Source organism: Lepisma saccharinum, unplaced genomic scaffold (assembly GCF_977018435.1).
Source record: "Lepisma saccharinum unplaced genomic scaffold, izLepSacc3.1 HAP1_SCAFFOLD_437, whole genome shotgun sequence".
NCBI lineage: Eukaryota > Metazoa > Arthropoda > Insecta > Zygentoma > Lepismatidae > Lepisma > Lepisma saccharinum.
The window spans coordinates 13,733-85,821 of record NW_028143136.1 but is presented as its reverse complement, the minus strand read 5'-3'; the positions used below and the strand labels follow the sequence as shown (position 1 = coordinate 85,821).

Below are 72,089 nucleotides of genomic sequence, written 5' to 3'. Positions count from 1 at the left end.
GCGCAACGCTCTGAGTAAGTTTTTGGAAGAAAAATCCCAAGTGTGCTCGTTCTGATGCTGTCTGAAGCCGTTCTGATGCTGTTCTGCCTACTCATAAATCAACCTATTTGTCCCCTTCAAATGAAAGATATCGCTAAGCGCTTTGAATTGGTGAAAGGGGAAGGTCATTGGAAGATAGCGTGATGGTATGGTAACAAGCAGGTTTAGGGTTCGAGTCACGGGAAATGTTTGATTCTCCATTTGAAATTCAGTGTAAGTGCTCAATTTTAACGTTTTTTTCAAGTTTGAAGAGAAATGTCAGTTTTGGCGGGAATGTTTCAAAATTGGAAGTCATGTAAATAGATAATTGCACGAAGCGAATCTTTTTGTTGTTGTTGTGTAACCTAATATTCTGAAAAAAAAAAGCTTCATTTATGCTTCATTTCCTGCACCGGCCGCTAGATAGTTCTGTCGAAAAATGTGTATAGGAAACATAACTTTTCGTACAACAAATATTGGTACATTTGATTGTAATCATAGTGCAAATTTGTGCTTAACACTCTTCGAAAGATGTTTGAACATTAGAGCATCAAATTAAATAAGAAAATGCACTGCAGTGAATAAAAATGTATCTCCCACGAGCAACCTCTTTTCATTCTGGACTATATAAGTAAAAGCTGAAACTTTTACTTCATGTGACTTTCTTTTCTGAATGCGTATTTTGAGATAAGTTAGTTTCTACAAACTATCCACCCTAGCTATACTTAGCCAGATTATAACATAATAAATTATGAATAAATTATTTGGTTTTCTAAACAAATGTGCTACATTTTGTTAGATTTACCAAAATAATATTTGAATACTCGATTACTTTCCACGTGTGTTAATATACAATATACAAGATTGAATTGAAAAGTCAGTTTTGGCGGGAATGTTTCAAAATTCGATAGGATGAAAGATGCAACATTACACTACAACAATCAAAGCAAGGAAAGCTAAGCGCAACGATTAGAGTCCGTTTTTTTGAAGCAAAAATGGCGAGCATGCCCGTTCCGTTGCTTTTTTGGTGGTTCCGTTGCTTTTTTGTGCACTCATAAATCAACCTTTTTGTCTGCTTCAAATGGAAGTAAGCGCTAACCACTAAGCCACGGTGACAGAGGAAGGTCCCTGGAAGATAACTTAAACGTGACGTAATCGGGAGGTGTAGTGTTCGAGTCACGGAAATATTTTTATTCTCCATTCGAAATTCAGAGTAAATGCTAAATTACAACGGTTTTTCAAGTTTGAATAGAAAATGGATATATCGTAGGATGGAAGCTGCATCACTCCTCTACACGAAAACATGCAGGGCTTGCCTAAAGCAAAGTCGGAAGTGTGCTTCATCAGAGCAAATCCAAGGGGGCTTTCTTGCGGATTCCGAGCCAACTTGGATTTCACCTGATGCGCGCGCATCGCTGGTGATATCTCTCTTCCTCGCGGCGGCAACCATCCAGCAAACGGCAACGCAAAGACAACTCGGGAGGGAAATCCAACGAGGCTTCTTTGCGAATTTCGAACATTTCGAGGCGCCCTGGGCGCCACGTCCTAGCTAGCCCGTCCGAAATGTACAGATTCGATAGAGCAGTGTCTTGTGAATACGCAAGTAAGAGGAAATCTCCAAGGACCACAGGTTCGATTAATGAAACGGCTTCAAAAGTGAGGGTGCAGACGTACCCGTTCGGGCGTGAATAACGACCTCTTTCTTGTCAAAGAAACCTTATTTACGGTTAATCTAGAGAAACAAAAATTTAGATGCTGGCTGGGTAGGGTGTCTCCTTTCAGATAATATAATTTTCGATAGTGAATCCACGAGAAATTGGAAAACGTCGGGGCGCCCTAGGCGCCACGCCCTCGTTAGAAGGTCCGAATCGGTCGCCTTCCAGAGAGCAGAGCCTTGGAAAGACAAACTAACGGTTTCTTGACCAGGATGTCGAGTGTTCGAGTCACGGGAAAAGTTTGATTCTCCATTCGAAATTCAGTGTAAATGCCTTATTGCAACGGTTTTTTAAGTTTGAATTAAAAGTTCTGTTTTGGCGTGAATCTTTCAAAATTCGATAACATGCAAGATGCAACATCACGTTACAATAATTAAATCAAGGAAAGCTAATGGCAACGGTTAGCGTACGTTTTTGGAAGCAAAAATGCCGTGTGTGCTGGTCCTTTTGATGTAGTGCTTTCCACGCATGAAACAGCCACTTGTATCACTTCACTAAGTTGTTCGCTGAAAAACCACCCCTAGGAATTGAGGGTTGGGGGTTGGTTCAAAACACGGGGGAGGAATGGGGGCTACACGATGGTATAGATCCCGTTTCTTATTGGGGCTTAGTTTCTTAGTTTCGGCAAGTTTAAAATAAATTTTCCTATACCTACGGAAAAAGCTCGTTTGTCCATAAGAAAAGCATGGGGCGGATTTTTTCACGAGGGTTTCCAAGAGAGTGGTCGGAGAGGGGTGGGGTAAATTTAGTTGTGTTCCTTGGTCCTTTCTGTATGGGAATAAAGTGTTTCAAGGGATAAGGATTCGTATTTCACTAAGTTATTTACTTGTTTTCTTTTGCTCGCGCACTATGCTGTTTTTTCCATAAGGTTAGCATAGGGGTGGTTTTCCCTTAATATCTCAAAAAGTACTCACCCCCGCGCGTCTGTCAAGATACCTGCACAGTCCTTGGTCTTTGGTCCACAAGATTCACAGGGTGTCCAAGGTATAACGCACCAGGGGGGCTCCAGGGGGGGTAAACTTCCCCGGGACGTGCACTTCTTTTCCAATTATTCTCACACTTCACACGCTTTCAAATTTTCACACTTAATTCCAGCCATGCGATCTATCCAAGTTTTTTTCATTTTTTGAGACGAAGCGAAACGTTCACAAAGCTATACGTAAACAGTGGCGGACCGCACTTGGGGAAAAAAACCGTATTTTGGGGCTCGCGTCCCGGAGTACCGCGACGCGTGATACTGTGTTTACATAGTCAGTTTTGGCGTGAATCTTTCAAAATTCGATAACATGCAACATCACGTTGCAATAATTAAATCAAGGAAAGCTAATCGCAACGTTTAGGGTACGTTTTTGGAAGCAAAAATCCCGTGTGTGCTGCTCCTGTTGTCATTCTGTGCTTTCCACGCATAAAGCGGCCATTTTGTCAGTTGAAGTTGAAAAAGCGCTAACCAATGAGCCACGTCGACAGAGGTTTAGTGTTCGAGTCACTGGAAAAGTTTGATTCTCCCTTCGAAATTCAGTGTAAATGCTTTATTGTAACGGTTTTTCAAGTTTGAAATAAAAAGTTCACTTTTTTGCGTGAATGTTTCAAATTTCGATTCTTTCTCATTCTGTGCCTTGCACGCATAAAACAGCCATTTTGTCAGTTGAAATTGAAAAAAACGCTAACCACTGAACAACGTTGACAGAGGTTTAGTGTTCGAGTCACTGGAAAAGTTTGATTCTCCATTCGAAATTCAGTGTAAATGCTAAATTGTAACGGTTTTTCAAGTTTAAATAGAAAAGTCAGTTTTGGCGGGAATGTTTCAAACTTCGATAGGATGCAAGATGCAACATTACACTACAACAATCAAAGCAAGGAAAGCTAAGCGATGAGTGCGTTTTAGGAAGCAATGATCCCAAGCCTGCAGGATCGTGTGCTGTTTTGACTGAAATATTTTGACCGTTATTTTCCAACTTGGAGCTAGGAAGTTCAAATTTCACACAGATGTAGATCAAGTCAAGGGAACAAAAAAACGTAAATGCCATTTTGAGATATTTCCAAAAACGCGGCCTCCATCTTGGAAAATGTCGGATTTGGTCCCCAGCGACATGCACCTCCGCCCTTGAACACCCTTTTAAACTGGTTCCAGCAGACGTATCGCGCTAACGCCTAACTCAGGGTTGTAGGGGAAGGAGGCTGGAAGACAACGTGACGGTAAAGTAAGCAGTGGGTGTTTGGTTCGAGTCACGGGAAAGGTTTGATTCTCCATCGGAAATGCATGAAAGATGCTAAATTTAACCGTTTTTCAAGTTTGAATCGAAAATTGAGTTTTGGCGCGAAACTGACAATATTTCTTAGGTTGGAAGCTGCATCATTCCCCTACACGAAAACGTCGAAGGAAAGCTGAAAGTGACTTTGAGAGTAAAACTGGGAAGCAAAATTCCCAAGCGTGCAGGATCGTGTTCTGTTTTTTCTGCACAAGGTGGACGTTTTTCAAAATTGTACCGAAAATTCAATTTCCGGGCAAAAGTGACAAAAGTCGGGTGGAGGCAGGCTAGGTCCTTGCCCTAACAGAATCTGCACGAGGGAGGTTGATCGCGAAGGGATGAGATCGTTTCAGGAAGCAATGATCCCAAGCCTGCAGGATCGTATGCTGTTTTGACTTTGAAATATTTTGACCGTTATTTTCCAACTTGGAGCTAGGAAGTTGAAATTTCACACAGAGATAGATCAAGTCAAGAGAACAAAAAAACGTAAATTCGATTTTGAGATTTCTCCAAAAACCGCGGCGTCCATCTTGGAAAATGGCGGATTTGGTCCCCAGCGACATGCACCTCCGCCACTGAACACCCTTTTAAACTGGTTCCAGCAGACGCATCGCGCTAACCCCTAACGCAGGGTGGTAGGTGAAGAGAAGGTGACGGTAAAGTAAGCAGTGGGTGGAGTGTTCGAGTCACGGGAAATGTTTGCAATTAAACCAACTATGTAGCTATCACCCAATATAGGGTTACTTAAACCCATAAATGTAACAAGAGGCCATGGGTTTTGCAGCAGAAAGACCAATTTGTATCAGGGATTAGGTTATCTTCTTCGATCGTGGTAACCGAAATCCAAGCTCCGTATGTAACGAAAGTCCATATTTTCTTTCCGAGACTGTTGCACAAATAAGAGGAACGATATACGAGACCAGCACAAATTAAAAAGCCAATTTGTAAGGTTCAAATGGAAGATAGCGCTAACCACTGAGCTACTGTGACAGAGGAAGGTCCCTGGAAGATAACTTAAACGTGACGTAATCGGGAGGTGTAGTGTTCGAGTCACTTTAATATTTTTATTCTCCATTCGAAATTCAGAGTAAATGCTAAATTATAACGGTTTTTCAAGTTTGAATTGAAAAGTCAGTTTTGGCGGGAATGTTTCAAAATTCGATTAGATGGTAGATGCAACATTACACTACAATAATTAAAGCAAGGAAAGCTAAGCGCAACGGTTAGAGTCCGTTTTTTGGAAGCAAAAATGGCAAGCATGCCCGTTCCGTTGCTATTTCGGTGGTTAGGTTGCTGTTTCGTGCATCCAGAAAAAAGCCTATTTGTAAGGTTCAAATGGAAGATAGCGCTAACCACTGAGCCACTGTGACAGAGGAAGGTCCCTGGAAGATAACTTAAACGTGACGTAATCGGGAGGTGTAGTGTTCGAATAATTTTAATATTTTTATTCTCCATTCGAAATTCAGAGTAAATGCTAAATTATAACGGTTTTTCAAGTTTGAATGGAAAATTGAGTTTTGGCGCGAAACTGACAATATTTCTTAGGATGGAAGCTGCATCATTCCTCTACACGAAAACGTCGAAGGAAAGCTGAAAGTGACTTTTAGAGTAAAACTGGGAAGCAAAATTCCCAAGTGTGCAGGATCGTGTGCTGTTTTGGCTGCATAAGGTGGACCGTTTTCAAAATTGTACCGAAAATTCAATTTCCTGGCAAAAGTGACAAAAGTCGGGTGGAGGTAGGCTAGGTCCTTGCCCTAACAGAATCTGCACGAGGGAGGTTGATCGCGAAGGGATGAGATCGTTTCAGGAAGCAATGATCCCAAGCCTGCAGGATCGTATGATGTTTTGACTTTGAAATATTTTGACCGTTATTTTCCAACTTGGAGCTAGGAAGTTGAAATTTCACACAGAGATAGATCAAGTCAAGAGAACAAAAAAACGTAAATTCGATTTTGAGATTTCTCCAAAAACCGCGGCGTCCATCTTGGAAAATGGCGGATTTGGTCCCCAGCGACATGCACCTCCACCATTGAACACCCTTTTAAAATGGTTCCAGCAGACGCATCGCGCTAACCCCTAACGCAGGGTGGTAGGTGAAGAGAAGGTGACGGTAAAGTAAGCAGTGGGTGGAGTGTTCGAGTCACGGGAAATGTTTGCAATTAAACCAACTATGTAGCTATCACCCAATATAGGGTTACTTAAACCCATAAATGTAACAAGAGGCCATGGGTTTTGCAGCAGAAAGACCAATTTGTATCAGGGATTAGGTTATCTTCTTCGATCGTGGTAACCGAAATCCAAGCTCCGTATGTAACGAAAGTCCATATTTTCTTTCCGAGACTGTTGCACAAATAAGAGGAACGATATACGAGACCAGCACAAATTAAAAAGCCAATTTGTAAGGTTCAAATGGAAGATAGCGCTAACCACTGAGCTACTGTGACAGAGGAAGGTTCCTGGAAGATAACTTAAACGTGACGTAATCGGGAGGTGTAGTGTTCGAGTCACTTTAATATTTTTATTCTCCATTCGAAATTCAGAGTAAATGCTAAATTATAACGGTTTTTCAAGTTTGAATAGGAAAGTCAGTTTTGGCGGGAATGTTTCAAAATTCGATAATATGCAAGATGCAACAATATACTACAGTAATTAAGGCAAGGGAAGCTAATCGCAACGGTTAGAGTAAGTTTTTTAAAGCAAAAATGGCATGCATGCCCGTTCCGTTGCTTTTTTGGTGGTTCCGTTGCTTTTTTGTGCACTCATAAATCAACCTTTTTGTCTGCTTCAAATGGAAGTAAGCGCTAACCACTGAGCCAAGGTGACAGAGGAAGGTCCCTGGAAGATAACTTAAACGTGACGTAATCGGGAGGTGTAGTGTTCGAGTCACGGAAATATTTTTATTCTCCATTCGAAATTCAGAGTAAATGCTAAATTATAACGGTTTTTCAAGTTTGAATAGGAAAGTCAGTTTTGGCGGGAATCTTTCAAAATTCGATAGCATGCAAGATGCAACATTACACTACAACAATCAAAGCAAGGAAAGCAAAGCGCAACGCTCTGAGTAAGTTTTTGGAAGAAAAATCCCAAGTGTGCTCGTTCTGATGCTGTCTGAAGCCGTTCTGATGCTGTTCTGCCTACTCATAAATCAACCTATTTGTCCCCTTCAAATGAAAGATATCGCTAAGCGCTTTGAATTGGTGAAAGGGGAAGGTCATTGGAAGATAGCGTGATGGTATGGTAACAAGCAGGTTTAGGGTTCGAGTCACGGGAAATGTTTGATTCTCCATTTGAAATTCAGTGTAAGTGCTCAATTTTAACGGTTTTTTCAAGTTTGAAGAGAAAAGTCAGTTTTGGCGGGAATGTTTCAAAATTGGAAGTCATGTAAATAGATAATTGCACGAAGCGAATCTTTTTGTTGTTGTTGTGTAACCTAATATTCTGAAAAAAAAAGCTTCATTTATGCTTCATTTCCTGCACCGGCCGCTAGATGGTTCTGTCGAAAAATGTGTATAGGAAACATAACTTTTCGTACAACAAATATTGGTACATTTGATTGTAATCATAGTGCAAATTTGTGCTTAACACTCTTCGAAAGATGTTTGAACATTAGAGCATCAAATTAAATAAGAAAATGCACTGCAGTGAATAAAAATGTATCTCCCACGAGCAACCTCTTTTCATTCTGGACTATATAAGTAAAAGCTGAAACTTTTACTTCATGTGACTTTCTTTTCTGAATGCGTATTTTGAGATAAGTTAGTTTCTACAAACTATCCACCCTAGCTATACTTAGCCAGATTATAACATAATAAATTATGAATAAATTATTTGGTTTTCTAAACAAATGTGCAACATTTAGTTAGATTTACCAAAATAATATTTGAATACTCGATTACTTTCCACGTGTGTTAATATACAATATACAAGATTGAATTGAAAAGTCAGTTTTGGCGGGAATGTTTCAAAATTCGATAGGATGCAAGATGCAACATTACACTACAACAATCAAAGCAAGGAAAGCTAAGCGCAACGATTAGAGTCCGTTTTTTAAAGCAAAAATGGCGAGCATGCCCGTTCCGTTGCTTTTTTGGTGGTTCCGTTGCTTTTTTGTGCACTCATAAATCAACCTTTTTGTCTGCTTCAAATGGAAGTATGCGCTAACCACTAAGCCACGGTGACAGAGGAAGGTCCCTGGAAGATAACTTAAACGTGACGTAATCGGGAGGTGTAGTGTTCGAGTCACGGAAATATTTTTATTCTCCATTCGAAATTCAGAGTAAATGCTAAATTACAACGGTTTTTCAAGTTTGAATAGAAAATGGATATATCGTAGGATGGAAGCTGCATCACTCCTCTACACGAAAACATGCAGGGCTTGCCTAAAGCAAAGTCGGAAGTGTGCTTCATCAGAGCAAATCCAAGGGGGCTTTCTTGCGGATTCCGAGCCAACTTGGATTTCACCTGATGCGCGCGCATCGCTGGTGATATCTCTCTTCCTCGCGGCGGCAACCATACCGCAAACGGCAACGCAAAGACAACTCGGGAGGGAAATCCAACGAGGCTTCTTTGCGTATTTCGAACATTTCGAGGCGCCCTGGGCGCCACGTCCTAGCTAGCCCGTCCGAAATGTACAGATTCGATAGAGCAGTGTCTTGTGAATACGCAAGTAAGAGGAAATCTCCAAGGACCACAGGTTCGATTAATGAAACGGCTTCAAAAGTGAGGGTGCAGACGTACCCGTTCGGGCGTGAATAACGACCTCTTTCTTGTCAAAGAAACCTTATTTACGGTTAATCTAGAGAAACAAAAATTTAGATGCTGGCTGGGTAGGGTGTCTCCTTTCAGATAATATAATTTTCGATAGTGAATCCACGAGAAATTGGAAAACGTCGGGGCGCCCTGGGCGCCACGCCCTCGTTAGAAGGTCCGAATCGGTCGCCTTCCAGAGAGCAGAGCCTTGGAAAGACAAACTGACGGTTTCTTGACCAGGATGTCGAGTGTTCGAGTCACGGGAAAAGTTTGATTCTCCATTCGAAATTCAGTGTAAATGCCTTAATGCAACGGTTTTTTAAGTTTGAATTAAAAGTTCTGTTTTGGCGTGAATCTTTCAAAATTCGATAACATGCAAGATGCAACATCACGTTACAATAATTAAATCAAGGAAAGCTAATGGCAACGGTTAGCGTACGTTTTTGGAAGCAAAAATGCCGTGTGTGCTGGTCCTTTTGATGTAGTGCTTTCCACGCATGAAACAGCCACTTGTATCACTTCACTAAGTTGTTCGCTGAAAAACCACCCCTAGGAATTGAGGGTTGGGGGTTGGTTCAAAACACGGGGGAGGAATGGGGGCTACACGATGGTATAGATCCCGTTTCTTATTGGGGCTTAGTTTCTTAGTTTCGGCAAGTTTAAAATAAATTTTCCTATACCTACGGAAAAAGCTCGTTTGTCCATAAGAAAAGCATGGGGCGGATTTTTTCACGAGGGTTTCCAAGAGAGTGGTCGGAGAGGGGTGGGGTAAATTTAGTTGTGTTCCTTGGTCCTTTCTGTATGGGAATAAAGTGTTTCAAGGGATAAGGATTCGTATTTCACTAAGTTATTTACTTGTTTTCTTTTGCTCGCGCACTATGCTGTTTTTTCCATAAGGTTAGCATAGGGGTGGTTTTCCCTTAATATCTCAAAAAGTACTCACCCCCGCGCGTCTGTCAAGATACCTGCACAGTCCTTGGTCTTTGGTCCACAAGATTCACAGGGTGTCCAAGGTATAACGCACCAGGGGGGCTCCAGGGGGGGTAAACTTCCCCGGGACGTGCACTTCTTTTCCAATTATTCTCACACTTCACACGCTTTCAAATTTTCACACTTAATTCCAGCCATGCGATCTATCCAAGTTTTTTTCATTTTTTGAGACGAAGCGAAACGTTCACAAAGCTATACGTAAACAGTGGCGGACCGCACTTGGGGAAAAAAACCGTATTTTGGGGCTCGCGTCCCGGAGTACCGCGACGCGTGATACTGTGTTTACATAGTCAGTTTTGGCGTGAATCTTTCAAAATTCGATAACATGCAACATCATGTTGCAATAATTAAATCAAGGAAAGCTAATCGCAACGTTTAGGGTACGTTTTTGGAAGCAAAAATCCCGTGTGTGCTGCTCCTGTTGTCATTCTGTGCTTTCCACGCATAAAGCGGCCATTTTGTCAGTTGAAGTTGAAAAAGCGCTAACCAATGAGCCACGTCGACAGAGGTTTAGTGTTCGAGTCACTGGAAAAGTTTGATTCTCCCTTCGAAATTCAGTGTAAATGCTTTATTGTAACGGTTTTTCAAGTTTGAAATAAAAAGTTCACTTTTTTGCGTGAATGTTTCAAATTTCGATTCTTTCTCATTCTGTGCCTTGCACGCATAAAACAGCCATTTTGTCAGTTGAAATTGAAAAAAACGCTAACCACTGAACAACGTTGACAGAGGTTTAGTGTTCGAGTCACTGGAAAAGTTTGATTCTCCATTCGAAATTCAGTGTAAATGCTAAATTGTAACGGTTTTTCAAGTTTAAATAGAAAAGTCAGTTTTGGCGGGAATGTTTCAAACTTCGATAGGATGCAAGATGCAACATTACACTACAACAATCAAAGCAAGGAAAGCTAAGCGATGAGTGCGTTTTAGGAAGCAATGATCCCAAGCCTGCAGGATCGTGTGCTGTTTTGACTGAAATATTTTGACCGTTATTTTCCAACTTGGAGCTAGGAAGTTCAAATTTCACACAGATGTAGATCAAGTCAAGGGAACAAAAAAACGTAAATGCCATTTTGAGATATTTCCAAAAACGCGGCCTCCATCTTGGAAAATGTCGGATTTGGTCCCCAGCGACATGCACCTCCGCCCTTGAACACCCTTTTAAACTGGTTCCAGCAGACGTATCGCGCTAACGCCTAACTCAGGGTTGTAGGGGAAGGAGGCTGGAAGACAACGTGACGGTAAAGTAAGCAGTGGGTGTTTGGTTCGAGTCACGGGAAAGGTTTGATTCTCCATCGGAAATGCATGAAAGATGCTAAATTTAACCGTTTTTCAAGTTTGAATCGAAAATTGAGTTTTGGCGCGAAACTGACAATATTTCTTAGGTTGGAAGCTGCATCATTCCCCTACACGAAAACGTCGAAGGAAAGCTGAAAGTGACTTTGAGAGTAAAACTGGGAAGCAAAATTCCCAAGCGTGCAGGATCGTGTTCTGTTTTTTCTGCACAAGGTGGACGTTTTTCAAAATTGTACCGAAAATTCAATTTCCGGGCAAAAGTGACAAAAGTCGGGTGGAGGCAGGCTAGGTCCTTGCCCTAACAGAATCTGCACGAGGGAGGTTGATCGCGAAGGGATGAGATCGTTTCAGGAAGCAATGATCCCAAGCCTGCAGGATCGTATGCTGTTTTGACTTTGAAATATTTTGACCGTTATTTTCCAACTTGGAGCTAGGAAGTTGAAATTTCACACAGAGATAGATCAAGTCAAGAGAACAAAAAAACGTAAATTCGATTTTGAGATTTCTCCAAAAACCGCGGCGTCCATCTTGGAAAATGGCGGATTTGGTCCCCAGCGACATGCACCTCCGCCACTGAACACCCTTTTAAACTGGTTCCAGCAGACGCATCGCGCTAACCCCTAACGCAGGGTGGTAGGTGAAGAGAAGGTGACGGTAAAGTAAGCAGTGGGTGGAGTGTTCGAGTCACGGGAAATGTTTGCAATTAAACCAACTATGTAGCTATCACCCAATATAGGGTTACTTAAACCCATAAATGTAACAAGAGGCCATGGGTTTTGCAGCAGAAAGACCAATTTGTATCAGGGATTAGGTTATCTTCTTCGATCGTGGTAACCGAAATCCAAGCTCCGTATGTAACGAAAGTCCATATTTTCTTTCCGAGACTGTTGCACAAATAAGAGGAACGATATACGAGACCAGCACAAATTAAAAAGCCAATTTGTAAGGTTCAAATGGAAGATAGCGCTAACCACTGAGCTACTGTGACAGAGGAAGGTCCCTGGAAGATAAGTTAAACGTGACGTAATCGGGAGGTGTAGTGTTCGAGTCACTTTAATATTTTTATTCTCCATTCGAAATTCAGAGTAAATGCTAAATTATAACGGTTTTTCAAGTTTGAATTGAAAAGTCAGTTTTGGCGGGAATGTTTCAAAATTCGATTAGATGGTAGATGCAACATTACACTACAATAATTAAAGCAAGGAAAGCTAAGCGCAACGGTTAGAGTCCGTTTTTTGGAAGCAAAAATGGCAAGCATGCCCGTTCCGTTGCTATTTCGGTGGTTCGGTTGCTGTTTCGTGCATCCAGAAAAAAAGCCTATTTGTAAGGTTCAAATGGAAGATAGCGCTAACCACTGAGCCACTGTGACAGAGGAAGGTCCCTGGAAGATAACTTAAACGTGACGTAATCGGGAGGTGTAGTGTTCGAATAACTTTAATATTTTTATTCTCCATTCGAAATTCAGAGTAAATGCTAAATTATAACGGTTTTTCAAGTTTGAATGGAAAATTGAGTTTTGGCGCGAAACTGACAATATTTCTTAGGATGGAAGCTGCATCATTCCTCTACACGAAAACGTCGAAGGAAAGCTGAAAGTGACTTTTAGAGTAAAACTGGGAAGCAAAATTCCCAAGTGTGCAGGATCGTGTGCTGTTTTGGCTGCATAAGGTGGACCGTTTTCAAAATTGTACCGAAAATTCAATTTCCTGGCAAAAGTGACAAAAGTCGGGTGGAGGTAGGCTAGGTCCTTGCCCTAACAGAATCTGCACGAGGGAGGTTGATCGCGAAGGGATGAGATCGTTTCAGGAAGCAATGATCCCAAGCCTGCAGGATCGTATGATGTTTTGACTTTGAAATATTTTGACCGTTATTTTCCAACTTGGAGCTAGGAAGTTGAAATTTCACACAGAGATAGATCAAGTCAAGAGAACAAAAAAACGTAAATTCGATTTTGAGATTTCTCCAAAAACCGCGGCGTCCATCTTGGAAAATGGCGGATTTGGTCCCCAGCGACATGCACCTCCACCATTGAACACCCTTTTAAACTGGTTCCAGCAGACGCATCGCGCTAACCCCTAACGCAGGGTGGTAGGTGAAGAGAAGGTGACGGTAAAGTAAGCAGTGGGTGGAGTGTTCGAGTCACGGGAAATGTTTGCAATTAAACCAACTATGTAGCTATCACCCAATATAGGGTTACTTAAACCCATAAATGTAACAAGAGGCCATGGGTTTTGCAGCAGAAAGACCAATTTGTATCAGGGATTAGGTTATCTTCTTCGATCGTGGTAACCGAAATCCAAGCTCCGTATGTAACGAAAGTCCATATTTTCTTTCCGAGACTGTTGCACAAATAAGAGGAACGATATACGAGACCAGCACAAATTAAAAAGCCAATTTGTAAGGTTCAAATGGAAGATAGCGCTAACCACTGAGCTACTGTGACAGAGGAAGGTTCCTGGAAGATAACTTAAACGTGACGTAATCGGGAGGTGTAGTGTTCGAGTCACTTTAATATTTTTATTCTCCATTCGAAATTCAGAGTAAATGCTAAATTATAACGGTTTTTCAAGTTTGAATAGGAAAGTCAGTTTTGGCGGGAATGTTTCAAAATTCGATAATATGCAAGATGCAACAATATACTACAGTAATTAAGGCAAGGGAAGCTAATCGCAACGGTTAGAGTAAGTTTTTTAAAGCAAAAATGGCATGCATGCCCGTTCCGTTGCTTTTTTGGTGGTTCCGTTGCTTTTTTGTGCACTCATAAATCAACCTTTTTGTCTGCTTCAAATGGAAGTAAGCGCTAACCACTGAGCCAAGGTGACAGAGGAAGGTCCCTGGAAGATAACTTAAACGTGACGTAATCGGGAGGTGTAGTGTTCGAGTCACGGAAATATTTTTATTCTCCATTCGAAATTCAGAGTAAATGCTAAATTATAACGGTTTTTCAAGTTTGAATAGGAAAGTCAGTTTTGGCGGGAATCTTTCAAAATTCGATAGCATGCAAGATGCAACATTACACTACAACAATCAAAGCAAGGAAAGCAAAGCGCAACGCTCTGAGTAAGTTTTTGGAAGAAAAATCCCAAGTGTGCTCGTTCTGATGCTGTCTGAAGCCGTTCTGATGCTGTTCTGCCTACTCATAAATCAACCTATTTGTCCCCTTCAAATGAAAGATATCGCTAAGCGCTTTGAATTGGTGAAAGGGGAAGGTCATTGGAAGATAGCGTGATGGTATGGTAACAAGCAGGTTTAGGGTTCGAGTCACGGGAAATGTTTGATTCTCCATTTGAAATTCAGTGTAAGTGCTCAATTTTAACGGTTTTTTCAAGTTTGAAGAGAAAAGTCAGTTTTGGCGGGAATGTTTCAAAATTGGAAGTCATGTAAATAGATAATTGCACGAAGCGAATCTTTTTGTTGTTGTTGTGTAACCTAATATTCTGAAAAAAAAAGCTTCATTTATGCTTCATTTCCTGCACCGGCCGCTAGATGGTTCTGTCGAAAAATGTGTATAGGAAACATAACTTTTCGTACAACAAATATTGGTACATTTGATTGTAATCATAGTGCAAATTTGTGCTTAACACTCTTCGAAAGATGTTTGAACATTAGAGCATCAAATTAAATAAGAAAATGCACTGCAGTGAATAAAAATGTATCTCCCACGAGCAACCTCTTTTCATTCTGGACTATATAAGTAAAAGCTGAAACTTTTACTTCATGTGACTTTCTTTTCTGAATGCGTATTTTGAGATAAGTTAGTTTCTACAAACTATCCACCCTAGCTATACTTAGCCAGATTATAACATAATAAATTATGAATAAATTATTTGGTTTTCTAAACAAATGTGCAACATTTAGTTAGATTTACCAAAATAATATTTGAATACTCGATTACTTTCCACGTGTGTTAATATACAATATACAAGATTGAATTGAAAAGTCAGTTTTGGCGGGAATGTTTCAAAATTCGATAGGATGCAAGATGCAACATTACACTACAACAATCAAAGCAAGGAAAGCTAAGCGCAACGATTAGAGTCCGTTTTTTAAAGCAAAAATGGCGAGCATGCCCGTTCCGTTGCTTTTTTGATGGTTCCGTTGCTTTTTTGTGCACTCATAAATCAACCTTTTTGTCTGCTTCAAATGGAAGTATGCGCTAACCACTAAGCCACGGTGACAGAGGAAGGTCCCTGGAAGATAACTTAAACGTGACGTAATCGGGAGGTGTAGTGTTCGAGTCACGGAAATATTTTTATTCTCCATTCGAAATTCAGAGTAAATGCTAAATTACAACGGTTTTTCAAGTTTGAATAGAAAATGGATATATCGTAGGATGGAAGCTGCATCACTCCTCTACACGAAAACATGCAGGGCTTGCCTAAAGCAAAGTCGGAAGTGTGCTTCATCAGAGCAAATCCAAGGGGGCTTTCTTGCGGATTCCGAGCCAACTTGGATTTCACCTGATGCGCGCGCATCGCTGGTGATATCTCTCTTCCTCGCGGCGGCAACCATCCCGCAAACGGCAACGCAAAGACAACTCGGGAGGGAAATCCAACGAGGCTTCTTTGCGTATTTCGAACATTTCGAGGCGCCCTGGGCGCCACGTCCTAGCTAGCCCGTCCGAAATGTACAGATTCGATAGAGCAGTGTCTTGTGAATACGCAAGTAAGAGGAAATCTCCAAGGACCACAGGTTCGATTAATGAAACGGCTTCAAAAGTGAGGGTGCAGACGTACCCGTTCGGGCGTGAATAACGACCTCTTTCTTGTCAAAGAAACCTTATTTACGGTTAATCTAGAGAAACAAAAATTTAGATGCTGGCTGGGTAGGGTGTCTCCTTTCAGATAATATAATTTTCGATAGTGAATCCACGAGAAATTGGAAAACGTCGGGGCGCCCTGGGCGCCACGCCCTCGTTAGAAGGTCCGAATCGGTCGCCTTCCAGAGAGCAGAGCCTTGGAAAGACAAACTGACGGTTTCTTGACCAGGATGTCGAGTGTTCGAGTCACGGGAAAAGTTTGATTCTCCATTCGAAATTCAGTGTAAATGCCTTAATGCAACGGTTTTTTAAGTTTGAATTAAAAGTTCTGTTTTGGCGTGAATCTTTCAAAATTCGATAACATGCAAGATGCAACATCACGTTACAATAATTAAATCAAGGAAAGCTAATGGCAACGGTTAGCGTACGTTTTTGGAAGCAAAAATGCCGTGTGTGCTGGTCCTTTTGATGTAGTGCTTTCCACGCATGAAACAGCCACTTGTATCACTTCACTAAGTTGTTCGCTGAAAAACCACCCCTAGGAATTGAGGGTTGGGGGTTGGTTCAAAACACGGGGGAGGAATGGGGGCTACACGATGGTATAGATCCCGTTTCTTATTGGGGCTTAGTTTCTTAGTTTCGGCAAGTTTAAAATAAATTTTCCTATACCTACGGAAAAAGCTCGTTTGTCCATAAGAAAAGCATGGGTCGGATTTTTTCACGAGGGTTTCCAAGAGAGTGGTCGGAGAGGGGTGGGGTAAATTTAGTTGTGTTCCTTGGTCCTTTCTGTATGGGATTAAAGTGTTTCAAGGGATAAGGATTCGTATTTCACTAAGTTATTTACTTGTTTTCTTTTGCTCGCGCACTATGCTGTTTTTTCCATAAGGTTAGCATAGGGGTGGTTTTCCCTTAATATCTCAAAAAGTACTCACCCCCGCGCGTCTGTCATGATACCTGCACAGTCCTTGGTCTTTGGTCCACAAGATTCACAGGGTGTCCAAGGTATAACGCACCAGGGGGGCTCCTGGGGGGGTAAACTTCCACGGGACGTGCACTTCTTTTCCAATTATTCTCACACTTCACACGCTTTCAAATTTTCACACTTAATTCCAGCCATGCGATCTATCCAAGTTTTTTTCATTTTTTGAGACGAAGCGAAACGTTCACAAAGCTATACGTAAACAGTGGCGGACCGCACTTGGGGAAAAAACCGTATTTTGGGGCTCGCGTCCCGGAGTACCGCGACGCGTGATACTGTGTTTACATAGTCAGTTTTGGCGTGAATCTTTCAAAATTCGATAACATGCAACATCACGTTGCAATAATTAAATCAAGGAAAGCTAATCGCAACGTTTAGGGTACGTTTTTGGAAGCAAAAATCCCGTGTGTGCTGCTCCTGTTGTCATTCTGTGCTTTCCACGCATAAAGCGGCCATTTTGTCAGTTGAAGTTGAAAAAGCGCTAACCACTGAGCCACGTCGACATAGGTTTAGTGTTCGAGTCACTGGAAAAGTTTGATTCTCCCTTCGAAATTCAGTGTAAATGCTTTATTGTAACGGTTTTTCAAGTTTGAAATAAAAAGTTCACTTTTTTGCGTGAATGTTTCAAATTTCGATTCTTTCTCATTCTGTGCCTTGCACGCATAAAACAGCCATTTTGTCAGTTGAAATTGAAAAAACGCTAACCACTGAACAACGTTGACAGAGGTTTAGTGTTCGAGTCACTGGAAAAGTTTGATTCTCCATTCGAAATTCAGTGTAAATGCTAAATTGTAACGGTTTTTCAAGTTTAAATAGAAAAGTCAGTTTTGGCGGGAATGTTTCAAACTTCGATAGGATGCAAGATGCAACATTACACTACAACAATCAAAGCAAGGAAAGCTAAGCTATGAGTGCGTTTTAGGAAGCAATGATCCCAAGCCTGAAGGATCGTGTGCTGTTTTGACTTTGAAATATTTTGACCGTTATTTTCCAACTTGGAACTAGGAAGTTCAAATTTCACACAGATGTAGATCAAGTCAAGGGAACAAAAAAACGTAAAAGTAGTGGTAGTGGGCCGGAGCACCAACAGAAAATGAGGCTCGGTGAGACTCGCCTTAATGGATTTTTCTTGTAAGGCATGAGCCTCATTTTCTCGCAGTGTTGCCAACACCTTACTCGAAAAAATCACCAAGGTTTTTTTTGGGTCTAACGTAACCTAAAGCAAGGAGCTGGCAATCTTGCTTGAGGTTTTTTAATGGTTTGCTCTTGTAAGGCATAAGCCTTATTTTCTCGCAGTGTTGCCAACACCTTACTCGAAAAAAAATCACCAAGGTTTTTTTTTTCGGTCTAACCACCTAAAGCAAGGAGCTGGCAACTTTGCTTGAGGCTTGGTTTACAGTGCATAAAGCAAGGAGCTGGCAACCTGGTGGTTTTGCCATAGCTTTTTACAAAAAAAGAGAGTGGAGAGAAAGAGAGGGAAGAGATAAACAACCGACAGCCTACCTACAACTTTTTTTTGGTCTAACCTAACCTAAAGCAAGGAGCTGGCAACTTTGCTTGAGGCTTGGCTTACAGTACATAAAGCAATTTTTGCCAACCTACATATACTAAACAAGGAGAGTTGGTACTGCCGTAAAAGAGAGAGAGGTGGGTGGATGGCAACACAAGCGCGCGCGTGTGTGTGCGTGTGTGCGTGTGTGTATAATATGTAGCATTATTAACTAGAGTGTGTTGGCAATTTACTTCCAACTAAAAAAAAATAGAGATGCCAACGTTGCTGTAAGATGAAGAGAGAGAGAGAGATTTATGGCTGGCAACAGTAATAAGCGAATGCGCCATATCGTAATTTTCCAACTCCGTATATCGTGATTTTTGTAAACCTCTCTCGGGGAAACGATGTGCCACACACACACACCTACGCGCGCGCGCACACACACACTTATATTATAACACAAACAAACAAACAAAATAATAATAATTGTTGTTTTTTAGGATTCCTGTCCTCCATAACCCCGCCAGGAGTGCGTGGTGCCCAACCAAAAAAAAAGTAAAGGTTTACAAATAGGAATTGGCAACACTGACGAGCATCAAATAATGATTTCGAGCCTCAAATAATAATTCGAGCCTCGTCGGTGTTGCCTACCCACAGGAGGAGGGGAAAGAGGGGGAGAGGAGAAGAGGGGAGAGAGAGAGAGAGGAGGTACTATCAGCGCCATCTATTAGCAAACAATAGAAATAAAAAGTAGGGTCAAACTTTTTCAACACCCAAACATTTTAAACGTCTTCACGTAGTAATACGATAGCTGAAGATGTTTAAAAGAGTACTCTTAGTCGACGAAGCTAATTGCTAGGGCCCTTATATTACTAAAATATTCTTTGATTTGCATATTTCTCATACCGCCATATGTTGTTCTAGTTGACTTCTTCCAAAAAATGCTAATTAGCGAGAGTTAATTAAGCAAGGCAAGTAAAAGAAGCAAAATAGAACATATGTGCCGGCGTGAAAATATGTAAAAATTCGATTCAGAATCGGATCGAATTAAAGTTGGGGGTATTTTGCATTTTTTCCCTATAATGTACAAAACATTTACCGTACATAATCTTTTCTATTTACAACAGTATAAAATAAGAGGAATGTGTGACAATATCCATATTAATTAGGAAAGTATGTTGTATGCTAGGTTAGCTAATTGTGTCTTCTACAGCTTCACTGTATAGAGGGAAGACGGAAAAGAGAGCTCTACGGAAACTGACGCTCTTAACAATATTGTACGCCCCCGTGAAAATTATATATAAATAAGACATAAGCGTATTATCTGCTTTCATGTGAAATTTTGCCAACCTGTGAGCTGTAGTGTTTAGGTGACAAGCGACCTGCTCAAATATGATACTGTTGACAATATTGTATGGCCCTGAAAATTACATATAAATAAGACTTAAGCGTATTATCTGCTTTCATGTGAAATTTTACCAACCTGTGAGCTGTTGTGTTTAGGTGACAAGCGACCTGCTCAAATATAATACTGTTGACAATATTGTACGCCGCCGTGAAAATTATATATAAATAAGACTTAAGCGTATTATCTGCTTTCATGTCAGATTTTACCGACCTGTGAGCTGTAGTGTTTAGGTGACAAGCGACCTGCTCAAATATGATACTGTTGACAATATTGTACGCCCCGTGAAAATTACATATAAATAAGACTTAAGCGTATTATCTGCTTTCATGTCTGATTTTGCCAACCTGTGAGCTGTAGTGTTTAGGTGACAAGCGACCTGCTCAAATATGATACTGTTGACAATATTGTACGCCGCCGTGAAAATTATATATAAATAAGACTTAAGCGTATTATCTGCTTTCATGTCAGATTTTGCCAACCTGTGAGCTGTAGTGTTTAGGTGACAAGCGACCTGCTCAAATATGATACTGTTGACAATATTGTACGCCGCCGTGAAAATTACATATAAATAAGACATAAGCGTATTATCTGCTTTCATGTCAGATTTTGCCAACCTGTGAGCTGTAGTGTTTAGGTGACAAGCGACCTGCTCAAATATGATACTGTTGACAATAATGTACGCCCGTGAAAATTATATATAAATAAGACATAAGCGTATTATCTGCTTTCATGTCAGATTTTACCGACCTGTGAGCTGTAGTGTTTAGGTGACAAGCGACCTGCTCAAATATGATACTGTTGACAATATTGTACGCCCCGTGAAAATTACATATAAATAAGACATAAGCGTATTATCTGCTTTCATGTCAGATTTTGCCAACCTGTGAGCTGTAGTGTTTAGGTGACAAGCGACCTGTTCAAATATGATACTGTTGACAATATTGTACGCCCGTGAAAATTATATATAAATAAGACTTAAGCGTATTATCTGCTTTCATGTCAGATTTTGCCAACCTGTGAGCTGTAGTGTTTAGGTGACAAGCGACCTGCTCAAATATGATACTGTTGACAATATTGTATGCCCCGTGAAAATTACATATAAATAAGACATAAGCGTATTATCTGCTTTCATGTCAGATTTTGCCAACCTGTGTGCTGTAGTGTTTAGGTGACAAGCGACCTGCTCAAATATGATACTGTTGACAATATTGTACGCCGCCGTGAAAATTACATATAAATAAGACTTAAGCGTATTATCTGCTTTCATGTGAAATTTTGCCAACCTGTGAGCTGTAGTGTTTAGGTGACAAGCGACCTGTTCAAATATGATACTGTTGACAATATTGTACGCCCGTGAAAATTAAATATAAATAAGACATAAGCGTATTATCTGCTTTCATGTCAGATTTTACCGACCTGTGAGCTGTAGTGTTTAGGTGACAAGCGACCTGCTCAAATATGATACTGTTGACAATATTGTACGTCCGTGAAAAAAATATATAAATAAGACTTAAGCGTATTATCTGCTTTCATGTCAGATTTTGCCAACCTGTGAGCTGTAGTGTTTAGGTGACAAGCGACCTGCTCAAATATGATACTGTTGACAATATTGTATGCCCCGTGAAAATTACATATAAATAAGACTTAACCGTATTATCTGCTTTCATGTGAAATTTTGCCAACCTGTGAGCTGTAGTGTTTAGGTGACAAGCGACCTGTTCAAATATGATACTGTTGACAATATTGTACGCCCGTGAAAATTATATATAAATAAGACATAAGCGTATTATCTGCTTTCATGTCAGATTTTACCGACCTGTGAGCTGTAGTGTTTAGGTGACAAGCGACCTGCTCAAATATGATACTGTTGACAATATTGTACGAATATTGTATTGTATAGGAGACTAGAAGCATATAATTTGGCGAAAAAAACAAAAAACCCAAGTAAGGTCATAGAGAATAGTTAAAAAAAAAGTGAAGAATTATATTTTGCATTGCACAGCATTGGATATTAAATAACATACCCCCAAAAAATCTCTGCATTATACGTTCTGTAAAAAATTGCCTTACGTACCAAACTGCTGTGTCAAGAAAACATTTTCAAAGGCACTGTCGTACTTGTGTGCCGGGAAAACAAATATGTGCGACCAAACTGTGCTCTAAGTGTGGGAAAAATATTTCTATTGCCAACTTCAAGCGACACCAGCTTACTTGCCACTTACACTTACTTATAACAAAAATAAGCACCACCCATATATAAATAAACCCCCCAAACTAACGCTAATTAGAATTAGCTTACAAAATTTTTCTCATAAGGCATTTTTCGTAAACACTCTACCACCAACAGATCACATATAAATAAACATACCCCCCAAAAAAATGCGCTCCATGAAAAGTTGCCCTGTGTGCAAAACAAGCATATCAAGCAAAAATTTTGCAAGACATTGTCGCACCTGCGTGCCAGGCAAGCATTTGGCTGCCACCGAACTGTGTTCCGGATGCAATATACGCTTCACAATTGCGTATGCCAAGAAGCATAAGCTTACTTGTCTAAGCGAAAGTACATCTGGGGCTCAGCCTTCGACCTCCACCAAGAGGAAGGCAGAAGCAGCCTCCATCAATGCACCACCCACGAAACGCGTCAAGCGTATGACGAAAGCGAACCAATCTGCTTTCGAGCGTTTGTTGGAGGATTTTGTCCTCACTTCGGAGGGCTTATGCGACGTTCGTAGCTTTTTAGAGGAGAAGCGAGCAGAGATAATTTCCATCCTCGGTGATGCGCTTGCAACGCACTCCACCAAATTCTACGCATCGCTACGTTGCCAGTACAAGAAGCCGTCCGATGAAATTTACAGCTTCTGCCACAACACCAAGGCGAAGACGCTGCATCTGGCGGATGTCGACAACCTCGAGGTCATCTACAACCAGTTTGCCGAGGAGCTGGTGGTTAAACAAGAAGAACATGAAGCTGAGGGCTCGGGGGGTTCGCTGTGTGGCGGGCCTCACGAACTGTGCGTCAAACTTTGCAAGTTTACGCCTCTCTCCGCCTCCAGCTACGTCCCCTTACCACCTTTCATCGCGGCAAAGAAGGCCGTCCTGAACATTCAGAACAGTGACGCCAAGTGCTTCGTATGGTGTGTGCTTGCAGCTTTGCACCCTGTCCACTGGAAAAACCAACCACATCGAGTTAACCACTACCTACCCTACGAGTCGGAACTGAAAGATGCTATGGCTGGGATCGACTACCCGGTGGAGGTCCGGGACATTCGCAAGTTCGAGGCCCGTACACACAACCCTCGGTTGGCCATCAACGTTTACGGCCTCACCGACAAAAATGTGATGTACCCTATCCGGGTGAACGATGTAGACGACGATGATGCTCGGGAAATTCACCTTCTGCTCATCAAGGATGAAACCCATCACCACTACACCCTCATTCGCTCCCTCTCTAGACTTGTTTCGAGTCAACGGAGCAAACACGAACACCACATAGAAGTTTGTCGCAGGTGCTTGTCCATATTTGATAATCGAGAACAGCAGGATTACCAGCGCATCAGAGGTCCCAACATCGCTGCAGAGAAGCTCGCTCGCCACAAACTTTATTGCGATGCCAACGAGCCTGGGGTGGCAGTCTTGCCCAAACCTGGCACCGTGGAGCGTTTCCACATGCACGGAGCTATGGTGGAGCACCCCGCTATCATCATCGCGGACTTCGAGGCCTTCCTCAAGCCCCTGTCCACTTGCGATCCCGATCCCGAAGTTTCCTCCACCACCCCTTACCAACTCCACGAGGCATCCAGTTTCGCATACGTTGTGGTGCGACGAGACCAGCACGTCGCCCCCGAGCCCTACTTGTATCGCGGCCCCGACGCCGTTAAACACTTCCTCGACAGGATGGTTGTCGAGGCCATCGAGATAGGGAAGGTACTGTTGGCCCCCAAGCCTATGCTCCCACTGTCCCCCGACGATCAACGTAGACACGACGAGACCATCGCTTGCCCTGTCTGCGTCGAGGAGTACACTGCCAACAACCGTAAAGTCCAACACCACGATCACTTTAACGGTAGGTATGTTGGTCCTTGGTGCAACGGATGCAACCTAATGGCCCGGGACCCGCGCTTCATCCCTGTGTTTTTTCACAATGGCTCGGGATACGACTTCCACCATCTGGTGCATCACTTGGGGTACGACGACATGCGAATCAACGTCCTGGCGCAGAACGAGGAGCGATACATTAGCTTGAGCAAACGAGTGTCGATCCCGGGATCACGCTCTACCGTCGAGCTTCGCTTCCTCGACTCCCTGAGGTTCCTCCCGGCAAGCCTCGATGCTCTCGCGGGGAAACTCAGCGACGAGCAAACACTCATCACCTCTGCGAATTTTCCGAACTTGGACGCCGGTCTCTTCAGGCGTAAGGGGGTCTACCCCTACGAATACGTCACGGACCCTACCAAGTTCGCGGAGACGTCGCTACCTCCTCGAGCAAACTTCTATAGCAAGCTGCGAGGCTCGGACATATCTGAGGATGACTATAACCATGCTCAGTCCATGTGGCGCGAGCTGGATTGCCAAAATCTCGGGGACTACCACGATGCGTACCTCAAACTTGATGTGACGCTCCTCGCCGACGTGTTCCAGGCGTTTCGTGCAACTGCGAAGACCATCTACAAGCTGGACCCTGCATACTTCTACAGTCTTCCCGGACTGGCTTGGTCGACCATGCTTCTTCTTACGAAAATCAGGCTTGAGCTTCTTTCGGACGTGGACATGATGCTGTTCGTGGAACGTGCCGTGCGGGGTGGAATGGTCCAGGTGCCGCTGCGATACGCACGCTCCAACCATCACCACATGGCCACCGGTTACGACCCTTCGCAACCGTCCAGCTACATCATGCACACGGACGTCAACAACCTCTACGGATACTGCATGATGCAGCCACTCCCCTTTGGAGGCTTTGAGTGGGCCGATCCCTCCAACTTCGACGTTGAAGGTTTCGACGATTCGGAACGCGGATTTTTTGCCGAGGTGGACATCGAGTTCTCCGAGAAGGTGCAGGATTTGTTCTGCGATCTTCCGCCAGTCCCGGAATTCAAATGCCCACCCGGCTTGAACCAAGCAAAGCTCATCATGGACTTCGTGCCCAAAGAGCGTTATGTCCTGCACTACCAAAACCTCCGGTGGTAGATGAAGCGAGGGGTTACCGTCCGCACGGTACATCGAGTTTTGATGTTCGAGCATTCTCCATGGATGAGGCCATACATCGAGCTCAACACCGAACATCGTACAGTCGCCACTTCTGATTTCGATCGCGATTTCTTCAAGTTAATGAACAATGCGGTGTTCGGGAAAACTATGGAGAATGTGCGAAATCGTGTGGATGTGAGGTTAATATCAAACAAAGCACAATGTTGCAGGCTCGTAGCAAACCCGTTATTCAAATCAGGGACCATTTACAATGAGCAGCTGGCTCTGATTCACATGAATCGAGGTGAGGTGAGGCTCAACAAACCAATCTACGTTGGAGTCACGGTTCTGGATCTGAGCAAGCTACACATGTTCGCGACGTACTACGACATATTACGTGCACACTACGGCCCCAACATCTCGCTTCTCTACATAGACACGGACAGTTTAATATATCAGGTTCACACAGCCGACGCGTACAAGGACATGGCCACGGTTCCATCTTTGGTTAACCTTTTCGACACCTCAAACTATCCCCAGCCGAACCGATACGGCATCCTGGCAACAAGAAGGTGCCCGGCAAACTCAAAGACGAGAAGAAAGGTGATGTGCCTCTCGAGGATGCCGGTCTTCGCTCCAAAACCTATGCTATTCGGGCAGAAGGATCCATCACGAAAAAGGCTAAGGGTGTGGACAGGCGGGTCGTCCGAGAGTTACTCAAGTTCGCGGATTACGTCAAAGCCCTTATAAATAGGACGTCAATTGCAGGAGTGGAGCAGCGCATCCAGAGCGTCGACCATGTGTTGACAACCAACCAGGTGAGAAAGGTTGCCCTGGACGCACGCGACGACAAGATTTGCGTTCTGAAATGTGGGATTCACACGCTCCCATGGGGCCACTATCATCTAAAAATTAGCTTAGAATGTGGTAAATGGCATGTATGTATGTATGTATAAAAAAAACAATTTATGTAACAGAAGTTCTAATTTAATATAGCCAAAATATTAGAACAATATTTTGTTTATCTTCAAATGCGAAAAAAAAACAGGTGGAGGTTTGGAATTTTTAGCGGGACTAACTCCCTGCCGCGCCCTACGGGGTGAATATGGGGCACACGCAGGGCCAAAGGGGAAGTTCCTTTGTGCGTTCAAGTGTGATTTATTATAAATGCATCAAAATTAATTTGTTTTTTTATTATTTTTTTTTATTCCAGATTATTCTCACAAATGTAAGAAGGTGTTCCTCGCAGTACATCCTAAACATTGCGTTGCAGGTTAATCTAATATTTGAACCTGCGGTCAGTATAATTTTTTGAGAATTATGTGATTTTTTTTTTACTTAAAACTGTTCGGTCACTCTTTCATTTTTGACATCATACACAAAAAACTTCTCTGCAATCAGGATGACGCTGCACAGAGTATCGGCAGGCAGCGCGTCGTGGAACTCGCACACGATCTTGATGTTGGTTCGATCGTTGACCACCACCTGCTTTCTCTTAGATGTGTTGATGACGAACATCGGCCTGCGTGTTTTGAATTCGCTGGGCGCGTAGTACACGTCCACGCTTCCCTCGGTCACGCGTTTGTAAGCCGTGTAAGCTTCGTAAAGTTTGAGGTAATCGTTTTTGGTCATGTCGAGGTTGTAGTTCTCGCGCGGGAACACTTCGTTCCTACCATTCTTCAGATAAACGTTCTTGATCTTGCAGTCGTCGAACTTGCTGGAATCTTTTTCCTGATCGTTATCGCGTCCGGTCTGAAAGAGCACAACGACGAAATCTGGCATGTCGAACTGTATGTTGTTGAACTGCGTCGTCACGTCGAATTCCATGTGACTTCCCGACGCCATCTTCTGCACGCACTGGTAACCGTGAAAGTGAATCGGCACCTGCGGACTTTTCAAGATCTCCGCTTTGTACTTGAGGGCGTAGTTCGTTTCGTATTCCACCACCGGCATTCTCAATTCCATGCTCCGGATGACGCACTTGGCCGCTTCGGGTAAAGTGTTGGGCAGCGGCGTGGTGCCGTCCGGACCCAAAGTAGCGTATCGCATCAGTGCGTCGTTGTCGTTGGCCGCTCTTCGAAACGTGACGCGCAGTCCTCCCTTCCACATGATCTCCTTGTAGTCCGAGAAGAAACCAGGCAGCAGACGCATGGGAAAGAGCACCGTGTGACTTGTCGTCGATATTTTGGTCCCGGCTTCGAATCCCCCGGCCTGATAGTACGTTGCGTCCGTTTTGGATAATTTCAACGTTCCCACTGCCGTCGACGTGATGCCTGGATAATCTATTCTGTCGATGACGGTGTTGTGTTTCCTCACCTCCACCTGCGAGAACAGGTGAGGCACGAAGTTGTCCACGAGTATCAAGTTTGCTGCTGCGGGAAACGCGTCTCCGCTTTCCTTCTTCACCACGTCGAATTGAAGGTAGAGGTCCGCTCTGTGAGGATGAACAAACCCATCCCCTACGTCCACGTCGTATTCGATCTCCCTGTTCGCTTCGTTCAGATTGGCGAACGTGCGACGGTTGGGAGGGAAAGATTGCAATTCGTAACTTTCGATTTGTTCCATTTCACTATGTGTGTTATTTATTATACGTTGATCTCCACGATGGCCGTCGTAGTGGCACCTGCGAAATCCACCACGTCTCCTTTCTCGTTCGTCACCACCAACTCTATGTCGTCTATGCGGTTGCGACATACTGGAAAATAGATCGGCGAAGAGGGCGTGTAGATGATCGGTTCCATGAACTCGGAACTTGGTTTGAAAGTGGCTATGATTCCCGTCTGCTTGTGACTTCCTAATAATCCGTCCGAAGATTTCGTGATCATGCCTTCCGCCACGTTGCAGTGTACGTTCAGAGTCTCTATGGCCAAGAATTTAGGAATGTTGGTTGCTACGTGCTTGATGCCAGCTTCGAGTTTTGGGTGGTTGTTCTCGAAACCTAAAAGTTCTCCCATGGTGCCCAGGTCCACGGTCTCCGTCGCGGATAGGATTTCCACTCTGTGCGTGACCGAATTTTGAGAAAGGTACGTGCCTTTGGGTAATTGAGCTTGCAAAGTGGAAAGACTGTATTGGCCTGGCGTGACGACGATGTGTTCGCTTCCGACGCTAATTTTGTTGTTGTGCTGCGTGACGTTAGGTATGAGGTACATGCTGTAGAATGCACGCAGAGCCACGGATTTAGGATAGACGATGTCGTCGTGCAGCGTGAGTTTCAAGATTGAAGATTCGCTCGTGAGATGGAACACGCCCATCCTAGTGATGCTGTTTGAGGTTCCACAATGCTTTCTGGAAATCCTCGATCGTAGGGTTATTTATTTTAGAGAGAAACGCGAGCACGGAGAGGCAGAGATGACCGCAGTTCACGTCTTCGAAATTTTGAATGCGTTCGTCGTTGTAGTATATAGAGGTTTTGTTCGTCTTCAGATAATAAATTAAATTTGTAGGTGGAACACCTCCGAAAGAATCGAAAACAAATGCTTTATCATTATTTTTGTGGTAACATATCCAATGCGTGCCTGGATTTTCTTGACCGTTCAAGTTGACTACTCCGCATTCTCTTCTTTTAACGCTTGAAGGTAACGAGTCGGACATGAAAACTCCTCTGAAGTGTTTGATTTGTAACGGTTCGATCAGAGATTCAATATCTCGGTTGGTGAGTGCTGTTGTTTCTTTTTTTTAAACTTTTTCATCACGCCCTTTCCCCCTTTTTTCTCCATGGCCAGGTTGTGACGTTTCTGTTCTTCCAATTCCGCCTTGTTCTTCTTCGAGTCGATGACGGTTTTCGCGATGGCGGCGCTACCGCCGGCTAAACTTCCAACGGCTCCCAATGCTGCCAGGATGGCCGGGATGCTGAATATGAAACCTCCGACCTTTTGCTGTTTCCGCGAACGCTGCAAGCGTCTCAATTGAGGTGTGCTGAGAAGTAATTTCATTCCGTGTCCTTTGCTCAAGCAAGAACGTTTCTTCTCGCGTTGTTTCTTGGTGAGTAACCCATCGAGGACACCTAGATTTTTAAGATTGGAGTATGGTATCTGGTACACGACACCCTTGGGCTTCATGTTGATGCTCTATGTGTTATTTTTACGGTATGTTATTTATATATATATTCTGAGATTTTTCTCGTGTAGTTTTTTTTACGGTATGTTATTTATATATAAATGTTCCGAGATTTTTTTTACGGCCTCGCAGTCGTTACACAAATTCTATTACGTGCTTCGTTTTCTTGCCAAGAAGTTCCTTTGTCCTCTTGTACACGATTCGAGTTTTGTTCTCGATTAAAATAGATAGCTTCTCGTCGGATAACATGTTAGCGTATCGATCTGGTAAAAATAGACTGTATTGTGCGTTGAGCAACAGGCGTACCTTGGGACCATACTGGGTAGAAACGATTGAACCGGAAGTTATTGTGTAAGGTTTGTCGACTTCCAATTCCTGAATTTTTACATACTCGACTGACAAATTTAGCATTTGTTTTAATGCTTGGAGATCGCTCATTTTTTCAGTCGTCATATCAAAAAAATTTCAGAGTGTTAGAGAGAAATTTAATTGTTTTTCACTATGTGTGTTATTTATATATACCGAAGAATATTTTTTTATGATGTGTGTTATTTATATATCAAGTTTTTTTTTTACTGGATGTTATTTATATACCCCACCCCAATTTTTGTTTCGTGTTCATGGCGATGGTGGTACCCAGTGCGGCGACCCGTTCACCCAACGATGCGTCTCTGCTCACGTACCTTTCGAAAGCTGCATGCTCCAATTTTCTGTCTGCTTCGTGACGTGCGTCCAGATCCGTCTCCGTGGTGTTGTAGGCGATGTCGTGATCTTTGCATGCGGCGTCCAACGGATTCACACCCTTGTCTCCTCTCTCCAATATTTTCTCGAGTTTGGTACCCGGTCCGCAGTACTGGTAGCCAGGTAGATGCATCTCGAAAGGTAACTTGTTGATGATGTCGTTCACGAGCCCCTTTCCTTCGGCCACGTTCCAAAATTTCGGAGGCAGCGTGTTGATGATTTTGATCAGGTAACCTATGCCCTTGTCGTCGTTCACGATGAAGTTGGAAAGTTTCGTGCTGATCATGTCCACGATGCCAACCTTCTCGTTGTAGAAATTACAGTTGCCTGCATTCTCTTCGCCGGCTATCACCAACAATCGGTCCACGAGTTTCCTAACGTCGTCCACCCAAACGAATTCTTTGGGTAGCGTGTTGTAGCGTTTGACGCCGCTGCCTGTTTTCACCTGGTTCCAAATCGGTTTGATGAGATTCCTGTACTTCTCGCCGCTGCTCGATTTCACCCTATTCTGCGAGGCGTCGTTGTTCTGGTACAAGGCATCCGTCATGATCAGAATTTCCTTGTAACTCTGGTAATCTTCGTCGGTGTAATCTTTCGGCTGCTTTTTGGCAACGAGTTCCCACAGTCCCACCGTACCCGGATACCTGGTCCAACTATCCTTCTCGCCTAAATTGACTTTAATGTCGTTGCCTTCGAAGGTCACCTTCGATTTCCCAATCTTCCACACCACACCACCGCCTTCGTTGGTTTCCATGATGGGATACAATCCGAACACTTCATCCTTGTCGAATTTCCCCGTACTCAGGTAGTCTCGCGCCAAAGGTCCCAACTCGATTTTATCCGAAGACGACGACGTGCTACCTATAGCTCGGCGTCGTGCCGGTGCATCCTTCAGTTCGAACTGTGTCGAAGGAATGCTCGAAATGGGCGTGGGTACGGCGTAACTTTTAGCTGCGAGCGGTACGAGTTCGTTGATCAAATTTTTATTTTGTTCCGTGACACTTTTAATTTCTTTACCTAGACCGCTGATGGCATCGATCACAGGTTGATCCTGACGTTTCATCTCTTCGTAGAATCCGCGATTCTCGGATTTCCAACCTTTGAAGCGTTTCGCGAGGTATTTTCGCAACTTGAGATTTTCGTCCTCGATTTTTCGTTTCGTCATGACGTTATTTATACACGTCGTTTCTCACAACGTTGCAACGTTTAGAAAGTCGTTGATTTTGTTTCTGTATTTTCCGTCGTTGGGTTTCCTCGTCATGTCGATCGTCGCGAATCCGAAATCGTCACCGTTCCAGCAAGTAGAGCAGCAGCGTTCCGAAAATTGATTGTAGTTCATGTCTCCGCCTACGTAGTCATCGTACGCGTGCTTGAGGTTGGTGTGATCTTGACGAAACAAACATATGAAATTAGCGTTGTCGCGTACTAACTGTTTTGGAATTTTGGAAAACGTTTGAGCTAGGTAGAAACAATCCATTCCTTTGTGACGACCTTGCGTGAAAAAGTTGCGAATTCCATTTTGATTTTCCAGGATGGCGTCGTCGAACACAACAACTGAATTTTCACGACAATCGTCGAGTGGTTTTATTTCCGATGCGAACGTTGCAATGTCCAGACCATCGTACAGTTTCATCAGTTGCTGGTATTTGGATTGCTCCAAACTTTTCGAGAACACGTACAGGTGCCTGTTCTTCCAATCTAACCAATTCGGTGCGAGGAGAAAATTGTCCACGAGCAGTGTCGTTTTCCCACACCCCGAAGGACCTACGATCAGACAGCGGATGCTGTCGGGAAGCAACTCGCCGTTCTTTTTCTTCGTTTGACTTTCCGGATCCGGTAGACGCTTCACCACGTTCCACGTACTCACAAGATCACTTCGTTCGCGTCGATCCAACTCTTTTCCGGAAGTCCCAGCCATTTGACAAACAGTTTGTCACCTTTCCTACGCAATACTTTCTCGATGAGGTACGTGTCGGGGTGTTTCGTTTTAGAGAGTTCCTCTTCGTAAAATCTTCCTTTCAAAATCTCGCCGCTACTATCTTTTATTATATACGTGTGTCGGTTTCCGGGTAAAACTCGAACCACCGTAAAGAGTTCCGTGCTCCAATTTTTTGTGAACCCCTTCTCGAAGGTGCGTTTGAATTTGCTGATCCTCACCCGGTCTCCAATTTTGTATTTAGCTTTTTTTGACGTGGGCGTGTACTTTGGACAGTAAACTGTAAAAATTAAACGCTGCTCGTCAGACTTGGTAACGTCAACTGGCTTCATGCCTATCGTTCTGTGTACCGTATCATTATAGGTGTCGACGAGTTCCGGCAGGATGTCGACCCATTTGTAATTTCCCCGAAGCGTGAATCGTTTCCACATGTGTGTTTTCAAGGTTCGATTGAATCTTTCCACGATGCTGGCTTTGATGTGACTGAAGGTCGAATAATGTCGAATGCCATGTTTTTGAATAAACTTTTGGAATACGGCGTTGTAAAATTCTTTACCGTTGTCCGTTTGCAGAAACCGAGGTCGTCTGCCGCTTTCGCGAAAAATTAATTTGAATGCTTCCGCGACGCACGATCCCGTTTTCGCCTTCAAAGGTAGAGCCCATGCGAATTTCGAAAACGTGTCTATGACGGTGAGAAGGTACTTGTTGCCCTTGTTCCATTTATGTACGTTTTTCAAATTGCCGCTGCTCATCTCCACGAGGTCGCTTTGCCAGAGATCGTCGATGCCCTTGGTTACCACAGCCAAACGTTCGTAGTTGCGGCGTGCAGGTTTATGCAATTCTTCGACGATGGCTTGCCTAGACATTTTTTTTTGTTTAGAGATTACGTTTCAAGAGAAGCACCAGCGTGATGGGATTCAAAGAAGGTGGCACCTCGCTCGCGTTTTGAATGATCAGCTTATCGCCGGCACTCACGTCGAAAACAGTGAGATCTTCGTCTTCGTGTATTTCATATATGTTCCAACGTGCCAGAGGAATGTTTCCTGCTTTCTGGACACCACGATTCGATATTAAGGTCATGGTGGGAACGCTAGCTTTTCTGCCGTGAGACCAGTACGAAAATTCGTTTATCTGAATTGTTCCATCGAGGAGAAACTTGTAGTACGGATGATAAAGATGCAACATGTACAGTTTGTTACCTTCGACGAACGTGGAGATTCTCAGTTGATTGGGAACGCTGTTGATTTCGATGGCTTGCAAGGTGAACAATTTGGCGAATTTAGTGTCGAAGGTGACGAGATTACTGTGAACTTGTCCGAGTTTATTTTCGATGGGCAGCAAATGCTCGATTATGGTATCCGTTACGGTAGAAAACGACGGTTTGATTTTCACTTCCACGTTCAACTGCTTGTAGTTTTCGTTGAGTTCTTGCAACTTGGCACCGAAAGAGGCCAGCGTCGATTCCTGCGTGGATTCCAGCACTCCAACTTGATCTCTGACGTTGACGACGATGTTCTGAAGGTTCTCGACTTGATTCAATTTCGAGCTCTTCTCGGTAAGATCGTTCACGATGCTTCGCATCTCTGTAAACTGCGTGTGAAGGTCGGCGACGCTCTGCGAAGTGGGCAGCGTCGTCACCAGCGAACTAATTTCGTCTCGAATCTGTTCCACGTTCGCCGTTTCCGTTTCTAGTCGTTTCAGCATTCGAGATATGTTTCTTTTCAAAGCGTGCAATTCTTTGGAGGTGGGGAGATTGGCCACCCTACTCTCGAGTTCGCTCAACGAACTTTTGATGTCGCTCGAATCGGATAGTGCCGTCACCGCCGTTTTCAATTTTTCCAAATCTTCGCTCGAAGGCACGCTCGTCCGTAACGATTCCAAGTCACCCTGTATGTTGTCGAGTACGTGATGAAAATGAGCGAGATTCGTTTCGACGTTCAAATTTTCTAAATATTCGATCTTCTGCTGAACCGTGCTCAACGTGTCTTGAATGCTCGTCAACGCTCTCGCTTCAGCGTGAATATTTTTAATTTCTTCGTTGATCAATTCCAGAGACGCCTGTAGCGTAGCGATGGTGGTTTGAATGTGTTCGAAATCTCGATACGCCTCCAATTGAATTTTTATGTTCGCGACGCTTTTACCGATGACCTGCAGTTCGTCCGACGATGGTAGGTTCGTCATGGTATCTTCCAAAGTCTGCAACTTGGATTTAATTTCTTCCAACGTGCCGGTGAATTCTTCTTGTAATTTGGAAACGACGACATGCAAGCGTTCTGCGTCTATATCGTTCACGACGGTTTGAAGTTCAGAGAAATTCTTTTCTATTGCGGAAGTACGTTCTTCGATTTCGAGTTTCAATTTTTCCAAATCTTCATTTTTCGATTGAAATTGCTGTAATTTGGCCAAATCATTTTGAAGCGAATCCACGCTCAATTAAATATTTTGAACGCTGTCGTAAGAAGGTACGTCGATATAATTTTTTATCAGCGTCTTCAGTTCGGAATCAATTTTCAGAATGGGGTCGAGACATTGCGTTTGGAGCGTGGCAATTTCCGACTCTAAACTTTTGTTTAAGGTCTCCTGCAAAGCGATCAAATCGGTCCTCAACTTCTTAACTCGAATGTCCAACATGAGAATCTCTTCTGCATGGTCTACACGCTTGGTGTTGCCGAAAATGTCGTTAGGCATTTTTGGTTAACGGTTATTTACAATAGGATAGACGATTCGTAATTCTACGAAGAGAGGAATAAGTTTGTCGTAATCTCCGAGGAGTTCCACGTACAGGTAATCTCCTGCGGAAACATCGTACGTAATGTTAGAAAGCATCTTGTCGTGCTTGATTCGAAAAATATTCTTGCCGGTAGAAATTTTGATTTCGCCTGCGTTCACCGGATTCACGGTGATTTGAAGTTTCCCATCGATCGGAATTTCGTAGAAATGTAAATTGTTATTAAAAACATAAAACATCTTGCCCACATCGTCATTCAGTTTCGTCCAAATGCTGTTGAGGTGAACGATCAGTAAACCATTGAGTTTAGATAACACGGAAGGTAAGAGGTTATTGAAATTTGGCGGTGCAGTCTCCATGTTGATCTGTTTGCGGAAGCCAAAAAGATTCATTGTTCTTGTTAGTTATTTAAGAATACGGCGCGCGCGCGTGTGTGTGTGTGTGGCACATCGTTTCCCCGAGAGAGGTTTACAAAAATCACGATATACGGAGTTGGAAAATTACGATATGGCGCATTCGCTTATTACTGTTGCCAGCCATAAATCTCTCTCTCTCTCTTCATCTTACAGCAACGTTGGCATCTCTATTTTTTTTAGTTGGAAGTAAATTGCCAACACACTCTAGTTAATAATGCTACATATTATACACACACACGCACACACGCACACGCACGCGCGCGCGCGCTTGTGTTCCCATCCACCCACCTCTCTCTCTTTTACGGCAGTACCAACTCTCCTTGTTTAGTATATGTAGGTTGGCAAAAATTGCTTTATGTACTGTAAGCCAAGCCTCAAGCAAAGTTGCCAGCTCCTTGCTTTAGGTTAGGTTAGACCAAAAAAAAGTTGTAGGTAGGCTGTCGGTTGTTTATCTCTTCCCTCTCTTTCTCTCCACTCTCTTTTTTTTGTAAAAAACTATGGCAAAACCACCAGGTTGCCAGCTCCTTGCTTTATGCACTGTAAACCAAGCCTCAAGCAAAGTTGCCAGCTCCTTGCTTTAGGTGGTTAGACCGAAAAAAAAACCTTGGTGATTTTTTTTCGAGTAAGGTGTTGGCAACACTGCGAGAAAATAAGGCTTATGCCTTACAAGAGCAAACCATTAAAAAACCTCAAGCAAGATTGCCAGCTCCTTGCTTTAGGTTACGTTAGACCCAAAAAAAAACTTGGTGATTTTTTCGAGTAAGGTGTTGGCAACACTGCGAGAAAATGAGGCTCATGCCTTACAAGAAAAATCCATTAAGGCGAGCCTCACCGAGCCTCATTTTCTGTTGGTGCTCCGGCCCACTACCACTACTCGTAAATGCCATTTTGAGATATTTCCAAAAACGCGGCCTCCATCTTGGAAAATGTCGGATTTGGTCACCAGCGACATGCACCTCCGCCCTTGAACACCCTTTTAAACTGGTTCCAGCAGACGTATCGCGCTAACGCCTAACTCAGGGTTGTAGGGGAAGGAGGCTGGAAGACAACGTGACGGTAAAGTAAGCAGTGGGTGTTTGGTTCGAGTCACGGGAAAGGTTTGATTCTCCATCGGAAATGCATGAAAGATGCTAAATTTAACCGTTTTTCAAGTTTGAATCGAAAATTGAGTTTTGGCGCGAAACTGACAATATTTCTTAGGTTGGAAGCTACATCATTCCCCTACACGAAAACGTCGAAGGAAAGCTGAAAGTGACTTTGAGAGTAAAACTGGGAAGCAAAATTCCCAAGCGTGCAGGATCGTGTTCTGTTTTTTCTGCACAAGGTGGACCTTTTTCAAAATTGTACCGAAAATTCAATTTCCGGGCAAAAGTGACAAAAGTAGGGTGGAGGCAGGCTAGGTCCTTGTCAGTTTCGCGCCAAAACTCAATTTTCCATTCAAACTTCAAAAACCGTTATAATTTAGCATTTACTCTGAATTTCGAATGGAGAATAAAAATATTAAAGTGATTCGAACACTACACCTCCCGATTACGTCACGTTTAAGTTATCTTCCAGGAACCTTCCTCTGTCACCGTGGCTCAGTGGTTAGCGCTATCTTCCATTTGAACCTTACAAATAGGCTTTTTTCTGGATGCACGAAACAGCAACCGAACCACCGAAATAGCAACGGAACGGGCATGCTTGCCATTTTTGCTTCCAAAAACGGACTCTAACCGTTGCGCTTAGCTTTCCTTGCTTTAATTATTGTAGTGTAATGTTGCATCTACCATCTAATCGAATTTTGAAACATTCCCGCCAAAACTGACTTTTCAATTCAAACTTGAAAAACCGTTATAATTTAGCATTTACTCTGAATTTCGAATGGAGAATAAAAATATTAAAGTGACTCGAACACTACACCTCCCGATTACGTCACGTTTAAGTTATCTTCCAGGGACCTTCCTCTGTCACAGTAGCTCAGTGGTTAGCGCTATCTTCCATTTGAACCTTACAAATTGGCTTTTTAATTTGTGCTGGTCTCGTATATCGTTCCTCTTATTTGTGCAACAGTCTCGGAAAGAAAATATGGACTTTCGTTACATACGGAGCTTGGATTTCGGTTACCACGATCGAAGAAGATAACCTAATCCCTGATACAAATTGGTCTTTCTGCTGCAAAACCCATGGCCTCTTGTTACATTTATGGGTTTAAGTAACCCTATATTGGGTGATAGCTACATAGTTGGTTTAATTGCAAACATTTCCCGTGACTCGAACACTCCACCCACTGCTTACTTTACCGTCACCTTCTCTTCACCTACCACCCTGCGTTAGGGGTTAGCGCGATGCGTCTGCTGGAACCAGTTAAAAAGGTTGTTCAGTGGCGGAGGTGCATGTCGCTGGGGACCAAATCCGCCATTTTCCAAGATGGACGCCGCGGTTTTTGGAGAAATCTCAAAATCGAATTTACGTTTTTTTGTTCTCTTGACTTGATCTATCTCTGTGTGAAATTTCAACTTCCTAGCTCCAAGTTGGAAAATAACGGTCAAAATATTTCAAAGTCAAAACAGCATACGATCCTGCAGGCTTGGGATCATTGCTTCCTGAAACGATCTCATCCCTTCGCGATCAACCTCCCTCGTGCAGATTCTGTTAGGGCAAGGACCTAGCCTGCCTCCACCCGACTTTTGTCACTTTTGCCCGGAAATTGAATTTTCGGTACAATTTTGAAAAAGGTCCACCTTGTGCAGAAAAAACAGAACACGATCCTGCACGCTTGGGAATTTTGCTTCCCAGCTTTACTCTGAAAGTCACTTTCAGCTTTCCTTCGACGTTTTCGTGTAGGGGAATGATGCAGCTTCCAACCTAAGAAATATTGTCAGTTTCGCGCCAAAACTCAATTTTCGATTCAAACTTGAAAAACGGTTAAATTTAGCATCTTTCATGCATTTCCGATGGAGAATCAAACCTTTCCCGTGACTCGAACCAAACACCCACTGCTTACTTTACCGTCACGTTGTCTTCCAGCCTCCTTCCCCTACAACCCTGAGTTAGGCGTTAGCGCGATACGTCTGCTGGAACGAGTTTAAAAGGGTGTTCAAGGGCGGAGGTGCATGTCGCTGGGGACCAAATCCGACATTTTCCAAGATGGAGGCCGCGTTTTTGGAAATATCTCAAAATGGCATTTACGTTTTTTTGTTCCCTTGACTTGATCTACATCTGTGTGAAATTTGAACTTCCTAGCTCCAAGTTGGAAAATAACGGTCAAAATATTTCAGTCAAAACAGCACACGATCCTGCAGGCTTGGGATCATTGCTTCCTAAAACGCACTCATCGCTTAGCTTTCCTTGCTTTCATTGTTGTAGTGTAATGTTGCATCTTGCATCCTATCGAAGTTTGAAACATTCCCGCCAAAACTGACTTTTCTATTTAAACTTGAAAAACCGTTACAATTTAGCATTTACACTGAATTTCGAATGGAGAATCAAACTTTTCCAGTGACTCGAACACTAAACCTCTGTCAACGTTGTTCAGTGGTTAGCGTTTTTTCAATTTCAACTGACAAAATGGCTGTTTTATGCGTGCAAGGCACAGAATGAGAAAGAATCGAAATTTGAAACATTCACGCAAAAAAGTGAACTTTTTATTTCAAACTTGAAAAACCGTTACAATAAAGCATTTACACTGAATTTCGAAGGGAGAATCAAACTTTTCCAGTGACTCGAACACTAAACCTCTGTCGACGTGGCTCAGTGGTTAGCGCTTTTTCAACTTCAACTGACAAAATGGCCGCTTTATGCGTGGAAAGCACAGAATGACAACAGGAGCAGCACACACGGGATTTTTGCTTCCAAAAACGTACCCTAAACGTTGCGATTAGCTTTCCTTGATTTAATTATTGCAACGTGATGTTGCATGTTATCGAATTTTGAAACATTCACGCCAAAACTGACTATGTAAACACAGTATCACGCGTCGCGGTACTCCGGGACGCGATCCCCAAAATACGGTTTTTTCCCCAAGTGCGGTCCGCCACTGTTTACGTATAGCTTTGTGAACGTTTCGCTTCGTCTCAAAAAATGAAAAAAACTTGGATAGATCGCATGGCTGGAATTAAGTGTGAAAATTTGAAAGCGTGTGAAGTGTGAGAATAATTGGGAAAGAAGTGCACGTCCCGGGGAAGTTTACCCCCCCTGGAGCCCCCCTGGTGCGTTATACCTTGGACACCCTGTGAATCTTGTGGACCAAAGACCAAGGACTGTGCAGGTATCTTGACAGACGCGCGGGGGTGAGTACTTTTTGAGATATTAAGGGAAAACCACCCCTATGCTAACCTTATGGAAAAAACAGCATAGTGCGCGAGCAAAAGAAAACAAGTAAATAACTTAGTGAAATACGAATCCTTATCCCTTGAAACACTTTAATCCCATACAGAAAGGACCAAGGAACACAACTAAATTTACCCCACCCCTCTCCGACCACTCTCTTGGAAACCCTCGTGAAAAAATCCGCCCCATGCTTTTCTTATGGACAAACGAGCTTTTTCCGTAGGTATAGGAAAATTTATTTTAAACTTGCCGAAACTAAGAAACTAAGCCCCAATAAGAAACGGGATATATACCATCGTGTAGCCCCCATTCCTCCCCCGTGTTTTGAACCAACCCCCAACCCTCAATTCCTAGGGGTGGTTTTTCAGCGAACAACTTAGTGAAGTGATACAAGTGGCTGTTTCATGCGTGGAAAGCACTACATCAAAAGGACCAGCACACACGGCATTTTTGCTTCCAAAAACGTACGCTAACCGTTGCCATTAGCTTTCCTTGATTTAATTATTGTAACGTGATGTTGCATCTTGCATGTTATCGAATTTTGAAAGATTCACGCCAAAACAGAACTTTTAATTCAAACTTAAAAAACCGTTGCAATAAGGCATTTACACTGAATTTCGAATGGAGAATCAAACTTTTCCCGTGACTCGAACACTCGACATCCTGGTCAAGAAACCGTCAGTTTGTCTTTCCAAGGCTCTGCTCTCTGGAAGGCGACCGATTCGGACCTTCTAACGAGGGCGTGGCGCCCAGGGCGCCCCGACGTTTTCCAATTTCTCGTGGATTCACTGTCGAAAATTATATTATCTGAAAGGAGACACCCTACCCAGCCAGCATCTAAATTTTTGTTTCTCTAGATTAACCGTAAATAAGGTTTCTTTGACAAGAAAGAGGTCGTTATTCACGCCCGAACGGGTACGTCTGCACCCTCACCTTTGAAGCCGTTTCATTAATCGAACCTGTGGTCCTTGGAGATTTCCTCTTACTTGCGTATTCACAAGACACTGCTCTATCGAATCTGTACATTTCGGACGGGCTAGCTAGGACGTGGCGCCCAGGGCGCCTCGAAATGTTCGAAATTCGCAAAGAAGCCTCGTTGGATTTCCCTCCCGAGTTGTCTTTGCGTTGCCGTTTGCGGGATGGTTGCCGCCGCGAGGAAGAGAGACATCACCAGCGATGCGCGCGCATCAGGTGAAATCCAAGATGGCTCGGAATCCGCAAGAAAGCCCCCTTGGATTTGCTCTGATGAAGCACACTTCCGACTTTGCTTTAGGCAAGCCCTGCATGTTTTCGTGTAGAGGAGTGATGCAGCTTCCATCCTACGATATATCCATTTCCTATTCAAACTTGAAAAACCGTTGTAATTTAGCATTTACTCTGAATTTCGAATTGAGAATAAAAATATTTCCGTGACTCGAACACTACACCTCCCAATTACGTCACGTTTAAGTTATCTTCCAGGGACCTTCCTCTGTCACTGTGGCTTAGTGGTTAGCGCTTACTTCGATTTGAAGCAGACAAAAAGGTTGATTTATGAGTGCACAAAAAAGCAACGGAACCACCAAAAAAGCAAAGGTTAGGTTAGGTTAGGTTAGGTTAGGTTAGGTTAGGTTAGGTTCTCTCAGGGTAACCAAAATCCAACCTCCGGATGTAGCACATATACGTGGAAGTATTTGTGGAACCAGTTGAGAAAGACATTTTTAGAGTGGAATAAAGAAAGTGTTTCTCAATATTTGTTTTAAATTAAATGTTCGTATATTATTTCAAATAACATGCAACAGATTGAAAGTACATATTTCTTTATTAACAATAAGTGAATTATTTAAACTGCACTCCACAATACACAAAATAGAAAACACTTTTCTTTACATTAAATTTGGGAGATACACATTCAAGTTCGTAAAACTTCTGAATATTTGTTTTAAATTAAATGTTCATTTATTATTTCAAATTACATGCAACAGAGTGAAAGTACATTTTTTATTATCAATGAGTGATTTATTTAAACTAACTGCACTCCACAATACACAAAATAGAAAACGCTGTTCTTTACATTAAATTTGCAAGATACACATTCAAGTTCGTAAAGTTTCTTCAGTATGCGATTCGTTCGTTTTCAATGTCCAAGAGAAAAAACAATACAAAGTTTCAGCCTCATTAACGTATACTGAAGATTGAAAAATTATTATAATTATCTGATTTTAAAAATACCAACAGCAAATATTTCAGTCAAAATGCATAAGGCCTACAGCCACCAACGAGCTTTCAAAAAGTTTTATATCAATGTTTTTTATATTTTCTTGTTCCCCGAAGCACGTAACCATCTTCCAATCTCACGATACTCGGCGAGACAGCGTTCTGCCTCGTCTGATGAAATGGCTTTCCTCCGAAGCTCAAGAAATTTAACAAAACGAGAAATGGAACCTAGATAAGATAGACACGTCCCAGGTCTTCTATCCCGTATTTGATCTCGAAAGAAGAGACCGACTTTGGCAATTGCCGGTTCCTTGGCGATTTCGTCATGACTTTCCAGACCGGCGGTGTCGATGACCGACTTCGCCTGTGACATGTGCTGTGCTGCAATCCTAGAATCTGTGCTCCCATCCGTCGATCTCAACCACTCCCGGAATTCGGCAAACGAGTCCATTTCGGGGTTGGGGCGACCTGCTTGTTCTTTCTCGTAGTTGTGGTTGGCAACCTGCTCCAAGCAGTTCGACGACTCGGCCGTGAACTTTCCGAAAGGCATCGCGTTCTTCTTGTAACCGTGAACAAACTTGCAGTGCTTATCCAACCTTTTCACCTTCGAGGGACAACCAGGAAGAGGACAGTCCTTGCGACGCCCTGCCCTGATACATTCCCTCAATCCTCCCGGCGTGTAGCGATAGGCCGCAGATCTCTCGTGGCTCCAGGAATGCTTCCTGCGGAGATGTCTCGGGACGTTGACTAAACTGGCTTCACATTCGGGACAGACCTTTTTCATCCTCTTCCGCTCGCTGCCGGTAACCTGAAAAGATAAGAAGTTCCAAGTAATTATAATCAAGCTTTCCGATCGCACAATTTTAAAGATGAATCGGAAAAAAATGTTTAGAACATGCATCATATTGCTATCCTGGCAATGCAGTGGACGTGGGTTCGAATCCCGGCCAACATGACACCGTCGTGATTACCTCAACTGCATAAAATGGACTCTGAGTTTACGTGGAATAGAACACCATTCAAAGGAGTAAGCAACAATGGGAGCAAGTACCTGGTGCAAAACAATCATGCCCAAATGCACGTTGTAATGTGTACTAAATACGTAAGAATGATGTTTTTAATACGTGATAAATGAAATATAAGTAAGCAAGCATACAAACAAATGTAACAAAAAGTTACTATATCAAGATAAATTATTACAATTATAATATAGATTGATTAGAAAGAAAACTTCACACTTGAATACTCGCACAGAGAATGAAAGTAAAAAATTACCATGGCCTTTTCCTTGATCCTTCTGTACGCTCGCAAGAGCCCCATCGTAAAGGCGACATCCTTTGGAACTAGCGAGTTTGACTCCGTTTCCTGCAACTCTGGGAGAGTGGTTAGAGTTTGAACGCTTTCGGTCTCCCCCGGCTTCAGGCCTTCCAACTCGATGCGGCCAACTTCCTCTGCCTGGTGAGGCAGGACTCGCAAGAATCCACCTTCTCCCTCAAATTTGTCGATGGGTGCAACAGCATCGCTGCTCACCGAAGTGCATTGGTCTTTAGGTTCCTCCATGAAGCTCAAAGAACTGTGCGGAAAGTAGCACAAACCCCAAATGCAACAGAGAGAAGATGACACGCTTCCTTTTATAAGCGAAGTTAAGGGATGCCAAAAGTCAAGCAGGGAGTCGCAAAGATCAGGGTGTACTCTGGAGACCGTGACTTGTGCTACATAGCAACGCGAACAGCTTTAGGTGATTGCATCATACTTGAACGATCGATCTAGCCTTATTTCAAATTATACTATAGTTGAGAGATAATTATACATTTGTTCAAACATATTTCAAATTACACTGCGCCACAACCCAAACTGAAACATACACGTGTCAATTTCACAAAGGCTGAATGTCCTCATTTCTTATTGCATCCGAGTGTGGTGCTCTGGTTGGTTTCCTCAGCATGTTTTCAAGGGTTACCGATGTTAAAGCACTCTGGTAGGGACGCGTGTAAAACTTGTAAGTGTTCTCAGCCGTAGTGAGCGAATGGCTCATCAAACCTGCCAGATCGCTCCTTTCGTTCGGCGCTTGGGAGTGTACAAGAGAAACAGCCGTCTTTCTCATAACCCTGGAGGTAATCTTGGTGTTGCACCCAGCCTGGGCCCATATACTCTGTATGCAGTGTGAAAATTGGGAAACCGACATCCTCTTCCCTCCGTCGGTAACGAAGACAAAGTCGTGATCGGGGAAACAGCCTGGTCTAATGTTTTCAACGTAGGTCTTCAAATGGCCGTACACTTTTTGGGTGACGCAAATGTTAGCTGGTCCACAGTGTGCCGCCGTCTTGTGATCATGAACTCTAATGACGTGCACATCACGTTTCCCTTCCTCCACCTGTACCTGCAAGCAGGAAGTCTCCTGTAATTCTTTCAGTGTCATGTTTACTATTGCTGACGGCCTTTGCGCGGTGGAGAGCAGAATCTGCAACAACAAGTAGTTGCGGACAGTGGTGCGATCAGCTCTTGATGGCGTGAAGCTTTCGTCCGAAGTTACCTTCCGCAGAATCTCCTCGAAGCGCCGGGATACCGGCCCATTTTCAAACTTTGACACATTTTCGGGGGTTACGGCATTTTTCTGTTCTATTTCCATTACCTCGGATCGCCTCTTCTTCTCCAGAACTCGGAACGACTTTGCCCACTTCTGGTAGTGACCCAGACAGCATCCAGCTTGCTCGGAAGAAACCAATTTCCGCTGCAGCGCAAATTTCACAAGGTTCGACAGAGAACCGAGGTAGGAGAGGCAAGTTCCCGGTCTTCGGTCGGCCAGGCTGTCTTCGAAAAAAGCTCTAGTCTTGGAGATCCCTCGAGCCGAAGCTAACTCGTTCAGATGTTCCAAGCAAGCAAAGTCGATCGCCGACTTTGCCTGAAATGCATGTTGATCCACTATCCGACGTTCCCTTACGAGCCCGCCATCCAGCGTCCCAAGCCATGACCGAAAATCTGCATACAATCGTTCCGATATCACAGATCTTGCATCCACTACATCCTCTTCATATTCTCCACCAGCACCATCTTCATCCTCTCGGCACGAGCTTGCGTCGACTCTCCTTCTCCGCTCCTCTGCAAGCAGACCTCTGTAGTCCTTGGAACTCCTGTCGTATCCGTGAACCACCACCGCATGCTGGTCCAACCTCCTCACCTTAGCAGGGCAGCCGGAAATCGGGCAAACTTTCAAACGTCTCTTTTGAATGCTTTTCCTCAAAGAGCTTGGCAAGTAACGGAATGCAGAAGACTTCTCGCGGCTCCATCCGTGTTTGTTTCGGAGATGCCTCGGGACGTCCATCATGGAAATTCCGCAAGCCGGGCACACCTTCCTGTTGCGTGCACGCTTGCTTTCCTGGAGACAAAAGAAAGCAAAATTTTACTTTACATCTTAATTACCATTTTCATTCACAATGAAACATAAAGAGCACATACAGGTAAGAGGATTACAAGTGTACCCAGATAAAGCTGTCAATCATATCACCCCAGGTGTTGCGGAATGACGAAAGCAGATGCGAAAGTGCTTTAAAACAATGCAGAAAGTTGATATTTTGAATGAGAACAAATATTCGGATAAAATGCTGTAAACGTGTCTAAACCAATGCAGAATGTTGAATCACTACCTTCACTTAAAACGAAGATTAAACTCACCATCCAGAGGAGGTGCCAGATCAAATTCCACCGTGACCGCTCACCGTCTTGCTCCAGCTATGGAAGAGAGATCTCTTCAAGAGGTTGCAGAGACGTCAACTGAGGATAAGCACGCTCGAACGTAGGCTTTGTGTTTCCATGTTCACTGTGCTCCCAGAGCACGCTACATGATTTCTACTTCGATGGAGTAGCAAGGACGCTACAGCATTTCTGCCTCAATGGAAACTGTGCTTATATAGGATCCCACTTTAAACTGTAGGTCCAGTCCTGATTGGCCTTTCTGTGCATAAAGTGGACTTAACAATTAAATATTCATTTTTGCGATTAAACCAAATGGTTCGAGTCCCACTTTAAACTGTAGGTCCAGTCCTGATTAGCCTTTCTGTGCATGAAGTCCAGTCCTGATTAGCCTTTCTGTGCATAAAGTGGACTAAAGACAACAATTCGATCATCATCAACCACGGTTATATCATCACTGTTATATGTATTTCATTTCTTTAACCTTTAACAAAACCAAAATGTTTATTACAAAAACAAGAAGCAAAAAATGGTTTAAATAAAATTCCTTACGTACAGTTTTTAAAACGTAAATATACTTTTATATTTTAAATAAAAACAATCAAACACAATTAAAATAAATATGGGAAATACAAAATTTTATAAAAATATCAATAGAAGAAAAAACGCATAACATATTTTGAATTAGAGAAATTATTCAAAAAAATATTGATCAAGATAATAACAAAAACAAAGAAACCAAGAAATTAAACACATTTATAAAATAATCCGTCGTCTCCTATGATGCCCGAACCCAGCCCCTGGAAAGGGCCATCATATCCTTATATTCTCTCGTCCCCTTCACCATCCCGTGCTGTTGTACAAGATGCTGCCCCATCTTCACAACAGTCCCCTGGCAGCCCTCCATCCTACACCTGAGGCGGCGGCCAGCATTCCTTATTCTCCTCTTCCCCTCGGAGGAGGCAAAGTACATCTCCATCATCTTCCTCGAGTAAGAGTGCCTCCTCCGCAGGTGTCGCGGAACTGTAGCAGACTCCTCCCCGCACTCTGGGCAGATCTTCTGAAAAACACAAAGAGGAAAGACAAAGGCATGAGTTTAACACTGACACGCATAGATTTATCGATTTACAATTAAATACAGGCAGAGAGGGAACATTTGAATTTCAAGGAATTACTCACCTTGCGCCTTATGTTGTTCCTCTTCTCTTTCAGTGCGGGTAGAGGTGGGGGAGCCGGAGCCTCAAGTTGTTGTTGTTGTTCGGGCATCACCTCCTCTATATGTTGTTGGGGTGGGAACTGCTGTGTTTCTTGTCGCTGCAAAGACAAGAATGAAAACAAAATAGCTGTAGAAACGGCAACATCATTTTAAAAGATTGCACACACGAAAATACACGTGAAACATAGTCTCTGTTACCGTACTCAACTTACTATTAACTCCTTTACGATCTTCAAGGATCTTTCCAGTTGCTCCACAGACATGTTCTCGGGTTCCGGGATTCGTAACTCCCTCTTGTCAAGTTCAAGTTGCACCAATTCGCCGGAAAAGGAGTCCAGGAATTTAATATCCTCGTCGGTAAGGCCTCCTTCGAATGGCGTTGCATAATTCGGCAGCATAGGATCGTTACTGTTGGAGAAGAAAGGTATTCGTTTAATGAAAAGACATCGTTATGCGCGTGGCACAAAATAACACAACAAATAGCGCATTTTAAAATCCACACAACTCACCTGAAATCCATTTTGAGATTTTGGATTCGCTTCCTTTCAGCTCCAAAACAAGCAATGCAATGAAAGGAATAAGAAACGGTTGCCCAAGGAAGATTTCCAGTTCGAATTTAAATTACGAGGTAATTTATTGGTCAGTCAATCGGATTTTTTTGCGACCGACCGGCCGAAGAAGAAGGGAGGGGGTGGGGGAGAAATGTAGCTGGACTCCCAAAGCAGGTATCTGAGAAGCGTGCAAGACCGGTTTCTCCCACCATCGAGTGTCGAAAGTCTACTTCCCAGCCATCTGTGCAGCAAACACCCTATAAACGGTTTCTTTAACCCAAAAATTTAGCGAAAGACCATGGGTGACCATGTTTGATTCTCCATTTGAAATTCAGTGTAAATACTGAATTTGAACGGTTTTCAAGTTTGAATTGAAAAGTCATTTTTGGCGGGAATGTTTCAAAATTCGATAGGATGGAAGATGCAACATTATACTACAATAATTAAAGCAAGGGAAGTTAAGCGCAAAGGCTAGAGTAATTTTTTGGAAGCAAAAATCCCAAGTGTGCTCGTTCGGATGCTGTCAGAAATAAACGTGTTTCCTTCGCAAAAAATTACAGTGATAAAGTTTGCTTTCAGCTTAAAAAGGCTAACTATGCACCTTGGGAAAATTACTGATCGATGTAGTGTAAAACTTGCAACAAATAATAATAAAAAAAACCTAAACTTTCTTGGCGAAAGCGAGAGCACAGCAAGAAGAAATGACGTTCAACTTGTACAAGCACCGCAATGTGGCAATGACACGCACACACTCTGTTTTCTTCCAAGCATTACTTTCTATGCGGGATTTGCTCCACAGATTACCGTTAAAAGTAAAAATTCTGGGTGAATGAAACTTCTCCACAAACTTGTAAAAGCACCAAAATGTAACAAAGGCACGCACACAAACAAACAATTCTCCTCCTCCGTTTTCTTCCCAGCTTGAAATTCTATTCGGCTTTTGCTCAAGAGATTACAGTCAAAGGTAAAAGATCTGGGAGAATGAAGCTTCCCAGCTTGACTTTCTATTCGGCTTTTGCTCCAGAGATTCCCGTCAAAGGCAAAAAAAATTCTGGGAGAATAAAGCTTCCCAAGAAACTTGTACAAGCAACGCAATGTGGCATTGACACAACATCATTCTCCTCAGTTTTCTTCCCAGCTTGACTTTCTATTCGGCTTTTGCTCCAGAGATTGCCGTGAAAGGCAAAAATTCTGGGAGAATGAAGCTTCCCGAGAAACTTGTACATGCAAGGCAATGTGGCATTGACACAATATCATCCTCCTCAGTTTTCTTCCCAGCTTGACTTTCTATTCGGCTTTAGCTCCAGAGATTGCCGTCAAAGGCAAAAAAATTTCTGGGAGAATGAAGCTTCCCAAGAAACTTGTACAATCAAGGCAATGTGGCAGTGACACAATATCATCATCCTCCTCCGTTTCTTCCCAGCTTGGCTTTCTATTCGGCTTTTGCTCAATAGATTACCGTGAAAGGTAAAAGTTCTGGGTGAATGAAGCTTCTCGACAAACTTCTAAAAGCACGGTAACGTGGCAAAGGCGCACACACACACAAACAATTCTCCTCCTCAGTTTTCTTCCCAGCTTGACTTTCTATTCGGCTTTTGCTCCAGAGATTGCCGTGAGAGGCAAAAATTCTGGGAGAATAAAGCATCCCAAGAAACTTGTACAAGCAACGCAATGTGGCAGTGACACAATATCATCCTTCTCAGTTTTCTTCCCAGCTTGACTTTCTATTCGGCTTTTGCTCGAGAGATTGCCGTGAAAGGCAAAAATTCTGGGAGAATAAAGCTTCCCAAGAAACTTGTACAAGCAACGCAATGTGGCAGTGACACAACATCATCCTCCTCTGTTTTCTTCCCAACTTGACTTTCTATTGGGCTTTTGCTCCAGAGATTGCCGTCAAAGGCAAAAAAAATTCTGGGAGAATAAAGCTTCCCAAGAAAATTGTACAAGCAAAGGCAATGTGGCATTGACACAAGATCATCCTCCTCAGTTTTCTTCCCAGCTTGACTTTCTATTCGGCTTTTGCTACAGAGATTGCCGTCAAAGGCAAAAATTCTGGGAAAATAAAGCTTCCCAAGAAACTTGTACAAGCAACGCAATGTGGCAGTGACACAATATCATCCTCCTCAGTTTTCTTCCCAGCTTGGCTTTCTATTCGGCTTTTGCTCTATAGATTACCGACAAAGGTAAAAGTTGTGGGTGAATGAAGCTTCTCGACAAACATCTAAAAGAACGGTAAGGTGGCAAAGGCACACACACACAAACAAATTATCCTCCTCAGTTTTCTTCCCAGCTTGACTTTCTATTCGGCTTTTGCTCCAGAGATTGCCGTGAGAGGCAAAAATTCTGGGAGAATGAAGCTTCCCAAGAAACATGTACAAGCAAGGCAATGTGGCAGTCACACAATATCATCCTTCTCAGTTTTCTTCCCAGCTTGACTTTCTATTCGGCTTTTGTTCCAGAGATTGCCGTGAAAGGCAAAAATTCTGGGAGAATAAAGCTTCCCAAGAAACTTGTACAAGCAACGCAATGTGGCAGTGACACAAGATCATCCTCCTCAGTTTTCTTCCCAGCTTGACTTTCTATTCGGCTTTTGCTACAGAGATTGCCGTCAAAGGTAAAAGATCTGGGAGAATGAAGCTTCCCAGCTTGACTTTCCATTCGGCTTTTGCTCCAGAGATTGCCGTCAAAGGTAAAAGATCTGGGAGAATGAAGCTTCCCAGCTTGACTTTCCATTCGGCTTTTGCTCCAGAGATTACCGTTAAAGGCAAAAATTCTGGGAGAATGAAGCTTCCCAAGAAAATTGTACAAGCAAAGGCAATGTGGCATTGACACAAGATCATCCTCCTCTGTTTTCTTCCCAGCTTGACTTTCTATTCGGCTTTTTCTACAGAGATTGCCGTCAAAGGCAAAAATTCTGGGAAAATATAGCTTCCCAAGAAAATTGTACAAGGAAGGCAATGTGGCATTGACACAATATCATCCTCCTCAGTTTTCTTCCCAGCTTGACTTTCTATTGGGCTTTTGCTCCAGAGATTCCCGTCAAAGGCAAAAAAAATTCTGGGAGAATGAAGCTTCCCAAGAAAATTGTACAAGCAAAGGCAATGTGGCATTGACACAAGATCATCCTCCTCTGTTTTCTTCCCAGCTTGGCTTTCTATTCGGCTTTTTCTACAGAGATTGCCGTCAAAGGCAAAAATTCTGGGAAAATAAAGCTTCCCAAGAAAATTGTACAAGCAAGGCAATGTGGCATTGACACAATATCATCCTCCTCAGTTTTCTTCCCAGCTTGACTTTCTATTCGGCTTTTGCTCCAGAGATTGCCGTCAAAGGCAAAAATTCTGGGAGAATAAAGCTTCCCAAGAAACTTGTACAAGCAACGCAATGTGGCAGTGACACAAGATCATCCTCCTCAGTTTTCTTCCCAGCTTGACTTTCTATTCGACTTTTGCTACAGAGATTGCCGTCAAAGGCAAAAATTCTGGGAAAATAAAGCTTCCCAAGAAACTTGTGCAAGCAAGGCAATGTGGCAGTGACACAATATCATCCTCCTCTGTTTTCTTCCCAGCTTGACTTTCTATTCGGCTTTTGCTCCAGAGATTACAGTCAAATGTAAAAGATCTGGGAGAATGAAGCTTCCCAGCTTGACTTTCCATTCGGCTTTTGCTCCAGAGATTACCGTTAAAGGCAAAAATTCTGGGAGAATGGATCTTCCCAACAAACATCTACAAGCACCGTAATGTGGCAAAGGCACACAAACCTGCATCTCAGATTTCTTCCCAGCTTGACTTTCTATTCGGCTTTTGCTCCAGAGATTGCCGTCAAAGGCAAAATAAATTCTGGGACAATAAAGCTTCCCAAGAAACTTGTACAAGCAAGGCAATGTGGCATTGACACAATATCATCCTCCTCAGTTTTCTTCCCAGCTTGACTTTCCATTCGGCTTTTGCTCCAGAGATTACCGTTAAAGGCAAAAATTCTGGGAGAATGGATCTTCCCAACAAACATCTACAAGCACCGCAATGTGGCAAAGGCACACAAATCTGCATCTCAGTTTTCTTCCCAGCTTGACTTTCTATTCGCCTTTTGCTCCAGAGATTGCCGTTAAAGGCAAAAAAATTCCGGGACAATAAAGCTTCCCAAGAAACTTGTACAAGCAAGGCAATGTGGCATTGACACAATATCATCCTCCTCAGTTTTCTTTCTAGCTTGACTTTCCATTCGGCTTTTGCTCCAGAGATTACCGTTAAAGGCAAAAATTCTGGATGAATGGATCTTCCCAACAAACATCTACAAGCACCGCAATGTGGCAAAGGCACACAAATCTGCATCTCAGTTTTCTTCCCAGCTTGACTTTCTATTCGGCTTTTGCTCCAGAGATTGCGTCAAAGGCAAAAAAAAATCTGGGAGAATAAAGCTTCCCAAGAAACTTGTACAAGCAAGGCAATGTGGCATTGACACAATATCATCCTCCTCAGTTTTCTTCCCAGCTTGACTTTCCATTCGGCTTTTGCTCCAGAGATTACCGTTAAAGGCAAAAATTCTGGGAGAATGGATCTTCCCAACAAACATCTACAAGCACCGCAATGTGGCAAAGGCACACAAATCTGCATCTCAGTTTTCTTCCCAGCTTGACTTTCTATTCGGCTTTTGCTCCAGAGATTACCGTCAAAGGCAAAAATTCTGGGAGAATAAAGCATCCCAAGAAACTTGTACAAGCAACGCAATGTGGCAGTGACACAAGATCATCCTCCTCAGTTTTCTTCCCAGCTTGACTTTCTATTCGGCTTTTGCTACAGAGATTGCCGTCAAAGGCAAAAATTCTGGGAAAATAAAGCTTCCCAAGAAACTTGTACAAGCAAGGCAATGTGGCAGTGACACAATATCATCCTCCTCTGTTTTCTTCCCAGCTTGACTTTCTATTCGGCTTTAGCTCCAGAGATTACAGTCAAAGGTAAAAGATCTGGGAGAATGAAGCTTCCCAGCTTGACTTTCCAATCGGCTTTTGCTCCAGAGATTACCGTTAAAGGCAAAAATTCTGGGAGAATGGATCTTCCCAACAAACATCTACAAGCACCGCAATGTGGCAATGGCATACAAATCTGCATCTCAGTTTTCTTCCCAGCTTGACTTTCTATCCGGCTTTTGCTCCAGAGATTGCCGTCAAAGGCAAAAAAAATTCTGGGACAATAAAGCTTCCCAAGAGACTTGTACAAGCAAGGCAATGTGGCATTGACACAATATCATCCTCCTCAGTTTTCTTCCCAGCTTGACTTTCCATTCGGCTTTTGCTCCAGAGATTACCGTTAAAGGCAAAAATTCTGGGAGAATGGATCTTCCCAACAAAAATCTACAAGCACCGCAATGTGGCAAGGGCACACAAATCTGCATCTCAGTTTTCTTCCCAGCTTGACTTTCTATTCGGCTTTTGCTCCAGAGATTGCCGTTAAAGGCAAAAAAAATTCTGGGACAATAATGCTTCCCAAGAAACTTGTACAAGCAAGGCAATGTGGCATTGACACAATATCATCCTCCTCAGTTTTCTTCCCAGCTTGACTTTCCATTCGGCTTTTGCTCCAGAGATTACCGTTAAAGGCAAAAATTCTGGGAGAATGGATCTTCCCAACAAACATATACAAGCACCGCAATGTGGCAAGGGCACACAAATCTGCATCTCAGTTTTCTTCCCAGCTTGACTTTCTATTCGGCTTTTGCTCCAGAGATTACCGTCAAAGGCAAAAAAAATTCTGGGACAATAAAGCTTCCCAAGAAACTTGTACAAGCAAGGCAATGTGGCATTGACACAATGTCATCCTCCTCAGATTTCTTCCCAGCTTGACTTTCCATTCGGCTTTTGCTCCAGAGATTACCGTTAAAGGCAAAAATTCTGGGAGAATGGATCTTCCCAACAAACATCTACAAGCACCGCAATGTGGCAAAGGCACACAAATCTGCATCTCAGTTTTCTTCCCAGCTTGACTTTCTATTCGGCTTTTGCTCCAGAGATTGCCGTCAAAGGCAAAAAAAATTCTGGGACAATAAAGCTTCCCAAGAAACTTGTACAAGCAAGGCAATGTGGCATTGACACAATATCATCCTCCTCAGTTTTCTTCCCAGCTTGACTTTCCATTCGGCTTTTGCTCCAGAGATTACCGTTAAAGGCAAAAATTCTGGGAGAATGGATCTTCCCAACAAACATCTACAAGCACCGCAATGTGGCAAAGGCACACAAATCTGCATCTCAGTTTTCTTCCCAGCTTGACTTTCTATTCGGCTTGTGCTCCAGAGATTGCCGTCAAATCAAAAAAAATTCTGGGAGAATAAAGCATCCCAAGAAACTTGTACAAGCAACGCAATGTGGCATTGACACAATATCATCCTCCTCCGTTTTCTTCCCAGCTTGACTTTCTATTCGGCTTTTGCTCCAGAGATTGCCGTTAAAGGCAAAAAATAATCTGGGAGAATAAAGCTTCCCAGCTTGACTTTCCATTCGGCTTTTGCTTCAGAGATTGCCGTCAAAGGCAAAAATTCTGGGAGAATAAATCTTCCCAAGAAACTTGAACAAGCAAGGCAATGTGGCAGGGACACAATATCATCCTCCTCTGTTTTCTTCCCAGCTTGACTTTCTATTCGGCTTTTGCTCCAGAGATTACCGTTAAATTGTAAAAGTTCTGGGTGAATGATGCTTCTCGATAAACTTCCAAAATCACGGTAATGTGACAAAGGCACACACACAAAAAAAATTCTCCTCCTCTGTTTTCTTCCCAGCTTTACTTTCTATTCGGCTTTTGCTCCAGAGATTGCCGTCAAAGGCAAAAAAAAATTCTGGGAGAATGAAGCTTCCCAAGAAACTTGTACAAGCAACGCAATGTGGCAGTGACACAATATCATCCTCCTCTGTTTTCTTCCCAGCTTTACTTTCTATTCGGCTTTTGCTCCAGAGATTGCCGTAAAAGGCAAAAATTCTGGGAGAATGGATCTTCCCAACAAACATCTACAAGCACCGCAATGTGGCAAAGGCACACAAATCTGTTTCTCTGTTTTCTTCCCAGCTTGACTTTCCATTCGGCTTTTGCTCCAGAGATTGCCGTTAAAGGCAAAAATTCTGGGAGAATAAAACTTCCCAAGAAACTTGTACAAGCAAGGCAATGTGGCATTGACACAATATCATCCTCCTCTGTTTTCTTCCCAGCTTGGCATTCTATTCGGCTTTTGCTACATAGATTACCGTTAAAGGTAAAAGTTCTGGGTGAATGATGCTTCTCGACAAACTTCTAAAAGCACGGTAATGTGACAAAGGCACACACACAAAAAAAATTCTCCTCCTCTGTTTTCTTCCCAGCTTTACTTTCTATTCGGCTTTTCCTCCAGAGATTGCCGTCAAAGGCAAAAAAAATTCTGGGAGAATGAAGCTTCCCAAGAAACTTGTACAAGCAACGCAATGTAGCAGTGACACCCGCACAAATCTCCTCCTCCTACGTTTTCTTCCCAGCTTGACTTTCTATTCGGCTTTTGCTCCAGAGATTACCGTCAAAGGTAAAAGTTCTGGGAGAATAAAGCTTCCCAGCTTTACTTTCTATTCGGCTTTTACTCCAGAGATTACCGTCAAAGGTAAAAGTTCTGGGAGAATACAGCTTCCCAGCTTTACTTTCTATTCGGCTTTTGCTGCAGAGATTACAGTCAAAGGTCAAAGATCTGAGAGAATGAAGCTTCCCAGCTTGACTTTCCATTCGGCTTTTGCTCCAGAGATTGCCGTCAAAGGCAAAAATTCTGGGAGAATATATCTTCCCAAGAAACTTGTACAAGCAACGCAATGTGGCATTGACACAATATCATCCTCCTGCGTTTTCTTCCCAGCTTGTCTTTCTATTCGGCTTTTGCTCCAGAGATTGCCGTTAAAGGCAAAAATTCTGGGAGAATGGATCTTCCCAACAAACATCTACAAGCACCGCAATGTGGCAAAGGCACACAAATCTGCTTCTCTGTTTTCTTCCCAGCTTGACTTTCTATACGGGTTTTGCTCCACACATTACCGTTAAAAGTAAAGGTGCTGGGTGAATAAACCTTCTCCACAAACTTCTCCCCGCACATCATTCGTATGGGTTTGCGACTCTGAGAAGCACCATCAACACATGATGTGTGAGCGTTTACCAAACATTGCATTCATTCATGCACTTTCATTAAATGCGACTAGTCTTTAGCTCCATCAACCGATATACGGTTGAATGCTGGCCGGCACAAGTGCCTAACTGCACATTTGCAAGTTCCAGTGCTCTACAGCGAGCTAAACTGGGATACATGTCTTTTGGTCGGCTGGGTCGTCGGGCAACCAAGTCACCCTAAAAACCCCGAGTCCAGCTATCCGCCACATGCTGGAAGCCCCGGCGACAGACACATGCGTGCCGGCCGCCGGTTTGGGAGTCCTCCCCCAGCCGGCCGAAACCGGCCGGGGTATGGACTCCCGGCGAATGCCCCGAGGGGGCATCCTTAAAGAGACAGACAGAAACCGCCGGGTGCCGTGAAACCGACATCACGATCTCCGCGCGGATCTGTTCTTAGCAAGTACCCATCTTAGCACCAAGTAAACTGGTAACTGCGGGAGAATAATTTTCCCCGGCGTCGGTGCTGAGCATTACTTGGATGTGACTCTCCACGTCGCTGACGGCAGCTCGATGTGAAGGCGGTGAGCTACGGAAGATTGCCGACGAGTTCCAGGGCATACTTGAATGCAGCCAACTCAAGCTCCTATTATATAGGTCCCGTCCTCGAAGGCTCGATTCAAGGAGGCAGGCACACACGTGCCGACTAGAGTCTCAAGCTCCGCAAGTGTATGTCTTGAAGACGACACTCTCTTCAGCCCAGCACTCGGCTACCCTGCACCGATTGCTATTCATTGCAGAATCATCCGCATTCTCCTACCTCCGCCAAGCACCATCAACGAAAATTTCCAGTGCTCTACAGCAAGAGCGGACCGTCGGGATCGGTGGTATTTCACCGGCGGGCACCCGAAGGAGCCCACCCACTTATGCTACACCTCGTCACGTCTCCCGACAGCGGCAGGCTAGAGTCAAGCTCAACAAAGCCTTCTTTCCCCGCCGCTGACATTCTCCAAGCGTTTCCGCACTCCCAGGTTAACCTGGGTTGTCAGTCTTTTGGTCGGCTGGGTTGTAGGGTCCCGTGCCGTACACGGACCCAAAAACCCCAAGTCCAGCTATCCGCCACATGCTGGAAGCCCCGGTGCGCAGCACCAGTTAAGGTGCCGGCTGCCGGTTTGGGAGTCCTCCCCCAGCCGGCCGAAACCGGCCGGGGTCTGGACTCCCGGCGAATGCCCCGAGGGGGCATCCTTAAAGAGACAGACAGAAACCGCCGGGTGCCGTGAAACCGACATCACGATCTCCGCGCGGATCTATTCTTAGCAAGTACCCATCTTGCTTGCAGTGGCTCACCTTGGTCGGCCAACTGCATTCGTTTAAGATGCTTGGCAGGCATCGATCTTTCTTGCGAGAGTGCGGATTTTCTCGCTTTCAGCAAGTGCTCAAACCTTGCTTGCAGTGGCTCACCTTGGTCGGCCAACTGCATTCGTTTAAAATGCTTGACAGGCATCGGTCTTTCTTGCGAGAGTGCGGATTCTCTCAATTTCAGCAAGTGCTCAAATCTGGTTCCAACGACGATAGGGATGACAGAACCAAACCTCTCCGCGAGTGGCCTTTCGCAAAGAAGGCGAGGATTTTTCGGCCACCTACAGCATCCATCGTACCACCTACCAAGGGCCCCTCGGCGGCACGGAATAGTGAGAAACGCTTACTTCCACCGTCACCCTACCAAAGTTGGACCCTCTTTTGGCACATACTTGAATTTGGCCAACTCAAGCTCCTATTATATAGGTCCCGTCCTCGAAGGCCGACTAGAGTCTTAAGCATTTGGGCGGCTGGGTTATAGGAACAACGCAATCTGTTACCCACAAACCCCAAGTCCGGCAATACGCCACATGCCGGAAGCCCCATCGGCCGCATGCAGGCCGATGGCTTGGGGATCGCCCTTATTATATAAGGGTGACCCCCGTGGGAAGACCCAGAAGGCCTTCCTAAGTGTCCACCGCCGTGTAGAGTCACATCCAAGTAATGGACAGCACCAAGCCGACCAACCGAAGCGCCTCCGAATGCTCGCCGATCTCCAACCAAACGTTGGGACCGCCGAGCCGGAGAAGGGAGAGCTCTCTTCGCTCCCCCGCGCCGGTGATGTGCTCCTGGCAGGAACCGGGCAGTATGTCGCCTCCTCAAGTTTCTATTATATAGATACCGTCATAGAAAGGCTCAACATCAGGTTCCAAGGTGGCAGACTCACGCATTGCATTCATTCATGAATGCACATTTCCAAGTGCCTGTCACTTACATTGTGGTATTTCACCGGTGGGCACCCGAAGGAGCCCTCACTTATGATACACCTCGTCACGTCTCCCGACAGCGGCAGGCTAGAGTCAAGCTCAACAAGGCCTTCTTTCCCCGCTGCTGACATTCTCCAAGCGTTTCCGCACTCCCAGGTTAACCTGGGTTGTCAGTCTTTTGGTCGGCTGGGTGATAAAACCCAAGTCCAGCTATCCGCCACATGCTGGAAGCCCCGGTGCGCAGCACCAGTTAAGGTGCCGGCTGCCGGTTTGGTTGTCCTCCCCCGGTCGAAACTGGGGTCTGGACTCCCGGCGGAGGTCCCCGGAGGGACCTACTGAAAGTTGGAGTCTGCTTTTCAGGTGCCGTGCAGCCGACAGCACGAACCTGCAAGCGAGGGCTGCCTTTCAACGGGTCGCCACCGTACGGAGGCTTCACCGCTCACGACGCCCCGCCAGATACTCAAGTCGTCTACGAGTGGTTCAGGGTCCCAACTTCCGAGTGCTTGATTACCCCTTGAATCCCCATCTAGAATCCCAAAGACCACGGTCAGTGGGGCAAGTGGGCGGAGTCTCGATGGCACTACTCGCGGGGAGCCTCACCCCCGGTTTGGGGGGGTGGTTGGTGGCTCCCCGCCTTACCGGTCCCCGGCGAAGGGGTCCAGCGTTGGTGCTTCTGCCTTTCAGAGTGCAGGGACCCACGGTCACGCAGCTCCGGGCACGGCTTCGGCCTTAGAGGCGTTCAGGCTTCAGCCGTCGGACGTAGCTTCGCACCAAGGTTCGATCGAACCAGCGCGGTACCATTGGTCCGAACCTGGGGTTCCTCTCGTACTAACCAGGATTACCTTGGCCGCGTTCTAAACGCCAGGAGGATAAAACTAACCTGTTTCACAACGGTCTAAACCCAGCTCACGTTCCTTGTTAGCTGGTGAACAATCATACGCTCGGGGAGCGCTGCGTCCCCACGGTAAGAAGAGCCGACATCGAAGGATCAAAAAGCCGCGTCGCTATGAACGCTTGGCGGCCACGAGCCAGTTATCCCTGTGGTAACTTTTCTGTCACCTCCCGCCGAAGATCCTTCGGACGGGGAGGATCGATAGGCCCCGGTTTCCCGGGTCCCACCCGTACTGAGGGTGCGGATCAGGGCGGCTTTTGCCCTTTCGCTCTACGCGAGGTTTCTGGCCTCGGTGAGCCGCCCTTAGGACACCTGCGTTATCCTTTGACAGATGTTCCGCCCCAGACGAACTCCCCACCTGCCGTTGTCCCCGGATCGGGTCGGCCCCCTGTCCGGCACGGACCGGGAGTCCGGTCCGGCCGGCCAGTAGCAGGGGCCTTGGTTCATGAACGGCGTGCGACGAGCGAGGAGAACCCCGACGCCCGCGTCCCGCCCAACCGGGTGAGTCGGGAAACCGTGAGAGTAGTGGTATTTCACCGGCGGGCACCCGAAGGAGCCCTCCCACTTATGCTACACCTCGTCACGTCTCCCGACAGCGGCAGACTAGAGTCAAGCTCAACAGGGTCTTCTTTCCCCGCTGACATTCTCCAAGCCCGTTCCCTTGGCTGTGGTTTCGCTAGACAGTAGGTAGGGACAAACAATAATGGGGGAACCCCCGAATGTGTCCTAACCTCCACCCGCACACAATCGAGGGTATGCGCATGTCCCAGTGCCTCTGTAATAAACTGGGACGGCAGTTGCTCGTATTACGGTTCGCCCATTATTGTTCCACGTTACCTTTATTAATTTGCCCAAATACAAAATTACAAATAGAAACATATACAAAATAATAATAATAGAACATAGGTTTACAATAATAAACAAAAATCAAATACTGTGATAACAATATACGTATATAGACACTTATGAATACGTATTTTCAGTGACCAATGATTGATATATAATTTTACATTATTAACTTGTTTGTGTTATTTTTATGGTTAGTTGTGTTGATTAAACCAATACTTGAAGTCCGGATCCCGGAATTCCGGAATCTGTGATTGTATGTGCCATGACGTAGGACAAGCAGCCAGGGACAGATCGCAATAGGTTAAAGACCTTTCCTTTCTTAGGTATTTCGTCTGATTTGGGAGGTTGCTCACCCCAGAGGCTAGGTGTTCTTGTCCCTGTCTACTTATCACACTCACTGAGTTAACATTATCAATACATTCACCACAGTAGTTTACCTTATATTTGTGATAAAGAGAAAGTTAAGAATATATAATAAAATAGGATAAAGTGCTAATTTAGGATTTGATCAAATGATTAGATTATATAAAATAAGGGAGATTGATTAGAATTTATTTATGTGTAGATCAAAATGAATTCACTCTAATCATTACATATATGTATTGATACAATTATAATTTGAAAAGGTTGTGTAAATAGAATATTTAGGTTCCTTTAATTTTATTTAAAGTTTAGGGTTATTTAAAGTTATTTAAAATATAAATTGAAAAAGTTTATTTTTATAAAAAGTTTAGGTTAATTTAAAGTTAATTGAGCAGTGATTTATAAAAATTAGTTGACTTCGGAGTGCCGATGTCATTAGTGCTGGACTACCAGCTCATATTTTATTGTTTACTGTTTTCTGCCCTGGCGGCCACCACTCTTGCCAAGTAATCCTTATGCCTTTCCCCCGGCATCCTTATAGGACGAATTCTTCTTCTTTCTGCGGCCTCCCGTCTCCCAGTCGAGACCACGAAGTATCTCCTTCTTGAAGCTGTTGGTGGTGCCTCTTGTTCTTCGTTTTCTTCTCTTTGCTCGGGGCTTGGGCTCCTCCTGTCCACTCTTCCTCTCAGAATCCTTCTTGGTGCCTCCTGATGCTGTTGGTTTTCCAGAGGGGGTCTGTTATGATGCTGTTGGTGATGGAATTTTCTTTTCTCTTCTTCAGAGACCTCGTCCGCCAGGGTTTTCATATTCTTTATTTGTTGTTCGCACAGCAGAGTTTTGATATTGAATGTGGGTAGTTTCCTGCGTAAGGTTTTAATTTTATCTGTTGCTCCTGGGCAGTAGAAGACCTTGTGTTCAGGAGAATCCTCCCCAGCTCCACAGGAAGAGCATCCCGGTTCCAGTCCGGGGAAGGTACTCTCCATAGGGCCCGTGGCCCGTGAGAAAATGGATGAGCCCCCGGGTGTAATACTTCCTCAACTGTTTGTTTTGTCTAATGTTTGGGATGATGTTATACGTCCTTCTTCCGTTTTCTGCGTTTGCCCATTCATTTTGCCAATTATCTAATAGTGTTTCTTTCATCTCATGTGTTGTTGGTGTGAATTTTCCAATGCATTTAACTATTTGATTTTCTTCGCCCTTTTTGAAGAAGTATCTTCCCGCTCTCCATTTGGTTTCCAAATCCATCAGCAGGTGTCCCGTCAAAGCCAAGAGTGCCTCCGTTGATGTCGTACCGAAAGCACCTGTCACTCTTAGCAGGATTCTCCTCTGTGATGCTCTCAGAAGTCTTACATTCTTTGTATTTGTTAAGCCCTCGACCCAGGTAGAGACCGCATATGTTACTATTGAGTAATATATTGCCCTGATGTACGTTTCTATGATTCTTGGCTCCAGGCCAAACTGCTTCGACGCCACCCTAGCAAGTTTGCCCATTGCCAGTTCCGCTTTAGTTGTTATTTTTTGAACGTGCCTCCCATATCTCATGCCCTCCTCTAGCGTTATGCCAAGATATTCGAAGTTTGTTGCTCGTTGTATTGTTTTGCCCATTAGTTTAATTGTTGGGTTTCTACTGCCACTGATGTTTCCTTTAGCAATTAAATATTTTGTTTTTTCTGCTGATAATTTTAGTTTGGCTTCATTACACCAGTTACCTAGGGCCACTAGTGCTTTGTTAGCTTTTTGTTCCACTTTTGCCCGCGAATCATCTGCACATACAAGAACAAGGTCGTCGGCGTATGCTACAACTTTTGTTATATCCTGTATTCCATCCAGGTGTCTGAGGCATGGTTCCAGGTTGATGTTCCACAAGTGTGGACCCAGCACCGAGCCCTGTGGGCAACCTTTAGTTGTTATTTTAGATAATACTTCATCACCAATTTTCAGAGATACTTTGCGGTTTCTGAAATAATATTGCAGGATCCGGAACAGTGTTGCTGGGCAATTTAAGATTTTTAGTGTCTGGAAAAGATTTGGCCACCATAGATTGTCAAATGCACCGCTTATGTCAGCAAATATTGCTATTACTATTTTCTTGTCTGAGGTGGCAATTTCTGTTTTTAAAGCATTAATTGCGTCCTCTGTTGATTTGCCCTTTGTAAAGCCATATTGAGTCCCGGTGTTACCGCACATGGTGAGAAATTCCTGTAATCTTTTATTTAGCAGTTTTTCAAAAAGCTTCCCCATTGTGTTTATCAGGCAGATTGGCCTATAGGATTTGATACTTGTCTCATCCTTTTTATGTTCTTTTTTGATCGCTATAATCTTTCCCTCTTTCCATGATGTGGGAAATTCCCTTCGGACCAGGCATAGGTTAAATAAGGCCGTTATATAGTTCATTGTTTTAGGTATTGATAATTTAATGATTTCTACTGGGATCCCATCTGGGCCCGGTGCCTTACCATTCTTCATTGTTGTTAACTCTCTCAATATTTCCCCAGGCTCGAAAGGCATGATGGGAGTGTTATTCAGGCATTGTTTGCTATTTTCTCTGGTCTCCTTATGCTTCTCCGTGTCTGTATTCATCTCGTCATCCGGGAGCAACCCATCAAGCAGTATTTTCCCCGTCTCTCTCATGTTTTTAGTGTAGGTACCATCAGGTTTTCGTATCGTGGTAATACTTTCTTTATGTTTTATTTTGTTTGTCATGATCTTGTAGGGTAGTCCCCACTTATCACGTTCTAAGTTTTTATTCACAAATGTACACCAGTTTTTATATTTGAAGTCTTTTAATTCCGCAGCATATTTTTCTTTTGCTATACAGTAGGCTTGTAGGTATTCCTCTCTGTTATATATATTTATCTTCTGGTATTGTTTCCTAAGATGTCTCATGTTGGCTTTTAGATTGTATAATTTTGTAGTCCAGGGTTTACTTCGATTGTTAATTATTCTTCTGGGTGGAGAGGCCGCTATTGCTAGCTGAAAGTAATTTTTTAGGATTTCTGCCCATTCATTAGTCGTTTTCCCCGGTCCGGGATCTTCTGTTATGTTGATGTTTCCTAGGAAGATGTCCTTGTCTATTTTTTTCCAATTATATTGAGGGGTTTGTTGGATAGCTTCCGTCTGTGTAGTTTGTAATCTAATGCTGAAGGTGATCACGTTATGGTCACTGGTGGTGATCATATCGTGGACCATCCAATTTTGAATTAAACTTGTCATTTTGTTATTTGTTAAGGTTAAATCTATATTACTACTAGCGTTGGCCCGTCCCCTATATGTAGGCGGGTTACCTTCCATGTTTTCAACTATTAGGTTATATTCAGCTATTAGATTCATAATCTTCTCCCCATTTTTATTTAATTCTTTTCCAAACCACATGGGAGAGGAAGCGTTACTATCCATTACTGTAAGTATTTTTTCGTGCGGGTATGTGCGGTAAATATTTCTAAGTTTTGTTATGAACGTTTCAATGTCATGGCTATATTGACAATAGCAGTTAATTATTATGAATTTAAGTTTCTGGTAATTAATTTCCGTGCATATTATATGAGTGTCTGACAAGTTTGTAATTTTCATTGCGGTTATTTCTTTATTTAGTAAAACTATTGCCGACTTGGTGTTGGGGTCCTGATGATATATTATATTTGCTCCAATTGGGGCATGGATCATTATTCCATTTAGTAGATAGGGCTCCTGGAACAAGAGAATATCTATTTTCTCTTCTCTTGCGTATGCAAATATTTCCTCCGTCGCCAGTTCTGCACCATTTAGGTTTATTTGTAAAACCGTTAGATCGTTTTCCTCCATGCTCAATGGCGTACTACCTGGGTCCATGAGGGCCATGGGTTCGCCGTGTTTTGCACTATTCTTTCATGGCTCCTGGCAAAATCCCTATATATTTCTTCTAAGTTCAGCTCCAGGTCCCTCCTCTCAAATGCCATTTTAAGAAGATCATGCAGCTGGTCCTCATCTACTGGAATGTTGTTGCATCTCAACATCATCTTATCGACAATCTCCGGGTGCGGAAAAGCAATGCTCCTTCCACCATCCGTTTTCAGTCTGACAAGCAAGCGGAGTGCCGTTGTTAAATTCTCCTTTTCCTCCAGTCTACTAAGCCTTAGGGTTAATTCAAAATTTTGATATATGCCCTTGGGATCCACGGGGGGGAAGGGGGAGTTTGTAGTTCTGGGTATCTGTGGTGTCTGAGGTATTTGTGGTTTCATTAGTATGGGTTTTGTAAAATTTGGGTATTTGGTTTTCTCTTCAGGATTGTCTCTTTCAGTTAAGTGAGGGTGAAGGTTATGAGTTTCCTCTATCTGAGAGTACGAAGGGTTTGGTTTAATTGCAGTGTTATTTTCTGTTTTAGGTATGAATGATGTTGCCTCTGGATTCAAGGGGTAATTTTCGTTTCGGTCCTCTATTTTATAGGTAACAGGGTTGGAAACATGGGAGGAACTAGCGTGGTCATGTTTAGGCAAAAGTATAGGACTTTCCAAGGGCATATCTGATGATGAAATTGTTGGGGAGGGACAATAATGGGGTAACCCCCGAATGTATCCTAACCTCCACCCGCATACATTCGAGGGTATGCGCATGTCCCAGTGCCTCTGCAATAAACTGGGACGGCAGTTGCTCGTATTGGTTAGCCCATTATTGTTCCACATTACCTTTATTAATTTCCATTTTACATAGAATACAAAAATAAAACAATGACAAAAAAAAGAAAGAAACAGATAAAAATATATATATATATATATATAAAAAAAAGAGATTATATACTAGATACCCTGACTAAGTACAAGATAAGGCTGGATTAGCTATGAATATGAACACATAAACTAAGTTAAATTTAAATTGAACTGCAATACAGACATCCACACATTGTTAGTATTGATATTATGAGTTGAGTTATATAAATATTATTTTTTATTTGCTTTATATCTTGTAATTATATTATTAAAATTATGTGATTTAGATGTCCGGATCCCGGTATGCCGGGATCTATAAGGTAAATTCTAGTTGCGGACCGAACAGGCGGAGAAGGATCGCAACAGGTTGAGGACCTTGTCTTTTGATTACATTATCACTGGTTTGGGGAGTTGCTCACCCCAGAGGCCGGGTGTTCCTATCTCCGCCTATTCCCCCGCTATTCCAGATATGTTATTGTATACACAGTTTTACCATAACGAGGTGTTAATTGTTAGACGAACGCATGAGTGTTTAGGTATTAATGAATTTAATGAATTGATATAACAATATAGGAGAAAAAAAAAATTGACCAGTTTTAATTGACCAAAATGGCTGCACTCTGGTCTTGATCAAATTAGTTTAAGTTTAAGTTTAGAGAAAATATAGTAGTTAGAGAAAAAAAGGTGACTATATTATAATTTAAAAGATCAAGATAATGTAATAGTTGCCTAAAATTATTATAAATTAATAGAATTATTTATAGAGATAGTGAAAATTATTAATGATAAGATGAAGGTTACATCGGAGTACCAGGTGTCACCAGTACTGGAGTACCAGTACTTAAAAAGGGTTTAAATTGGCGCTTGTCGATTCGCCGCTACCCTCATCATGTAATCTTTATGGTTTTCTCCCGGCATTCGAACAGGACGAATTCTTCTTCTTTGTGCCGCTTCTCTTCTTCCGGTCGACACTATGTAGTTGGGGAGGGACAATAATGGGGGAACCCCCGAATGTGTCCTAACCTCCACCCGCACACAATCGAGGGTATGCGCATGTCCCAGTGCCTCTGTAATAAACTGGGACGGCAGTTGCTCGTATTACGGTTCGCCCATTATTGTTCCACGTTACCTTTATTAATTTGCCCAAATACAAAATTACAGATAAAAACATCTACAAAATAATAATAATAATAATAATTGAACATAGGTTTACAATAATAAACAAAAATCAAATACTGTGATAACAATATATATAAACACTTATGAATACGTATTTTCAGTGACCCATGATTGATATATAATTTTACATTATTAACTTGTTTGTGTTATTTTTATGGTTAGTTGTGTTGATTAAACCAGTACTTGAAGTCCGGATCCCGGAATTCCGGAATCTGTGATTGTATGTGCCATGACGTAGGACAAGCAGCCAGGGACCTTCTCCTTTCCCGCTTCCTTGAGTGAAGTCTCAGTTTCGAACCTGACCGTCATGTCGGTAACGTACGCGACATTATCCTTCACTAGGACGAGGTCCGGCTTAAGACGCTCTTTGGTCGCAGGTATGGAGAAGGTTTGCTCTTTAGCCACCGTGTACCCTTTTGCAGAAGCCTCTATGAGGTCCCGCAGTTCATCATGACGCTTGATCCGCAGTCCTTTTGATGCTGTGCAGGCGCCTATTACGTGCCCTAGGGTCTCGGGCGCCGCATGGCATCTCCTGCACTCATCGGACTCCACCACCTTAGCGCTTTTGAGGACGTGGTTGAGACCAACTGTGTTAGACCTCAGCCTCAACAAGTCGTTAAGCTGACCGGGCCTTAGTAGTCCCTGGTTGACGAGAGCTGCGTTGGCTATGGGGTCGTTGAAGAAGTTCCTGACTCCCAAGCCATGTAGTGGCTGCTGGCTCCATCGCTGCGGCTCTAAGTTAGATATTATCTTTCTGGCCGCAGCAATGGTGTCCAGCGTAACAGGTGCTTGGACGCCGGTCACTCTAGCAATGCCTTCGATTCTGGCGCCCATGCCTGTCTCTTGGAAGAGGTGAGTTACCACCTCGTCCCGCGAGTCTCTCAGTCTACAAAGATTTCCTAGTATTCCCAGCTGAATGATAGTGGTCAGGCGCGGAACGCCTAGCCCACCATCGCGTTTTTTACAGTACAGTAACTGATCGGTGGTGGATTCAGGTAACTTGAAGGCCCTCTTGTGGAACCTCCTGACTTCCACATCAATGGATTCCAGGAAGTTCTTTGAAACTCCGACATTCACCCATACATATTGGAATTTAGGCAGGATGTTGGTGCCGATAAGTTTCGCCTTCTGGTGTGGCTTTAACTTGAGCCTGGAAGCACGGATCAGGATTTCCTTGACCTCCCGCAGATGGTATTTATTCGAGAGGCCTTGTGCCAGAGTGTATTGGCACCCGAGGTATTGGAAGACCTCTCCCGTTTTCACCACCTTGATGGGCTTACCGCCCAGCGTGAGCTGAGGGGAACCAGTAACCCATGTTTTGTGTAAACCTTCAATTTGAAAGGCCACACATTTCTCAGTCGAGATGCCCATATCGAGTTTGTCAAGGAATTGACTCACTCGGGCAAGCTGGGTGTTCATGCCAGCAGCGCTGTTCGTGAATATCACGAGATCGTCGGCGTATGCTGATGCTGCTAGTTTCTGGTTGCCCAGGTCATAGCCAGCACCGGCGCCTTTGATATCCTCGATCAGCTCGTCCATTACGAGGTTGAACAGGAATGGGCTCAAGCAGTCCCCTTGCTTGATCCCTCTTCGCAACTCGATGGATTCGCCGTATACTGATGTGCAGATTCCGTCATACATATCTGCTATCAAGGATATCAGGTGTTGATTGACACCTTTCTTAGTCAAAGCTTCAATCATCGCTGCGTGTGGGACGGTGTCAAAGGCTTTACTTATGTCCACCGCGCAGCCGGTGAGGGTTCTTCGGGCTTGTCCCGCCGTTTACCCGCGCTTCCCTGAATTTCTTCAGCGCGACATTCAGAGCACTGGGCAGAAATCACATCCCGTCAACACCCTCTCGGGCTGTCGGGATGCTTTGTTTTAATTAAACAGTCGGATTCACCTGGTCCGTGCCGGTTCTGAGTCGACCGTTCGTCGGCGGCCGACTCGAGGGGAGGCACTTTCCCCCCAAAACCCAGAAAAGGGCAAGGGGTTAGGTGCGTTCCCCTCAGAGAGCCCAGGGACGCTCGCGGAAGTCCGACGCGCGGTCCAAGCTTGGAACAACCCCGGAAGGATGTCCCTCGCGAAGACCCACGCCGGACCGAACCCGCGGTGGCCCCCCGGGCCCCGACCGGCCCCGGTCCCCAGAGCCAATCCTTGTTCCGAAGGTACGGATCCAGATTGCCGACTTCCCTTACCCACATTAGTCTATCGTCAAGAGGCTCTTTACCTCGGAGGCCAGATGCGGATTCGGGTACGGCCAGGCCTCGGGACTCTGCTGCGCTGTTCCCACCAAGATTTTCAAGGTCCGACGGGCACCCGGGGAAACCGCACCCAACTACGGTTCTCTTAGCTTTCCCCAGTGTCCCCTTCTCCTTCTGGGAAGATTCCGGGGAGCGTAGGGGATCGCTCTGACAGAACAGACAACTCTGCCCCCGGAACCCGACAGATTCTCCTGGTGCCACCAGTTACCTGGACTTACGGACTTCGAGGGAACCCGCGACGCACTCCCGGTCCCGAGACGCGGCGGAGGGCTGGATACCCCACTTCCCTTTCGACCGCGGCCGAGACGCCGGCGCCTCGCGCAAACCACTACACCTCTCCCGGTGGCAGCGCGAAACTGACCCGACGCATCGGTGGGAGTTTTTCGCAGTCTAAGGACCGGCTCACCCGCCTGCAACTGCTGTTGAGGCGGAACCCTTCTCCACGTCTGACCTCAGCGAGGTCTCATCAGATTATTTGCTACTACCACCAAGATCTGCAACGACGGCGGCTCCAGGCAGGCTCGCGCCCAGACCCTTCCACGCTCACCGCCGCGCCCTCCTACTCACCGCCGCATCATTCTTGCATTGATGCCAATGCATTAGCATTGCGGCGGCGGCCGGGTATAGGCACGACGCTCGATTGCCATCCATTTTCAGGGCCGGTTGCTTCGGCAGGTGAGTCGTTACACACTCCTTAGCGGATGCCGACTTCCATGGCCACCGCCCTGCTGTCTTGAGCAACCGACGCCTTTCATGGTTTGAGCAGCGTCGATTCAGGCGCCTTAACCCGGCGTTTGGTTCATCCCACAGCGCCAGTCCTGCTTACCAGGAGCGGCCCACTGAGCACTCGGGTCCAAGAAGGCCCCGCTTCGCCCTAGGGGCAAGCGGGACCTCCATCCCGTTCAGAGTTTGAGAGTGGGTCGAGGCCGTTTCGGCCCCGAGGCCCCCGGTCATTCGCTTTACCGGGATGGACCCCCCTTGCGAGCGCCAGCTGTCCTGAGGGAAACTTCGGAGGGAACCAGCTACTAGACGGTTCGATTGGCCTTTCGCCACTATGCTTAGCTCAGACGGTCGATTTGCACGTCAGAGGCGGTTCGGACGTCCACCAGGGTTTCCCCTGGATTCGTTCACCATCTTTCGGGTCCCAGCGAGTGGGCTCTTAGGTACGATCCCCGCACCCGGAGGTGGGGGATCGCCCCGGGACTGCGCGAGGGCCCTTCGTTGAGCGACTCCGGGTCACCTCGATCGTCCCAGTCGCTTTGACTGCGCCTTCGGGTTTAGTGATTCCCTTAGACTCGCCCACGCGCTAGACTCCTTGGTCCGTGTTTCAAGACGGGTCGGATGGGCCACTCGTTGAACACCGCACGGGCCCAGGGCTCACAGTACGCCCCCCGCGAACCCCCGGACGCGCCCTGGGACGGTCGGGGAACGGGGGAACACTGCCAGGCACGCCGCATTGCTGCGACCTCTACGCCTTCCGCCTAAAAACGGCGGCGGATCCCCATGCCTGCCCTTGAGCCGTCGGGTTCCGTCCGGGTCACCGGGGGTTCTCCGGACGAGCCGGAGAGCTCCACCCCAGGCCCTTCGGACGGATCCCAACGAGCCGCGGTGCCCTACCGGGCGCGGAATGAAGGGGGACCGTCCCGGACGCACCCTCGCAGACGGGAAGTCCCTAAGACAGGGGACGACCCCGCTCGGGGGCCGGAGACTTGGTCCTTAACCCTTGAATCATCTTCCCCCATCGAACTCTCGAGCTCCATCCGTTTGACCCCCAGGCGGTTTCACGTACTCTTGAACTCTCTCTTCAAAGTTCTTTTCAACTTTCCCTCGCGGTACTTGTTCGCTATCGGTCTCGTGGCGATATTTAGCCTTAGGAGGAATCTACCTCCCACTTAGGGATGCATTCCAGAGCATCCCGAATCCTTGGGAAAGCGCCCAGCCCGACTCGGCAAGGCGGAGGTTCGCACGGGCCTAGCACCCTCTGTGGGATGTTGGTCCTTTCAAGTTACACTTAGAACCTCCCGCCGAGCGGGATTTACGGAAGCTCCCTTCCACCAAATCGCCCGCCGGCTCGGATAACCGTGCCGGAGGCTTGGGTGACGGGCTTCTCCCTTTTCGCTCGCGGCTACCGAGGGAATCATTGTTATTTTCTTTTCCTCCGCATATTGATATGCTTAAATCGTGCGGGTGGTCAACCCTGAGTCGAGGTCGGGTGCGGTTTCCTAGGAGGTCCGAGGGATCTTCCTCGTCGCCCAACGCAGGTCCTCCTATCTAGACGGTAAGGCGGCTCTCGAGCTTCGGCGGAAACCTCTAACCTTGACCGAGCTCTCCTTCCGCGCGAACCGAAGAGACAGGCTCTTCCACGACTGTTGGAAACTTACCCTGCGTTCAGCGCGAGGCACCCGCCCGGACGAAACTGAGTCGTCCGGCCGGCTCTCCCACTCCACGTAATTACAAACTTTGGAAATTTAACCTTCCGAGCATCCGAGTGGTCCAGCCACAATGTCCGAAGAAGCCTACATCCCTATCACCGGCGAGCAACTATAGTCGGGCCGGCAAATGTGCCGGCCGGACATGCATAGCATGTCTGCCGCCACCTTTTTCATTCTCCACGTGCTTTCTTTACGGTGCTCTACAGCTAGGTTCAACCTAACTGCAAAAGACAACCATCTCTGCTTGCACTTCTGCAAGTGCCGGTCAATTATAGTCTGGCCGGCATGTCTGCCGGCAACTTTTTCATTCTCCACGTGCTTTCTTTAACTTGCTCTACAGCTAGGTTCAACCTAACTGCAAAAGACAACCATCTCCGCAAGTTGCTCGCCCCTGAATGCTCGGAAAGCTGCTTCCGGGATACGGATCCGGACTGCTCCGGGATCACCTCGCTCCTTCGAGGCCCCTTCCACGCACGCGCGGATCCGTAGACCGGTCTTTCCACTTATTGTACTAGAATGGAGTCCTCCGAGAAGACGAACTCGCGGCCGACTCCTAATGATCCTGTTTCGGATTCGACCTCGCGACCGTTCTTACCTCGCTGAGAGAGGCGGCCGCGAGACTTTCGTGGCGTGCTGTTACACGCGCTGTGCTCGCAAGAGCACATGTGTCATTTAGAAACTTCCGACACTCAACCAGGACCGACCCAGGTAAAGACCCGGGCCGCAATGTGCATTCGAAACCGTCGATGCTCTCTGTTTTGCAGATCGCAAATTGACTCGCAGCTAGCTGCGTTCTTCATCGACCCACGAGCCAAGTGATCCCCCGCCTGGGGTTGTTTGTGGTTTGCTGAAGTGCGACAGGTCGCACTTCGGCGGAATGATGTGTCTGTTCATCGGGAAGCGCCCTCGCGAGCCTCCCCGGATGATACCTACCCCCCGTCTCCAAGGCCTCGAGACGGGGTTCGGGTGCATGTTTTAGCGGGGCGATACCTTTAAAGGTCGAGACTCACCTACCCCTATTAAGGTGCTTCGTGCTCTACAGCAAGGCTCACCGTGGTCGGCCAAGCTGCACAAGACACAGTGATCTGGACTCGATATATACATATCCGCAGGCTCCAGGGCCCCCTTGGGTCCCTTCCACGCTCGTGCGGATCTGCGTACTACCATAAGTTTTTGAGGAAGAAGCGGATATACCGTACGGTAATGATCCTTGGGCAGGTTCTCATACCCAAACCTTGTTACGACTTTTGCTTCCTCTAAGTGACCAGGTTCGGCCGTCTTCCCGACGGTTCCTGCTTAAGGTGGCAGGGCGCCGGTCCAAAGGCCTCACCGTATCACTCGATCGGATGCACCGACGGGCGGTGTGCACAAAGGGCAGGGACTCGATCAACGCGAGCTGATGACTCGCGCTTACTGGGCATTCCTCGTTAGCGGGGAACAATTTCAATCCCCGGTCCCTATCACGAAGGAGGTTCAGCGGTTACCCGTACCTCTCGGCAGGGGAAGACGCGTTGTCTCCTTCAGTGTGACGCGCGTGCGGCCCAGAGCATCTAAGGGCATCACTGACCTGATATAGCTCCCACTCTTGCTGCTTGCGACAACCGGTCCCTGTAAGAAGAGGTTTTGATGCGCCGGGGGTACACGTACCCCGACGCCTAGTTAATAGGCAGGAATCTCGCTCGTTATCGCAATCAAGCAGACAAATCGCTCCACGAACTAAAATCGGCCATGCACCACCATCCACCGAATCAAGAGAGAGCTCTCAATCTGTCAATCCTTACGATGTCCGGGCCTGGTAAGTTTTGCCGTGTTGAGTCAAGTTGAGCCGCACGTCCCACGCCTTGTGGTGCCCTTCCGTCAATTCCTTTAAGTTTCAGCTTTGCAACCATACTCCCCCCGGAACCCGAAATCTCAGGTTTCCCGGGGGCTGCGCGCACGGTGTTCTTGAACCTTGCGCATCGCTGGATGGCATCGTTTATGGTTAGAACTAGGGCGGTATCTAATCGCCTTCGAACCTCTAACTTTCGTTCTTGATTAATGAAGACATTCTTGGCAAATGCTTTCGCTGTAGGTAGTCTTGCGAGGATCCAAGAATGTCACCTCTCCCCTCGCAATACTAATGCCCCCGTCAAACCCTTTTAATTATTACCTCTGGTTCGAAAACCAACAGAGAGAACCGAGGTCCTGTTCCATTATTCCATGCAAGGAGAATCGAGGCAAATAGCCTGCTTTGAGCACTTTAATTTGTTCAAGGTAAACGTCCCGGAATACCACGATCCACTCGGTGAAGAGCAGACCGAGGAAACCGAGAAGATGTCCGGTACGGCCAATTCAACGCCTGACGGCGAACCGACCGCCCGAGACCCAGATCCA

The 72,089-nt window shown here is 44.7% G+C and overlaps 2 non-coding genes and 1 pseudogene across 2 annotated transcripts in view; all 3 read right to left on the bottom strand.

Annotated features, from left to right (window-relative positions):
* Positions 1 to 57,434: 57,434 nt before the first annotated feature.
* Positions 57,435 to 69,495, bottom strand: LOC145982817 (large subunit ribosomal RNA; annotated as a pseudogene).
* A 904-nt stretch (positions 69,496 to 70,399) lies between these two features.
* LOC145982816 (5.8S ribosomal RNA) lies at positions 70,400 to 70,551 on the bottom strand. Its single transcript, XR_014441151.1, has one exon. It is a non-coding gene; the product is annotated as a 5.8S ribosomal RNA (ribosomal RNA).
* Positions 70,552 to 70,917: 366 nt separating this feature from the next.
* LOC145982821 (small subunit ribosomal RNA) overlaps positions 70,918 to 72,089 on the bottom strand; it is a 1,821-nt gene continuing 649 nt past the window's right edge. Inside the window, exon 1 of the ribosomal RNA XR_014441153.1 lies at positions 70,918 to 72,089. This exon is cut by the window's right edge and continues 649 nt beyond it. This is a non-coding gene — a ribosomal RNA (small subunit ribosomal RNA).